This window comes from Carettochelys insculpta, chromosome 2, assembly GCF_033958435.1.
Source record: "Carettochelys insculpta isolate YL-2023 chromosome 2, ASM3395843v1, whole genome shotgun sequence".
In the NCBI taxonomy this organism is placed as follows: Eukaryota; Metazoa; Chordata; order Testudines; family Carettochelyidae; genus Carettochelys; species Carettochelys insculpta.
The window spans coordinates 69,725,243-69,797,331 of NC_134138.1; the positions used below are offsets into that span (position 1 = coordinate 69,725,243).

A 72,089-nucleotide genomic window follows, 5' to 3' on the forward strand; every position below is an offset into this window, starting at 1 on the left:
GTCATCTTTTCTGGGGAACAGCACAGCTCGTCACGCACCCTGAAAACCCCACTGGACTAGGTCCCATGACAATCGACACAGGTTGCGGGGTAAAACCTGGGGCAGTGTCTGGTCGCTGGTGGAACGCCTTAGGTGACCATACGGGCCCTTTGGTTATCTCTGAGCTGTCCACTCAGTTAGCATCGTTACATATAAAGAATGAGTCGTATTAAGGACTGTGCAATCAGCTCTCACAAATAGACATATTAACCCAAAGTATATACATTGCTTTATTACTGCAACTATATGAGTAATTGAATAAGGTATATTGTATAAATCAAATAAGAAAGTTACTAACAATAAACAACAAAGGTAGATCATACTTTTGGAATGTTTTATGCTACGTTTAGAACTATGAACTGACCTCACGTTCAGCTTACTGTGGAAATCTACTAGCTGTTCAATTGTTGCAGTCCCTGGTTTTGTACATGTAGTTTTCTTCCTTGTGTCCACAGAATCAGTCAGATGATGAAATGTATGTTCTATTGAGGCTTGTGAAATACACACTATTTAGCAAGTACAGAACTGGATCGGTTGGTAAGATGTCTTTATGTCTTGCAACACAGGTATAAGACTACATGGCTGTGTCTACAGTACAGGTGCCTCTACAATAGGAAATAACTTAAAAGTTAACTTTGAAGTTAACAGCAACGAAGGGTCCTGTGGCACCTTATAGACTAACAGAAAAGTTTTGAGCATGAGCTTTTGTGAGCACAGACGCACTTCATCAGATGCTGGTCTTGGAAATCTGCAGGGCCAGGTATAAATGAGCCAGAGCAAGGGTGGGGATAACAAGGTTAGCTCAGTCAGCAAGGGTGAGGTGTACTACCAGCAGTTGATCTGGAGGTGTGAACACCAAGGGAGGGGAAGCTGCTTCTGTATTTAGCCAGCCATTCGCAGTCTTTGTTTAAGCCAGAGCTGAGGGCGTCGAATTTGCAGATGAATTGTAGCTCAGAAATTTCTCTTTGGAGTCTGGTCCTGAAATTTCTTTGCTGTAGGATAGCTACTGTTAAGTCTGCTACTGTGTGGCCTGGGAGATTGAAGGGCTCTCCCACTGCATTCTTAACCCCTCCACCAGCCCACAGACCCAACCCACCTCAGTCTGATCATCACCACTGGCCCCACAGCCCCAACCCGCGGCAGCCTGACCCCATGCCGGACCCGTGGCCCCAACCCGCAGCAGCCTGACTGGTGGAGCGGGGGGGGTCAAGCTGCTGCAGGTTGAGGCCGCAGGACTGGTGGTGGGGTGTCAGGGTGCACTGGGTTGGGGCTGCAGGGTGCGGGGTAAGGCTTGTATTAGCGGAGGGAGTTCACTCGTCTTGTGAGCTAGGGTAAGTATATGTGTCCCTCATTTAAGCGAGTACTTGTAAGTAAAGTACTCGTTTAACGAGGGATGAGTGTACTGTGAGTCTGATTCTCTTTTTCCCCCAGCCGGACATTAATATCATCCTGATTTTAGCAGAGTTAATCCTGACTTGATCCAGCTGGAGAAGAGAACCAGGCTCTGTATCTTCATATGGGCAGAGCGGCTAAACTACCTTCACATTAAGGACAAATCCTGACAGTTTTCACTCAGAAAAAATGTCTAACAATGTTCCCTAGGGCTCTCCCACACGCCAGCACAGTCCAGACTAAGTGGATTTGAGCTGTAACGCACACTAATGTGTTACACTTTTCCTGTTTGTCCCATATAGACCCCTGTTGGTGCCAATTTAAAAAGATCCAATTTGCAGGAACATGTTCCTGTTTGAAACAGGGCCAGAGCAATGCAAACTAGTCCCTTTTGGGGTTCTCCTAGCAGGGCTGGTACAGGGCAGACAGAGTGCAACACCCTACTGTGCTCTGCAGCTCACTCACACTGTAGTAGGGGAGGGGCAGATACTGATCTCAGTCAGACAGTTGTAATTGAGATCAGAAAGTGGTCCACTAGTTTGAAAATCTATCTTCATTCCACAAACAGCGCAATTCTGTCTATTACATATACTTCAGCACCTTTGTAAGTAAGATTCATCAAGTTTTCCTTTTGTAGTACTACAATGTTAACACTAGATGGCCCAAAAGGACCAGGTTATTTAGCTTGCAATTTCTTAACGGAGTTGTATGTCCCATCATTCTGTAGTTTGAACATAGTTTTCTGGTTAACACTAAAAATGTGAAGGGTTTGAATAGGATATAGTACTGTGGTATGTTATTTAAGCACAAGGGGGGGCTCAATGAGATAAGTAATGTTTAGATTTTTGATATTTCTAGTTGACTTTATTTATTGACTGTATTTATTATCTGTACAGAAACAACATGAAGTCCTGTGGCATCTTATAGACTAACAGGTATTTTGGAGCATAAGCTTTCATGGGCGAAGACCCGCTTCTTCAGATGCAGGGAGTGGGGGGGGATCAGGCTGCTGCAGGTTGGGGCTGCAGGGCTGGTAGGCAGGGGTCAGGCTGCGGTGGAGGGGGATAAGGCTCATATTAGTGAAGGGAGTTCACTCATCTAGTGAACTAAGCTAAGTATATGTGTCTGTCATTTAAGCAAGGACTTGTAAGTAAAGTACTCGTTTAATGAGGGATGAGTGTACTGTGAGTCTGATTCTCTTCTTACCCCAGCTGGACATTAATATAATTCTGACTTTAGCAGAGTTAATCCTGACTTGAGCCAGGTGGAGAGAAGAATCAGGCTCTGTATCTTCATATAGGCAGAGCAGCTAAACTGCTTTCACATTAAGGACCAATCCTGACAGTTTTCACTCAGGAAAAATGAGTGAAGTGGGTCAGATGATGTCAGACGATGAAGTGGGTCTTTGCCCATGAAAACCTATGCTCCAAAATACCTGTTAATCTATAAGGTGCCATGGGACTTGTTGTTTCTATACAGATCATAAATATATACAGTTAATAAATAAAGTCAAATAGAAATGTCAAAAGTCTCACATCTCATCTGATGAAGCAGGTCTTTGTCCATGAAAGCTTATGCTCCAAAATATCTGTTAGTCTACAAGATGCCACAGGACTTCTTGTTGTTTTCTGAAGATACAGACTGACTCAGCTACCTCTCTGAGAGTGATCCTTACCATCACCTGCACAGAGCAATAAGAATGTGAATGAGGAAGAAAGGGCCTGGACATACCTTAAGAGGAGCAGTGTTCTCACAACATTCTCTAACCCTGTCCTCAGGGATTACTAAAGCCACAGCTGTGTGAAAGCCACATGGTCACAACTCTAGGGGACTGAAGGTCTGGCGGAACAGGATGTTGATGCTTGCTATGATTTCAGTGGAAACCTGCAGAGAGAGGCTATCAACGCTTTTGGAGAGTTACTTGTTAATTTTCTGTTGCAGATTTCATGGCAATGCAGCCTTGTCCCCTGCCCCATTGCAGGACATTAGCCCATACTTGTGCAGGAGCCAAAGCAGAACATACGGACTGAACATGGGGCAGGGCAAGAACCACACTCCTGGAGAAGTTGTGCCCTAGTTTCTTTGCTTATCCTGGACAGGAAGATGTCTGCCAGGGTGTTACCTACCTGTGGAGAAGGGTGGTATAATTAGAACTATGCTCCTGCAAAGAGAGAATTTTCTTGCCCTAGCTAAAATTTGCACAGCTGCCAGCCACCTCTCTCTTATCACTCACCATGAGCATGTTGCTTGTAGAGAGGCCTTCCTACCAAGGGTCTGCATGAAAGTGAGGGGGTGTTTCAAAAGAGGTTTGTAAGTGAAACACTACAGTGTACGAATTCATGTCAAGAGACTCCTTTCTGTGCCTTGTGCTGAACAGCAGAAACCTCGACAATCCTGCCACAGACCACATCTGAGAGGTTGCAACAGTTAAGGAAGCACCCTAGAAAAAACAGGGAGATTTTGGTTCATGAAGTGCTAAAACAGTCAGTGACTGAGTGCAGATGTCAGGAACAATGCTTGGAAAAGGAAATGAGGAACCACAAGGACAACCAGGCCTTTGGCAGGCAGCCCACTGAATGCATGAACAGGGTGATGAAGGAACAGATGGAGCTCCTCAAGTGACTAGTCAAGCAACACAGTGAGCCAACAGTTTCACCCCCCACTCCTCCAGAACAGATTCAAAATTGTGTGTCTAGCAGCCCCCAACTCTAGGCCTTCACGTTCTTTTTCACGCTCTGGAGACCTCATTACCTCATGCACTCCACCCCGTCTCCCAAATTTGATTAGGATACCTTGACCTTCATGCATCTGAGTTATAACCCTTTGCCAGCAAAGAGCAACTTGCTGCAATATCCATGAGAATACTGCCCTCAGTGAGGTGTAGCCTACCACAGAGACATGTCCATCTTGCCTTCAATCTCCCAAAGGTGCACTCAACCACCACGTGACACCTGTTCATCCTGCTGTTAAAATGCTTCTTACTGCCGTTCGGGTGCCTCACGTAGGATTTTATTAGCCAGGGTGACAAGGGGTAAGCCAGATCTCTCAGAATCACAATGCCCATTTCCACATCACTCACTCTAACCTTGTGGTCTAGAAAGAATGTCACCACCTGCACCTTTCTGTACAGAACAGAGTTCCTGAAAATGCGTGCGTCATGCTCCTTGCCAGAGCACCCCCACGGTGATTGCTGCAAAATGCCCATGGTGATCCACAAGCACCTGCGGCACCATTGAGACATGTTGACGTACTCAGTGGCAAGGTGGGCTGGTGCTAAAATTGGAATACGTATGACATCTACTGCCCTTCAACAGTTGGGAAATCCAGTGTCTCCAAAGCCAGCCACTATGTCATGCACATTTCCCAGAGTCATGGTCCTCCGTAACAGAATGCGAGTTATTGCCCTGCATATTTGCAGCAGTATAGCACCAATGGCAGACTTCCCCACTTCAAACTCATTTGCAACTGGCCAATTGCAACAGGGAGTCGCCAGCTTCCACACAGCATTTCCTACGTGCTTCTCAGCTGGTGTCCTTGCACTACAGGTTGGGGATCAGCTCAGCACAGCCCCAAGAAGGCTGCTTTGCACATCCTAAATTTTCTTTGCCTCTGATCTTCCCCCCACACCTGCATGATGATGTAATCCCACCATTCCAAGCTGATTTCCCTAGCCCAAATGCACTGCTCTACCCTGTACAGCTACTCTGTGCGTGCCAAATGCAATGGTACATTGCCCCTGTTCATATCATGCATGCTGTCAAACTCCTCCGAGTTTTCTTCCTCTGTTTCAAGATGATCTCTGCTGCCATGCATGACGTCCTAACATAAAGTGCTTCAGTTTTCAGGCTATTTGAAATTACAGTAAAAGCCTGATGATCTGACATAAATGGGACCGAAGGATGGTCAGATAATGGGAAATGTCCGGTAATACAGAAGTCAGCTGCCCAGGGCTGGCTGTTTCAGGGCCAGCTGCGGGTGATTGCTGCCAGGCCAGTTGCTCCAGTGCTGGCAGAGGAGGGCTGGCTGCTGGCTGCCCACCCAGGGCTGGAAGAACAGGGCCAGTAGCCCTGCTTGACTATCTGGAAAATCTGATTATCCGGCAACCCCATGTCAGATAAAACGGAATGTTGGCTAATCGAAGGTTGGATAATCAGGGCTGTCCTGCAGACTGAAGTTCTCCTTCTGCCCAAGGCCCTGCCCTCCCTACCTGGCCCAGAAGCCTGAAAAGTTATCTCCAACCCTGATCCTGTGTATGACTCACAAGCTGAATCATGGTCTCAGGCTTAGGTACAGAGGTGACATTATAATGACATTAGCAAAAACTGAAAATATAAAGATTGGCTCTTAATCAGAAATTTCTCGGAAGGGCTCAGACTTTATTGCTGAAATTTTTAATGAGCATATTTCCATTCTGGATGGATGACATCAAGTAAAAATGGTTTGCACATACATAATGCAGCAGGGCTCAGTGGATCTGTGAGAGCAGCAGATGGCTTACATACATCTGAGGAGTTTTAAATATTAAACAAATAAATGAACATTGGAGAGGAGTATCACTCGCACATCTTGTTGGATGGTTAATCAGGCAGAGGAGACTCCCAAATTTTAATTTCCTCCGCTTTTTGCATCACACTGATCTAATTTAAAATTGCCTAAATGAAGCACTTTATGTTCTTCTTGTCTACGTTACAAGTCCCTGTTTCCAGATTATAATTGATCAAAAATTTCAGCAGTAAGTAGGGAATGAAGAAATTATCAAAAACTCTGGTGATAGTTAAACTATGGAATGGTGTTTATTTTTAATTTCTTTTCATATAATTATTCATCCATCTGTCTGGACTGTAACGCTCAATATACTTTATATTACAGCCATGAGTAAAAAAATAGGCCTTGAATTGATGGCTAGTGAAATAAGCTGTGAGATAAGACTAAAGGTATAGCTAGTGATGTCTGCTAGTGATTTGAAGATTGCAGTGTGGCCTTGTAGGCTTAATGGAAAAATGCAGACTTATCCCCTCCAATTACTGCCCACTAGGCACCTGGCCACATAGGTATGTTCCTCTATTCTGAACAAAGCCATCAACTCCCATTTTAAAGTAGATTTTCTCAGGGTCAAGCTCAGGAACTGAGCAGGTGTTCTCCAACTCTTCAGCCTAATAATGATGAATCCCAGCAATGCTCAGCCTGGTCCCATGCACAACACTGAGTAAGCTGAGTTGTGTGACATCAGAATGTGCACTTCAGATTTGTCAGCAAAGAAGCTTCTTGGCTGAATATTCAGTTCTAATGAAGTGCATGGAAGACTTGTTCTTGTTACTGCCATGCTTTCATGGACAGCAACGGTGGTCATAGCCAAACAGAAAAGGATGGGTAAAAGGTCAAACTATACAAATCTGATTGGCAGAGGTGAAAGCCAGTGAAACAATTATGGGGGTTAACACCTGTGAAGGAGGGGAGAGATACCTGTCTCACAGAGCTGGAAAGGACCTTCACAAGTCATGCAGTCCTGTTCCCTGCCTGCACAGCAGGACCTATCATCATCCCTGACAGACTTTTCTCTTTAAATCTATTTTACCCAGGTCCCTAAATGGCCCCCTCAAGGACTGCGTTCACAACCCTGGGGTTAGCAGGCCAATACACCAACCACTGAGCTATGCCTCCCCACCAAAGCAGAGAGGTACTGAAGTGTCAAACCTTGACAAAACTAAATAGCGGAGAAAGAATACCTTACTCTTGACCGCAAAGTATTGTTTTAAATTAAAACCACAGATTCCCCCCCGATTACCACACGGGAATAAATTTCAGCTACTATTTAAATAGGTAGGAGCCTATCTTCTTATCAATATACTAAGCAAATACAGCTTAGATGGGGCCACTATAAGGCGATTGCATAAGTGGCTGCATAACTGTTCTCAGAGAGTAGTTATTAATGGTTTGTGGTTATGCTGGAAGGGCATAACCTGAGGGGTTCCACAGGGATCTGTTTTGGGACCGGTTCTATTCAATATCTTCATCAATGATTTAGATATTGGCAGGGAGAGTACACTTATTAAGTTTACAGATGATACCAAGCTGGGAGGGTTGCAACTGGCTTGAAGGATAGGGTCATAATTCAAAATGATATGGACACACTAGAGAAATGGTCTGAGGCGCATAGGATGAAGTTTAATAAGGGCAAATGCAAAGTACTCCATGTAGGAAGGAACAATCAGCTTTATACATACAGAATGGGAACCAACTATCTGGGAAGGAGTACTGTGGAGAGGGATTTAGGGGTCATAGTGGACCACAAGTTAAATATGAGTCAACAGTGTGATGCTATTGCAAAAAAACCAAACAAGATTCTGGGATGCATTAACAGGAGTGCTGTGAGCAAGACACGAGAAATCATTCTTCCGCTCTACTCAGACCTGATTAGACTTCAATTGGAGTATTACGTCCAGTTCTGGGAACGATATTTAAAGAAAGATGTGGAGAAATCAGAGAAGAGCAACAAGAATGATTAAAGAGCTAGAGAACATGAGCTATGAGGGAAGACTGAAAGAACTGCGTTTGTTTAGTTTAGAAAAGAGAAGATTTAGAGGGGACATGATAGTGGTTTTCAAGTAGCTTAAAGAGGGTTGCAAAGAGGAGGAAGAAAAATTGTTCTCCTTGACCTCTGAGGATAGGACAAGGAGCAATAAGCTAAAACTGCAGCAAAGAAGGTTTAGATTAGACATGAGGAAAAACTTCTTAACTGTCAGGGTGATTAAGCACTGCAATAAATTGCCTAGGGAAGTTGTGGAATATCCATTACTGGAGTTTTTTAAGAACAGGTTACCTAGACATCTATCGGGGACAGTTTAGACTAGTGGTTCATAACCCGGGGTGCATGCACCCCCTTGGAGGGCGTGACGCTCTTTCTGGGGATGCAAGACATGCCAGATTTTTTTAGAAGGTAAATCATCAAAAGCACAAATTAAGCACAGGCGCGTAAGTACAACTACTTTGTTTCATCAAACCTATGTATGAATTCAGTTAGCTGATAACTGTTAACACGTCGGTTACCATTTACTTCCACAGCAAAACTCTGCGACATCTCTGGGTAGTACTTGCATATTTTTGTATGCCTACTGTACTATTATTTGTGGTGAGTAATAACATAAAATTATTTTACATATATTTAATATGCATTTAAAAGTGTATATGGCCCCTCCATCTCCATTTTTTGATAAGCTGTGCAAGGACATATTTGATTTTTGATAAAGGGGCACAAGAACATATTTTCAGAACCAAAGGGGTACAGGCTGCAGTAAAGGTTAAGAACCACTGGTTTAGATGGTGCTTGATCCTGCCGAGAGGCCAGGGAACTGGACTTGATGACCTATTGAGGTCCCCTCCTCTTCTAGTGTTCTGTGATTCTATTATAATCATTGCCTGTTGAATGTCATTATAAATCATCCATACAGGACATAGAAATCAATATTGTATGCAGTATCATTGCAGCTGTGTTATCCTCAGACAGAGAGACCAGGTGGCAGGGCAGTGCTGGGGGAACAAGGGGGATTATAGCCACCCCAAAATTTACCATAGCAATCATGTATCCACACCTTCCAGTGTAAAGGTGAAATGGGCTGAAGCCAAGCCGGAGCTGGAGCTGTGCCTGTTCCCCACCACAGGGCTGTTGGGAACTGAACCCTGCTGTGAGATGCAGTGTATCCCTGGTGCTGCTTGTGCAGCTGTAGCCTCACCAGTTCCAGCTACTGCAGATGTGTAGGGATGGGATGAATATGTCACATGGGAAAGAGTAGGTGCTAGTGTCCAGGCTCAATGAGTTGTGTGGACCTGGCGCAGGGCGGGGGGGGGGGGGGCTGTGGGTGGGGAGAGAGACATGGGAGCTTGAAATCTCTCTCTCTACACAAAGTGAGCAGGTTAGGGAACAGGGAGAGGGAAGGGGAGCTGGGTGGAGGATTGGTCGGCTTATGGAGGGGAGAGCAGTATGGGGGCAAACAGGGGGCTGGGGAGCTAAGGGGTTAGAGGGCATTAGGGCAGGGGTGCTGGGGAGTTTGGAGCATGAAGGAAGGGAACTGGGGGACAGGGGGCTCCCAGGCACCAGCCTGAGCTGAAGATGCGAGTTAGGGGTGCACAGTCCCAGAAACAGCCATGTGGTTTGGGAGGGTCATGCACAACCCTGGCTCTGGGTGCAGCCGCAAGGGAGGTGTTTGGCCCGGCTCCATTCGAAGCCATGGACCAGGGACTCACAGCCCTAGCTCTGCTCCTGCCTCTGACAGCTGATGCTATAGTCATAGAGGTCTGGTAAATTCACAGAGTCTTTGACTTCTGTCAGAGAGAACTTGCAAGACCATGGGAGGTCAGTATTGTCTAGCATCATTAACCAACACTTCCACTCCTTGCTGGGCCCTTAGAAGACATTTATGGGTAAATTACAGCTAAATAACAGCACAGAACACCAAGGGCCAGGACTGGTGGCTGGAAACAAATGTTATGGAACCGAGAGAAACTTGGCCACACCCATGATAAGTGCTCTTGTGGCTACCTAGAATCATTCCAAATTACAAAGTTTGCCAGACAAGAGAGTTCTGGTAAGTTGTTTTCTTATTTTCTGTGACTAAATGTTGTACCATTAATTTTTAAACTTCATCTGTAGCAACTCAATCTCCTTGTACATATTTTTTATTCTTTTGAGGATAACACTGATAACACACATTTAAGAGCACATTAAAATTACAAGATGCGTGCCCACAAGATGTATAGCTCAGGCTCCCTCAATTTTCTGTCTACCCCCTCAACCCCCGCAACCAAAGATGATGCTAGCGCTACCCCTGCTAGTTAGCTCTCTTTTAGTGGACCAACTTCTGTTGCTGAGGTAAGCTTTTGAGCTACACTGTGCATCTCAAAAACTTGCCTCTTTCACCAACTACACTGTCAAACAATAGATATTACTTCACCCACTTTAGTAATTTACTTTGATCTGACTGTCTCCACTTGCAAACACTTAAATCCTACCCTTTATACTTGATAAAACTACAGAGACAAAACCGTGCTAGTCTATATACTATCAAAACAAGAAAGCAGTCGAGTAGCACTTTAAAGACTAACAAAATAATTTATTAGGTGAGCTTTCCTGGAACAGACTGATCGACCCAGGCTGTTGAGCTCTCTTTTACATTCAAATTCGACACATTAACACGTGGTTTGAACCAAGAAGGGAATTTTCTGGGTCATTATAGGGACTTGTTTGCATACTTGGCTTAATCTAATTCTTGATTCCCCCCACCCCTTCTGCTCCTCTACTCTCTGATTTACTCACCTTGATCATTTTTTTTTCTGATTTGTCCACCTTGATTACTGTTTTTGGTTCTCTGTGCCTTAAATATTGAGTCTGTTCTGGTCTGGCTATGGTCTGAAGAAGTGGGTCTGTCCCACAAAAGCTCATCACCTAATAAATTATTTTGTTAGTCTTTAAAGTGCTACTGGACTGCTTTTTTGTTTTGATAAAACTACATTTGTTTAATATCAAGCCCAGCGTAAATAATTGTTACCAGGTTGGGGAAGGGGAACAAATGCTGTGAATCTCTCTCTTTTGACAAAGCGGACAGACCTTATGAGTCTTTCCTGTGCAAAACTTTTACACAGAATAAAATACAGATTTATTTGAGGGTTTAGTCCCATTTGGAGGCGGGTTTTCTGGGTGCTGAGCCCTTATAGCTGAGCCCTCCCAGAGCTGAACTGGTTCAGCATCTGTGTTGCTCTGCAAGGGAGGCAGTAAGCCCAACTCTGCGGTTTGGCTGGGGGAGACCAGAGGATTGGGCCCAGCAGGAATGGGTGTTGGGGAGCCCCAGAGGGCAAAAAGCCAGGCATCAGTGGCATGATTACCATACTGGGGAGCAACCCCAAGGGGACTTCTGTGATTCAGCATGTCACACAGTCTATTTCATATTTAAGGTTATTCTGTTTACTTTGTTGAGAAAAATAATTTAACAACATATGTCAGTCCCTGGCATTTGTTACTAATGTGGTGTTTTTTTGTAATTGCTGTTGTAAAGCAGCAAAACCGGCCAGAACTGAGCCACTGTAACTGGATTTGGTGTCCACACTCTGCTCTGGCAGCCTAGAGAATTACACTTACTTTACAGTCCCTTTAAACAACCAGAATGGTGCAAAGGGCCTCTAGCGGAAATGGGAATTAGTATAATTGTTTTTAGAACTACCGAAGTTGGATATACTATAAGTCTTGATGACTGGAGAGATTCTCACAATTCAGTACAGAAATCAGACCCTATTCTTCTTCCTCAAGATATGAACAGTAACAGAGAGAAAGCCGTGCTAGTCCATCTAATATCAAAAAAAAAACAAAAACAGTCAAGTAGCACTTTAAAGACTAACAAAATAATATTATTAGGTGAGCTTTCACGGGACAGACCCACTTCTGTTCTGGTATGGCTATGGTCTCAAGATATGAGTTACTGTCATTAGCATCCAAAGGAACTATTCATGTCTGACAATGGGAGAATAGAGCTTTGAGTATGTACTGGTCCAGCATTTTCATTATACTGGGTCATAAATAATGTGAAATAGGACCATGAAACATAGAAAGGTTCTACATAGAAGCCCAGGAAGGAGTTCTTAAATATTTCTGAGAGCTAGTCTTTCATCTGTGTGCGTGAGAGGATCATGTCTCTTTTAGCCTTAATGAGAGTTAAGCATCCACATCAAGAATTGAAAGAAGCCCTCTATCTTAACTGCAATGACTTCACTTTTTCTGTGGATCTCTTCAATTCTGAGAGGAATTAATTTCATTACTGGTGTAGAAGCAGTCGTGTAACCTCCCTTCTCCAGAAAGTTGGGACATTCTGCTTCAGACTGCGGATTTCAGAAGAAACCACTGGGAAAAGAAAAAGAGGAAAGGGTTTCTTGCTCTCCCAAGATTTTCTTTTTTTCTGTCAAGCTGCCGGTCAGTTTCACACTGCGCTGTCTTTATGCATAGAGATAAGTGGAGACTCCAGACAGTAAAAAACATAAACAGGTCACAAACAGGCAACTGAAACCACTTTTTCTGCCCTCTGTCTTATATCAGTCAGTTCATTTAATTCCAACAAATGAAACTGAGCTAAGAAAAATGTATGTTGGGCAGCTGGCAACATTTCCTAATTCTGTGCATTATTAAATTGTAAAACAGTCTCACAAAGGCAGTGAGAGGAGACATATAGCTAAAGTGCTTTGAAATTAGACTGAGTGCTTATCAGTTTAACTAATCCTCCCTCATCAAATCCTCAATGCCACCCAGACCATGATGTGCAGGGCTCTGGCAGCAATTTAAAGGGCTCGGGTTGCTGCCACACTTTCAGCTGTGGTGGCCTACAGCCCTTGGCCTTTTTAAATCACCAGGCCTTGGGGTAGCTGCCCCCTTTGCCCCCACCTAGTGACCCTGCATACCATAGGCACAACCAAACCTTAAGTCCCCAGGCTAGCTTCTGTCCAGTTTGGTGTACTTCTTTCAGTTTACTGCTGCACTCCTTAGGTAGTGACTGGGCCCTAGGTCAGCTGGAAGACTTTAAATGAGCCTTGGAAGGAAGAAATGTGTGATGACTGCAGCTGAGCTCACATTGCCAAGATCACAGTGAGTTTGACAAGAAAGAAAATTGACCTAGGGAGGCAGCATCATTGATAGGGCTCAGAGTTGGGAGAACTGGGGTTAATTTGGCTGTTGCACTGACCTGCTTAATGACATTGGACGCCCTTACTTCCCCTTTCTGCAACTTTGTTACCTCTCCCACCTTTTGTCTAGCTTATCTGTTTAGATGGTAAGCTCTATTATGTTTTGATTTAATAACCAAAGTAAACCATGCAGAATATCAGATAATTAGCTCAATAAGAATTAATCAAAAATTAATTAAAAAATAACAGCACAATAGAGAGATAAAAAAAATACACGTCGAACTAGTCCGGAGAGAAGCTTCACAGTGCTGCACTGTTCTAACTAGCTCAGAGTTACATCATCTTATATACTAGTGCAAGACAAAGAAAACCCTTCTCTTTCATGCTTTGATCTTATTTTGAAAATTCTCAATTTACCTAATCAAATAAGCCAGTGATATCTGTAACTATTTTATTACCACTGGGAATATCTGTAACCAAAATAAACCCTTAATGCTTAGACATTAATCACGATATGATTTGCTATTATACCGATTATAGAACACATCTGTTTTACCAAATGTTCCCAGTCCATCGTGCTAATTATTAGTATTTTAGTTACAGTGCATTTATGACTACAAGCATCTGTGTTAGTAGTTACTGACAAACTAAAACTACTCTTCAATAGATCCTTATCTTATTAATCAAACACCTACATTCATTAACTACAAGTGGCTCCTTTCTGACCACTTGTACACATTTTTCTAAGGGGTTAAGAGTTAAAGAGCTCACAATTCATTATTTAATAACACACTAAGACCTACCTAAATTTTATCTTATTCATAATTCACTAGGATCAGCTAATGTTCAGAGTAAAAATAGCACTAATATTTGTTCACAAGTCTACTATGATTACAGATATTCATTAGTCCAAAATAAAACATTCTTTAATATTGAGGTTTAGCACTACTTTTGGAATCAGGATGAACATTTACCAACAGCTCTTGATATATTAGTACATTAAGAATTTCCAAGAAGTATGTTGGGACATGACAGATTAACTACTGTAATACAAACAGTGTATAGTAATAAGATATACATAAATGCCATAGGAAAAGCTAACATCTCCGCAGAAAATGCAAGTTTAAGTGTGAGTGTTCAGCCACAAAATGATTTCCCTTGCAGTTGCTTAATGCAGTGCATTTGGCTAATTTTGCTGATGATGTCCTCCTCCTGTCATAGCAACAATGAAGGCATGGGAGAAAACACTAGACAAAACTGCTTCAATGACTGGACTGAGCATTAACAAGGCAAAGACCAAGACAATGAGGATTAACCAGTCCAGTAATAACACCATCACACTGGGAGGGGATGACCTGGAAGTTGTGGAGCAGTTCACTTACTTGGGGAATATTACGGGCAAAGACTGAGGAACAGACAAGGATATCAGTTCCAGACTAGGAAAAGCAACAGCTACATTCAAGACTCTTTGTCCCATGTGGAGTTCAAAAATAATATCTGGGGTGATGCTGGCCATGCCTTTTTGGCTCTACAGGTACTTGAGTGTATTCAAATTTATTTCTCTCTTCTCCCTTCCGTCATCTGTCCCTAGTACAACTCATTCTTCTGCCTTTCCTTTCCATATCATAGCCTTTGGCTGAGTGTGAAAGAGTGTTAACAAGCTCCAAATGCAGTTATTGGTCACATAATTAAGTACTCCCTCTAGCTCAGGGGTTCCCAAACTTTTCAGCATCATGCCCGCCTTTTGATTTTGGAGAAATCCTCATGCTCCCCCACCTCTTCCTTACCATCATCCAACCCCCCTTTAACAAAAATTCAATTCATAATTTAAAATAAACACAAAAACTTAATACAAAAGTTATTTAAAATTAAAAATAAGCACGAATAGTTTTCTTGGCCTTTGTGGGTGCCTGGTGTCCTGTGCTAGCCGCCAGAGCTGCCTGCGCTAGCTGCCTGCCCACGTGAGACCTGCACTGTCAGAGCTACCTACCTGAGCCCCGCACTGCTGGGGCCAGCCACTCACCCACCTGGAAGTTGCCAGGGCCAGCCATCCGTCCACCCATCAGCCACCTAAGCCCTGTGCTGTTGGGACCAGCCACACACCCCAGCCACAGGCCAGCCGCCCGAGCCACCTGTCCAACCCCCACGCTGCCAGGTCCAGTCACTACCCACCAACCAAGCTGCCTGAGCCCCACGCTGCTGAGGCCACCCACCCACCCAAGCTACCTGAGCCCTGCAATTCTGGGGCCAGCCACTTGCCCACCAGCCGAGCTGCATGAGCCATGTGATGCCAGAGCCACCTGCCCAAGCCCCATAACCCCCTCCCCTCCCACAAAGCCAGACACCACCAGCCCCCAACTCTTACCCCATCCCCATCCTGAACTAGGCATGGACCATTCTCCTCCCCCATCCCAAACTCACTCACCTTTGCATAGTAACAAAGAGGAAGCCGTGCTAGTCTATACACTATCGAAACAAAAAGCAGTCAAGTAGCATTTTAAAGACTAACAAAATGGTTTATTAGGTGAGCTTTCGTGGGACAGATCCACTTCTTCAGACCATAGCCAGACCAGAACAGACTCAATATTTAAGGCACAGAGAACCAAAAACAGTAAGCAAGGAGGACAAATCAGAAAAAGATAACCAAGGTGAGATTTGCTCACCTTGATTATCTTTTTCTGATTTGTCCTCCTTGCTTACTGTTTTTGGTTCTCTGTGCCTTAAATATTGAGTCTGTTCTGGTCTGGCTATGGTCTGAAGAAGTGGGTCTGTCCCACGAAAGCTCACCTAATAAACCATTTTGCTAGTCTTTAAAGTGCTACTTGACTGCTTTTCACCTTTGCATGTGGATCTTCACCAGCTGCCTGCTTTTTTATAGTGGCTGCGCCAGGTCACCCATGTAAAATGACAGGGGCTGAGAGCCGGAAGCAAACACTGGCTCTTTCATCAGGTGGGGTGAATGAAGGTAGGGTCAGAGTCACCTTTTCCCCCCCTTGGAATTTCTTCATGCCCCCCCCAGGGAGGCACACCCCCAATTTTGGGAAACCATGCTCTAGATAGAGTATTTGACTTTGTTAACTGATTCCATAGTGCCGTAGGTCAAATGCTGATCCCAATGAAATTAATGAAAATTGTGCCATAGGCTTCAAGAGGATAAAGATTTGGACCACTGTAAAGAATTATTTCATTTTGTTTTAAGTACAGGCCATTAATGAGCCCTTGATCTCCTAGCAGCAGCGTGAAACAGGAAAAAGACAAGTGTTTAGCTCACTCCGGTCCCAGCTCCTCTGGATATTATCAATGGGTATTGGAAAGACAGATTTTTTTTTTCACTGAGATGCACAGAGAGGAACGTCTGAGAGTTTGATTAACTGTTTCTGGCTTCGACACTGGCCCAGTTCAGCAAAGCATTTAACACGTGCATAAGTCCCCTTTAAAGTCAATAGGCATGGCTTACTGATTTGATGCCGTTGCACCCATTCAGCTCATATGGACAGTGCTGACTTCCCTGTGCATTGTATCAGCCCTTCAGTGTGGTATTATTACTAATCCCTGCTCCCATGGGTGGTTTTGTGATCTACTTCAAAGAGCAGAGGATCAATCCAAATGCCTTAGTCCTGTACTTTTATTTATTGTTTCTCTTTCTCTCTGTCAGTGCATTGTTTTGTATCTGCATTGGCAAAATCTGTAATCCCCCCTCTCCCTTTTATTTTAAATCACAAAAGGAAGGGAAAATATAGTAAACAAATGTAGCCAAGAGCTTGGCTGGAGGCACTGGCAGAGCATGCAGCAGTTACAACTAGCATGTCATCCATTGTTCCCCAGCCTGGAGCACTTTTAAACAGCTTTTCAAGGAAGAGCTGGGGAAGTGAAAGTGAAGAATGGAGAACAGCTTGCCACATTTCACAGCAGTGTCCCTAGGCTGCACTCAGGGTTTGTTGATAACCAAGACAAGACAGCCAGAAAGAGAACCACATGTTAACACTGATACCAGAGTCCTGCCCCTCCTGGCATTTGGGTGCTCTCAGGAACTGTGTCTACATGTGGCCCCTGGGAGGGACAGTTCAGTGGTTTGAGCCTTGGCCTGCCAAACCTAGGCCTGTGAATTCAGGCCTTAAGGGGGCTACGTAGGGATCTTAGGCCAACAGATTTAAAAAAACAAAAGGGGGGGGTGGTAATTGGTCCTGCCAAGAGAGCATGGACTCAATAACCTCTTGAGGTCCCTTCCAGCTCTATGAGAACGGTGTATCTTTGGGAGGGGGCATGTTAATGAGGCAGTTTGGAAGATGCTAATGAGGTGCTAAAATGAATATGCAGTTTGGAAGATGCTAATGGGGTTCTGGCATGAACATGCAGTGCCTCATTAGCATAATGGCAGCTGATTCAAAAGCCCTGCTTTCGGAACACACCGGCCTATGTAGACTGGGGCCTTTCAAAAGGATCCCCCCCCAGACTTCAAAAGCCCCTTTTTTGTTTGGTTTTAGGAAGAAGGGGTTTCGAAGTCTGGCGGGGGGGGGGCAGTCCTTTTGAAAGGCCCCATCTATACAGGTGCTGAGTGTTCCCAAAGCAGCACTTTCGAATCGGCTGTGGATGCTAATGAGATGCTGTATGTTCACGCCAACGCCTCCTTAGCATCTTCCACAGTGCATATGCATTTTAGCACCTCATTAGCATCTTCCAAACTCCCTCATTACCATGCAGACCCAGCTCTGAGCGGAGGAAACAGAGGCAGAGAAGCCACCCACCCCTGACATCAGAGCCTGCTACGTGTGGCTCTTGCCCTTGAGCTGTGACTAGCTCCCCCAGCTGAGCCAGCACAGGGAAGCCGCAGGGGGGCCGCCCACCCCCCAACACACAATTCCTGGCGGTGCCCGTCATTTTAAGGGGACCTCAGCGGCTCACACCTGACCCCAGGCAAACCCCGCGGTGCGCAAGACGCTCGGGCGCCTCTGACACAAGGACTAGTCCCTCTGCGGTAGTGCCACCGCGCTAGGTCGGGCGGGGGCCGCTCGGGTTCAGCCCCCCCACGCTCATTTCGCACGCCACAGGGCGGGGCTGCTGCTGCCGGAAGCTCAGCCTAGCCCCGCCCAGCGCCAGGCCGTGCGGCAGCGCCGAGCCGTAGTCATGCCGCGCTCCCCGCCGCCCGCCGGCCTGTTCCTCCTGCTCCTGCTCCTGCTGCTGCTCCCCTGTCCCGACGCCGCCGCGGGGCCGCAAGGGGCCAGTAACCAGAGGCCCATCGTTGGTGAGCAGAGCCGGGCGTGGCTGGGGGCGGAGGGCAGCGGCGGGGCGGTTAAGTTAGGGCAGCCGGTGAGGGCGCGCGGGGTCGGTTAGGACGGGGGCGCCCAGGCGATGGGGAGGGGGCGGGAGGGCGATTAGAGACGTGGTTTCTATAATCTGCACTAAGAGGAATGAACTATCTTAACGCAGGTTTTAACGCGGGCTGGGGCCTGCGAGGCTCAGGGCTCCCCCCGCCCCACTCCAATATCGTCCCCCCGCCTCCCCTACCCGTGCCCACTCGCACGCCCTCACTCCCGCCCAGACCCTGACTCTTACCTCCCTCTCGGAACAGGCACCCCCACTTCACCCCCCTGCTCCTCCCTCCCACCCAGAGCCCCCAGACCCCTCCCCAGCTTGCTCCTGCATCCTCCTCGCCCAGAGCCTCAGCCCTAGCCTGCTCCTACACCTGACTTCCTACCTGGGCCTTGCACCCCACTTCTGCATCCTACTGCCTGCTCACACCCTATCTTCCCACCCCAGCCTGCTCCTGAGCAGTCCCTCTTTTGGCTCCTCCAGAACCTCCTGCTGAGGTTCTGACTGCACTTCTCCCCTCACCTGATCCTGGCACAGCCCATCCGTGGCTCCGCAAAGTCACAGACCTCCTTGTCAGCCTTCTCCTGGTCATGGCCAAGGTGGTCACCTATAAGACCAGGGAGAGAAGGCTGTCGCAGGGAGAGGAGAACAACTGCAACTGTGAGGCCTACTTCCATTCCAGCGTCCATTCACAAATACAGGCAGGGTTCCTCTGGGCAGCGTCCGCGGGCTCCTTCAGCACTTTCAGGGAGCAGTGGACGTTGTCCAGGGCTGTCTGCTCTAATCCCCCTCTGGCTCCCTTCCTGTGGCTCTTTGACCCCCCCACAGCCGTTCCTGTTCTTTCTTTAGTTGTCCCCTGTGATTATTTGGGAATCATGTTATTTTAATGGAGCTCCCTTTTAAGGGGGACCTTTCAGCCCACCCTCTGCCACGGTTATCCCAATAGGCTCCTGAGAAGCTGTCTCCTGCTGTTTCTAACCAGGCCTTGATGCCAATCCTTCAGCTAGTTTTCCTTTCTATGTGTGGAGTAAGCAGTGAACACCTAGTCTGCCTAATTATCTCGCCCCTCCCCCCCACTGTGGCTGTGTTCAGATGCTGTGATGCAGTGAGTCATTTTGCACAACAGCCTAGAAAAAGTTCTAATGTAGTTTTCTGGTCTGGCTGCATGCTGCGTAATGGACATTTTCTGAATGCCCATTATCTGTATACAATCTTCATGAAAAGGTATTGTCTCTGGCCCCAGTCATGTTGTACATGTACTTAATTTTGCCCATGAAAGCTTATGCTCCAAAAATCTGTTAGTCTAAAGGTGCCGCAGGACTTCTTGGTGTTTTTGTGGGTACAGATTAACATGGTTACTCCTCTGATACATGTGCTTAACTTGAAGCATGTGTGTACTGATTTAAATGGATCTACTCACATGCCTAAAGTTAAGTGCAAAAGTCAGGGTTTGAAGAATTTGGTTTTTATATGACTAATATTTAAGATATCGTCTTTCGTGTCTTAGCTGTTTTTATTCTAGAAAATAGAACTAATTCGTAAAAAAGTGAAAATGGAAAATTCTGAAACACTACCTGCCATCACAAGCTAGTTGGCAACAGATTTATTAGATATACGGTAAATACATTTTGCCTGTAATCGTTACTCTGAGATTGAAATTCTCATGGAATTCTCTTGACTTCATGGGACTTGGCTTGTCAACACTACTCCCACCCCTGCCCTCCTGTTGATCAAATCCTACAGAACTTCAGCAAATAGTGTTGCTGAAGTCAATGTACTTACCACGGTGTCTTCTGTGTGGTAAGGTGGGAAGTCAGCAGGGACTGCTTTTCCCTCAACTCTGGCTGCTCTTCCCATCCTGGTGGAATACCAGAGTCAATGGGCGAGCGCTTGGAGATGGATTTATTACATTCAATCAGACTCAATAAATCAACCGCCAGTGGCTGGATTGCTGCAGTGTTGATCCACCTCATACTAAAGACAAGGCTTCTATGTGGGGCCAGTGATCCGACTACAGGCTAAGAGCTTTGATTTTAGACTCTTCGGAGCTAGGATCTTGTCTTTAAAGTGACCTGAAAAATAAACATACTTTATTTAATTTGTTTAGAGTTTAAAGAAAATACATTTAAAAGAAGCTGTGGAACTAATCAAATAAGGCAGTAAATTTAAAATAAAACTACTCAAATGGTTTTATTTGATAGCCCATTACTAAGAATGCTTGTTTGTTGTTCCAATTTTCATTTACTTTGTTGTTAAATCATTAAGTATAATACTACTTGATGTAGTGTATGAATTAAATCAGGTAGTGAAAGGAATGAGAGTTTTGTTTTAATTTGCCTTCTTCTGGACTAACATTACTGTTACTTGCATAGCAAATCCTTTCTGTTTTCTGGATATTGTAGGGATATTGGCACAGGAGTGTGACTTTGCAAGTTTCCATAGGCATGGAAGTTCCTATATTGCTGCTTCATATGTGAAGTTTCTAGAATCTGCTGGTGCAAGAGTTGTGCCAATAAGGTAGGCTCCTATATAGTTACAAATAGTTGGTAATTCCAGGCTTTTTGTACTGCATACAGATTTAACGTTGAAAGGCATTTAATGCGCAAGTGCCAAATCACTTTGTTCTTTTTACCCCTCATAGGCTACAGAAGCAGCAAGAAATCTTTCTTGTGGCACTTTATAGACTAACAGATATTTTGAATCATAAACTTTCGTGGGCAAAGAGCCTCTTCATCAGATTCATCTGACGAAGCAGGTCTTAGCCTGCGAAAGCTTATGCTCCAAAATATCTGTTAGTCTATAAGATGCCACAGGACTTCTTGTTTTTGAAGATACAGACCAACTCAGCTACCTCTCTGAGATTATAGAAGGTACAGAGCATTTGTAAGATCTTTGGGAATGGAGGCCAGACTCACAGCAGGCTGGTGCCTGCCAATTCAGTGTGTTAAAAGTGTTTCTGCCTCTTCAGATATGGCAGGTGTTAGGTGCAGTCTTTGAAGCTTCCAAATACATGCTGTTGTATTCAGAGCCAGTTCGTGCCATGCGTGCATAAATAATGGTAAGACTCAGGGAAGTAGCCAGGTGAGATTTCTTCTCGTGCTGATTCACGAACTACGACCACAAAGAGTTCTGTTTTGTAGCTATTCCCAGTTCTGGATCAAAGTAGCATTCTGGCTTCTACCAGCAATAGGCTGATGCCAGAAAGAGCACTTCTTGGCCAACAGTAAGATGTAAAAGCAATAACAAGTACAATGCTAGTAGGAATTGAAATAGTACTTCGGTGCTGCTACAAAAGATCACAACCAAGCGTCAGACCTGTGGGAAATCACATCAATCACAAAGTGGGTGTTTGCCCATGAAAGCTTATGCTCCAAAATATGCCTTAGTCTGTAAGGTGCCACCGGACTTCTTAAGTTGTTTTTGAAGATACAGACTAACTTGGCTACCTCTCTGATACTCTTCATACCGAGTGTTTTGATGACCCCACTGTCTTCCCCAGCTTTGGTGAAGCTGGTGAACCTGGCACTGCAGTGTGAAAAGGGCAAGGTTTGCATACATATGGTCACATCTGTGCATTGCTCTAAGGTGCAAGAACTGGCCCAGTCAGACTCCTTAAAGAGTAAATTTCCTCTCATAGGTTCGTGTCAGTTTTCAGGCTGATTCTTTGATCTGAGAAAATTGCGGCAAAATATGCTCCTTGTCCACAGAGGCTGGCTGTTAATTAAAAAGGTGGAGGAGGCAAAGTGAGACACTTAGGACTGTGAATGTGATGGGTGATAGCCAGTGTGTGTGTTTAACAAGTGGGGCAAAAGGGTCAACAAGTGATCTTGCTGATACAGGTGTAAATCAGGAGCAACTACTGTGAAGTCAATGAACTATGAAATAAGTGTGAGACTGGAATCTGCTGTTTATAAATCACTGTTAAAGATACATTTACATGGCAGCCCTGTGGCTCTGCACCATGTTCCCAAAGACGACACACCGGTAGGGGTTGTCCCCAAAGCCTCTTGGAGTGATGGGAGGGATCATGCTGTACTGTATTGCCCTTTCTAAGCTTTTTGTGGCTGCAGGTGTGGAGACAGGATTTACGAGTTGTTGGAGCTGCCACTGCTGTGTGAAATGGGCAAGGTCTATACACACGGTCACATCTGTGCATGGCTCTAGGGGGTAAGAACTGGTCCAGTCAGACTCTCTGAAGAGTAATTTCCTCTTTCAAATTTGTATCAGTTTTAAGGCTGGAAGTGACATTGAGTCATCTAGTCCAGTCCCCCATGGAGGCAGGGTGAGGTAAACTCTAGGCCGGGGTGAGCAGACTGTTTTACAGTTGTCCCCACTTTTTGTCCTTGCAAATATCTGGGCCCTTAATCTGTCCGAAGCAAGTGTTGGTCCCCTGGAAGTGATGGTGCTGCACTCCCTCAGCAGCTGCAGGGGGCGAATGGCGGGAGAAGGAGGGAGATAGGGACTAGGACTCAAAATGAAGTTCTGATTATAGCATTCCGATGTTTTTAATCTGGCTTGGCTTCAAGATTTACACCTTGCAATGTCTCATTTCAGACTTGTAACCAGCCCAGAGAACACTGCAAGTCAGCAAGAACCATAGGACCCGCCCTGCTGTTTTGCAATGTTTAGAATTGAGTCCTGCTACGCAAAAACAAGTTGATTTGGAGGGGAAAAATATGTACTGCTAAAAGAAAAGGAAGTCAGGCCACATGTCTGCAGAAAGGGAGAGTGGTTGTGCTGGGAAGGCATGTGACTGGATACACCATGCTTGCTGCTTTGCAGTGCAGTTTCTTCCGCATGCCCTTTTAAGATCCCTCAGGACTGGATTGTTGCAATCCAAGCTGTTCGTTTGGTACAAACAAGGCTGCTGGGATGCTTTGGGGATCACTGGTTACCACCAGTCTCTTTGTCCCTTCTTCCATCCCCAACCTGAATTGCAGGGGATGAGCAGTGTTGGCTGGAGACTAATCCCAAACTTGTTCCTTTGCAAATGCTACGGAGAAAAGAGCAGCAGGTTTGAGGAAAACAGACCCCTGACTCTGGATTTATAAACACAGAAGCAGCCGGAGGGAGAGAGAAACAGAGCAGTATGTTCCTCCTCCAGCAATTGAACCAAGGGATATTTAGGTTTTTTTCCTCCCTCTTGCCAAACACACATCCTTATTTCCTTTCCAAATCCTCCCCTACCCTCGACACCTTTTTTTTTTTAAACTTTACAGCTTGGAGGATTTGAAAGAATATTCAGTGAGCAAAGGCACTAAGTAAGGGGGAAGAAGGATCTTTTGCAAACTTACTTTCTCCAAAACAAATAGAGGGCAGGGAGGAGGAGTAGATAGTGGGACCCCTTGACTGGATGCTGATTTGAAGAGCAGAAGAGCCAGCTTTGTATACCAGCAGCTTGTCCAGGAAGTGGCGCAGCAAAGGGGTGGGAAGGAGGGAAGGGGAAATGGTGCTGCTCTCCCTTTTAGAAATTTCATGGCCCCCCCCCGACTTTGTACCCCCCACCATGGGCCATCGTGACTCGTGGTTGTCCAGCCTGTTCTTAAAAATTTGCAACTCCTAGAATTTCGCAAGCTACTGTGGAAGCCTATTTCAGCACTTAAACTTTCTAACTGTAAGGATAGTTCTCTTAATAGCTAACCTAAATCTTGCTTGTTGTAGATTAAAGCCAGTCCTTTCTTGTCCTACCTTCAGTGACCATGAAGAACAATTGTTCATTGTCCTCTTTAGACAGTCTTCAGCATATTTCAGACATGTTATTAGGTTTTCCTAACTTTCATAGGTGAGATTTTCTAAACCTTTGATCAGTTTTGTCGCTTTTCTTTGGAGATTCTACACTTTGTCCATATCTCACCTAACGTGTGATACCAGAACTGGACCCAGTATACTCCAGCTGAAGTTTCACCAGCACAGATTAGAGATGAACAATTACCTGATGTGCCTTAATATGACACTCCAGTTTATGTAGCACAGAATATTAGCCTTTTTTTGGTAGCTACATCACATTGTTGACTCATTAAGTTTCTGGTCCTTGGTAGCCCCCAGCAGCTTTTCAGTAGTGCTCCCACCTAGCCAATTCGACATTTTGTAGTCTTGCACTTTTCATGGACTACTGGAGGAGTGTGTTACCATTCATAGCAAAGGACAGACTTTAGCTTTTAATGACCCAGAATTACTCTCCTCTTTACTTTTCTTACAGATAGTCCCTGGCTTATGAACAGGTTACATTCCAAACACCTGGTCATAACTCAATTTAGTTGTAAGTCGCAAATACAGGTGGTTATCAACTGCCCGCTACCCGTAATGTTTAATATTAATTCACTAGCACTCCAAATATAACAAAGCACCTACAAAACAACAACACGCCATGAATGACACTGTTTGACCTCCTTTGTATTGCCTGTCACTATTTTCTGTTCTAAATCAATAGCCTTTCTCCTTCTTTTCTCATCATCTTATCACTAGCACTTTTCCTGTTATTTGCCATGATGGCCACAAGCAAATGCAGAAAATACTGTGCTGGCAAAATATGAGGGAATGAAACATAAACATGCTGCCCAAACAGACACTCAAACACAATATGCAGCTGAGAACCAAAACAAAACAAAGGAAGGGTAGGTGGACAGCATGTCGGCTGTGGCCAGGACTGAGCTGTAGTTCTCATACCACACTGCCCGCACTGTTTGAAAAACTAAATGTATGTGTTTCTCAACTTGAAAATATTATACAGTATAGTAATATGGGGTTAACGGGAGGTTGGTCATAAGTATGCATGGTCATAAGTCGATGTGTTTAAGTCTGGGACCGCCTATACGTATTTCTTATACACTTTCCATGCCGATTGCAAATGGCTTGTATTAAGTAACTTGGTATTTTAATGGTAGAATGTGATGGAGTTTGACATACCTGTAACTGTCTTTGTTGGGATTTCAGACTAAATCGTTCAGAAGACGAGTATGATAAGATTTTTCAGTCTATTAACGGGTGAGTTTTGAACATCTGTTTTCTGTTGAAATGTCCATTAACACAAAGTCTCTCTAAAATAGATGTTGTTAGAGCCACTGTTGTTTTACCGTTAAGTTCTTGGTTTTACAACTGAACATTCACTTAATGCATTATTGAAGGTTTTCTATACAGAAGAGAAATGCTGCTTTTGACCTTCTTAATTTAAATGAAAGATGCACTGAAACAGTTTCTTTATACCTTGTCAGACCCTTTAAACTTTCCATTTATATTGTTCGTAGTTGAACACAGTACTATAATTTATTTGCTTTTTTGTTGTCTCTACTGCTATCTGACAGTGTACTTTGAGCTCCAAATAAGGAACATTGTTGACTGATCAGATTGTTGCTCCAAGGTCCTGTTGTCTGCCCTGAATTAATGGTATCATGTAGCTGTCCAGCAGTAGGCGCAAGCCAGAAAATGAATTGTGACTCAGAATGACAATTCCTTCCTGCTCCGCTGGGGAGAGAGTAACTCATTTCACCCCTTTTTGTGAAGATTCTGATGTCCACCAGGCCACCATATGAGCCTGGCTAATGGAAAATACAGAGTCAAGTCTTTTCCCACTTTTGCCCCCTCACCACCCAAGCATTTGCAAATGGCAGTAGTGGTCTAGTAGCTGCTGCTTACCTTTCATCCCCACTCAGCTGTGATCAGAGTCACCAACTGAGGAAGCTGCACAAATGGGTAATGGAGGAGCATAGGCCATCCTGCTGTCCTGCTCTGTTAAGTAAATATGTAACTAATAAATAAAATCAGTTAAAAGTAACTTCACTCAGTTAATCAGAATATGGAGGCCTCAGATCAGAGAGCTATATATGGCCTTGCATCTTGTAAGACTTGTATGAGTTTAGCTTCAGGTTCTTCAGTATGAAAATGTTATCTTTAATTATTATCAGCAGGCCCCATGCTCTTTAAGCACTGGAGCTTACTGTAGCACGCACATGTTGTGATCATATGATTTGGTGTACGCTAGTGAGGTTAGGTCCCATGATTATTATCACTCTTGTCCATGTTTACACATTGCATTATGTCTAGGTCTGTAGTTATTTACATGCAATATTAATACTTTGTTGTTTTTCAGGGTACTTTTCCCAGGAGGTAGTTCTGATCTTAAGACCTCAGAATACGCTAGGGTGGCTAGGGTGTTCTACAACAAGGCAATAAAGGTAACGACTTCAAGGAAAAACTGTTCTGTTTATTTGTCCATGTTCTGGGACCGAAATCATGGGAGGCTTATAGCTTGACAGTTTCCAGCTGGTGTGTAGTATATTTCTTTTAGCCTCTTAATAAGCAGCTTACTGTTGGTATGTGTCAGAGGGGTAGCCATGTGAGCCTGCAGCTTCAAAAATAACAAGCAGTTCTGTGGCACCTTAGAGACTAACAAATTTTATTAGGTCATGAGCTTTTGTGGGTAAAACCCACTTCATGAAAACCCCCTTTGTATACAGAGTTTGAGGGGGAAATCTCATCAGACATGCTGTATTTCAAAATAATTGAAAATTTAGAAAGTAATTTCTAGTTCTTTATAGAAGTTTCTTCCTGGAGTTTTTTTTCCCTCCATTTTATTCCTGAAATTGTGTGCTCTGAACTGCATCCTTTGAGACTTAATTTACACTATAAATACAGATACATTTTTTAAGGGCAATGTGAGTTATAGATGTCATCAGCTATGTCTACGCCAGCCCCTTCTTTCTGAAAGGGGCATACTAATGAGCGAGGTTGGAAGATGCTGATGAGGCGCTGCCATGAATATGCAGCACGTCATTAGCGTAATGGCAGCCGCAGCAATTTGAAAGTGCCTCTTTCAAATTGCATGTTGCCCGTGTAGATGGGGACCTTTTGAAAGGACCCCCCAACAAGTCCTCAAAAGCCTCTTATTCCTAAAACCAAAAAAGACTGGGGGAGGTCCTTTTGAAAGGCCCCCATCTACACAGTTGGTGCGTGATTCGAAAGCGGCACTTCCGAATTGCCACAGACACATTATGCTAATGAGGTGTTGCATATGCGCCTCATTAACATCTTCCAACCTTGTTCATAACCATGCCCCTTTTGAAAAGAAGGGGCTAGTGTAGACGTAGCCATTAAGGCATAGTTTGCATATATGAAGATTGGAATTTCTACTGTTCTTCTAAATTCACATCAATGTCTCTTGCATTTTTCCTGATTCAAAATAAGAGGTTACTTGCTGTGACTGGGGTTTTTAAATTACATGTTAGACACAGGGGGTGAAATCCTAGAACCATTGACTGCCATTAGAGGCAAGGATTTGATCAGATTTTTTTTTCCCTCGGCTTATAAATTAGTAAATAAATAAATACATACAGATTTTAATCTGTTAAATATTTACTTTAGCTTCTTGGCTGCATTTTTAGGTGCAGCTAAAATAAGGTGAGTATAGGTTAAGGGCTTGATTATACTTTCACTTAAACACATATAACGCCTTTGACCTTAATTATTCCTTGTTTGGACCAGAGTAAGTGAGAGGAGTAGCAAGCCTTTCATATGTAGCCCTCACATGGCAGAAGGCTATAAAGAAACTGTAATGCTTTTGGAGGTTCTTAGCAAATATATTTTATATGTCAGTAGTTTTACTATAGGAGTAAAGATCTATGTGTGTGTTATTTTTACAGTCATGGTATCAGTGATATAGTTAGGAGGGAGGTAGCACTTTGTCTACACCCCCCTCATTTCGATGATTCAGGTCTTTCCAGAAATTAGTTTGTTTTAGAAAGAAATTAAGATGATGCACTCAGCCATCATGCCCTCCCTAGCTTCCTAAAAATATTCTGGGACAACAGAGTTTACTGTATTTATAGTCAGAAAAACTAATTGTGTAAAAATGCTACCCGTTTGCTGTCCAGATCTTTTCTGTTGGAACTTTATGAGCTGCTGCTGCTGCTGCATTTTTTTTTTTTTTTTAAATGTAACAGTGCCACTTTCTATTTTATGTTGTTGAAAATCAACATTTCTCTTTCAGGGACCTAGTGCATAAAATTGCTGGCTATGCAAGTGTCAAGCACATAAAAGGACTAAACGTTGCAGGAAAAAAACCACAGAAGTAAAAGGGATTTACAGTATGTTAACTTGTACATAAACTTCTATATGTGGTGACCTATTTCTTCATGCTGTTTGTCTTATTTTCAAGGCTAATGATAAAGGAGACTATTTTCCTGTATGGGGAACATGTCTTGGATATGAAGAGCTTACATACCTTACCAGTGGGCAGATGTTACTGTCTCGCACTGATACTGAGGATTTTGCACTCCCGCTGAACTTCACTACAGGTGAACAATCCTGTTACACTGCTAATGCCATTTGTAATAAATCAGTATTGTCACTGAAGATTTGAAATTGGTGACATGAATATTTTTAGTCTATTAATAACATTACTTTTCCAATAAAATTCTGTGATTGAAAATTAAAGGTTGTGAGCAAAGTTTATTCAGGCCATGGTTAAATAGACAGAGGTGTGGCAAAAATTATGGCTCTAAAAAGCTATGAATTTTGGAAAGTTTGGTCCTAGTTCCGTAATTTTGATTCAGCCCCGTAACTCTGTATTGAGTAAAATGAAAAATCTGTATCTTTGGTATTGAATCAGTGAGAGCAATGTAAATGAGGTATAGCTTAGTATGATGGTGGCAGAATCTGGTTCTGATTTTTGTTATGGCTTTTTCTATAGCAGCATTAAATAAGATTTCTTGTATTGACTGCCAGTAATTAATCCATGGACTAATTTCTGTTGTTTAGATGAATTCTGCTGTTCCTAGCTACACAAAGTAGAACTGCACTACACCATTGAAATTAATGGTGGAATATGGTTCTAATCATTGTGAGCAAAGGAGGCGCAGAATTTGACCCTCAAGGATCAGGACTGCAGCATATGGCCTAATGAGACTTGCTAGACTGCACTGTGCCATAGCTGTATTTGTTTCCTGAGGTATGTTTGTGTTTTATTTTTTCACTAATAAAATTAAGTGAAAGAATGGACCTAAAATGAATTCAGCCGGTACTTCATCTCATTTTATCCCCATCCTAATAAGGGTGTTCATTTGACAGCCTGATAGCGACACTTTTCCTTTGTCTTTTTTTTGTAATAGCTGGGAAAGACAACAGGATTTTCAAGGATTTTCCAGCTGTGCTGTTGCAAAAACTTGCTACTGAGCCATTGACAGCACACTTTCATCACTGGAGCCTCTCCATGCAGGTATTTGAACATTTGATTTAGTGAACTAAAATGAATTTACTCTGTTACATCTAGAAATAAAAACTTTTTTTCTGTCACTTTTTAATGCAGAGTTTCACACAAAATGAGAAGCTACGGAATTTCTATAAGGTTCTGACAACAAATACCCGTGCAAACGTGAAGTTTATATCAACCATGGAAGGTGGTGATCAGCTTAACGTGTAAATTGTGATGGTTTTGGTGGGGGTGGGATGCAGAGGTAGATTATTGGGTTTTGTTGTTTGCTCGTGCTTTACATGGCAGATCTCCATGAGCATGGCAGCGGTGTTACTAATTTATGATAAAACATTAATGTTAAGATAAGTAGAATAACTGCCAGAACTCCCTGCTGTCTGCTTTATTAGGGTATGTCCTGTCTGAAGATAACTTATAACTCTGTGCTTTACTTTAGATGTGCATTTTTCAGAACATGATTGTTCTGTCTTTCGTCCCACTGCTTCACACCCAGATGTGTTAGCACACTTCACCAAATTAAATATTTTTCTGATCTCTGGGATAAGATGTGGAAATATTGCTCCAGTTTCTATAGCTTAAAGCCACTCCTCAGAGCAACATGTCTACTTTGCCCTACCACTGCTGGCTGTCTTAGATACTGGTTCTTCATGTTCTCTCTTTATCTATGTCTGCAGTACAGAGCACCATTCATGATAGTAAAGTGGCAGCAGTATCCTCCATTCTTTTGGCCACATTGTTTGCAGTTGCTGTTTTATAAATACTCCTGCGTTTCCTGTGTCTTTACCTGGCATGTTTAACTCTAAAAACCATTGTTTTGATTCGCTAGAGAAAGGAAATTGTCATTCTCTGTAGAATTATCATTTCTGCTAGAAGCTATGCAGTAAGTGAAATGTACGATGTATGTGTATTATGTAGCAATTAACAACATCCTAGCATTCTCTTATTTTTATAATGAAGTCATTTTTTTCAATTTCTTAAATGCTGAAGCTAAAGTAATTAGAGTACAGTGGTGGAACAGTGATCTGCAGAAATTTATTTGCAGATAATTGGCCAAAATATTTTAATCGTAAATAGTTATTGTTCTTGGGCTGAAATATTGTATGTGAAGTTTTAGGTGGAAATACAGTTTACAAGCTGCTTAAGACTTTCTGTTCCAATTATAGAAATAATTAATTATATGTGATCCATAGTGAGATCTCTAATAAAGTGTACATTGTAATACAATTGTGCATGCAACAAGTTTAAGTGAAGGCTTAAATGTTACATGCATTGATGGAAAATTTGTTTACGCAGCATATAAATACCCAGTTTATGGTGTCCAGTGGCATCCAGAGAAAAATCCTTTTGAATGGAGGACATCAAAAGGCATACCACATTCCCAATCAGCTATAAGAGTTGCATATTACATAGCTGACTTCTTCGTGAATGAGGGTAAATAGTGTTTTATTTTTAATTTTATATATGTAAAATTCAATGTCAGAGAGAGAAAAGTCAATCATTCTTTGAGAGTAAAAACACCCCTTTTCGTGATGTCAGAATTCCATCTGCATGATCTATCTGCACATGCCATGCAAGCTTTAAAAGCTTATTAAAGGATGGACTTATCAAATAGCAGGAGGAGTGTATTGATTTTTAATTTGATATAAACTTTTGAGCAGAGATCAATAACCAATGAAACTTGAGAATTAAGGCTGCACTTTGGGGCCAGGTCTACAGTGCAGTGATCTATCAAAAGATGGTCTTCCAGAAGATCTTCTTTGAAAGAGCACATCCACACACATAAAAGCAGATTGAAAGATTGATCTACTCTTTCAATAGACAGTATCCACACAGCCCCCACTGTTTTGAACGAGTGGCCTAGGGATCAAAAAAGCTGGTGCTATGAGGACCGCTCCTTTGAGAAAAGGGCCTGCAGATCATTTATATATGCCTTTTTTTTTGAAAGAAACTTTTGAAAGGAGGTGCTCTTCCTGATTCAGGAGCAGAAGAGGGCTTCTGGAAGAAGAGTTGCATTCTTTTGAATTCTTATCAAAAAGAGCGTATTCTGTGTGTGGACGCTCCGCATGTTCTTTCGAAAAAGGGCCCAATTTTCTGAAAAACCTTGCTAGTGTAGACGTGGCCTGGGTGAACTCAAACCTATCATTCACCTCCCAGTTTCTACCTACTTTGCTGTGCCTTGAATGAAAGAGTGAGTGGGAGATTTCAGGAAGCTTGCTGAGTTTTGTTTTATTCAGAATAATTGCAATAGATGAGTAGAGGGATGGACAAAAGTAAGTAGGAAACTTTTGCCAGTATCAGAGAGAGGCCAATATGCTTTCTTCTTGAAGGGCAACAGGTGATCCAGCCTAGCTATGTCAGTCTGTCTCTTAACGCCATATCACAGAATTTTCTGCGTTAGTCCCTTATGGTACAGTAGGTAATTCTCAGAATTTGTCGCTAGCAATTACTCCAGCTGGCTAAAATGTATATGTAGTCAGGAGCGGTCTTCATACCAGATTGACAATAATGCTGCATAGGCTAGCTCTGGCCTGTGAACATTTTTATGTACATACATCAGAATCCAGACTCTTTTCTCCTAACCATAAAAATAAAACACATGGAAAGAAACATTTGCTGGCCAGCGGAGACTTAGACTCTGCATCTGCGAGACGTTAACAGCCAGGCCTTTGTGCTGAAACAGAATTTACTTTTATCTATGATATTTCTTAGGAATTCATGTTAATTTTAATGTGTGCCTACTGAATCGGTAAGATTTTGTTTTCCTTGCAAATACATTCTTTCCGATATTTTTGATTTCTCATAGGCTAGTTTTGACTGGAGTCCCAGGGCAGTCGACTGATATTAGGGTCAAACGGCAAAGAATGGGAGATCCAATTCCCAAAACTAGGGTTATTCCAATACTTGGATTTACTAAGCCAGCTTCTAGAATGCCCTACTGATTACCCAGAAGCCAACAACCCAGTTTTCTTAAAGCAACCTAGCTCTAGGCCTCCAACCAGACACCCAAGTCAAATGATGGGACACATTACCAACCAGGTCAATGAATATTTCAGCTTTCACCCCAAATACACACTTATAGCCAATTAACTAAACTAATATTTATTTAAAAGAGAAAGCATTGGTTAAAAGCTCCAATATACATATTGGCATGAGTGTAGTTCTGAGATCAGATTCATAGTAGAGGTGGTAAGCTTTGCCATAGCAAATATTTCTTACGGCATCAGTCTAGGGTTATCTGTTCAATCTCCATTTCAGGGGCACCTGGGTATCCTGGGACTGCAGTTCTTATGGCTTAGATTTTACTGGCATGAAACCTTAAGCAGATGTTAGACCAGAACTCAAGGGATTTTTATACAGTAGCCTCTTGACATTCAGTTCTGGGTGAACAACAGCCTCCAATTGTATGCTTTTGTTTCCCAACATCATAATTAGCATAAAGTAATTTATCCATTAAGCAGTTTATTGCAACTTTAAAGAGACATAGACAATGAATTATTTCACAAAGATTCATCTAAATGTTAATATTCCCTTTTGATCTCTGAATCAACAGTTACAGTGGGAGACAGGAAATGTCTGTTTTACATGGCTAACATCTAACCAGATATAAGTAAACACACATAATTAGTATGACCTCTAATTTCTAAACAGGTTTGCACTTCGGAGTTCTAACCTAACTACCATTGAATGGCCTTAAATACCAGTTACATGCTTTTCTAACATGCCTATACAGGTTGACTCTGACTTTGGGTCATTTAGCTTACAGAATGCTTAATCCTTTCTGGACCTGTGTCATAAATATTTGGTATAAGGTTTGCAGCAAGTATGTAACAGTGGTAGCAACAGTGGTCTTTTTGGGTCATACTTTAATCAGTTAATGTCACGCTAATCTTGCACTGTATTAGTTCTGGTATTGCCTGAGTCTCCAGTGCTGCAAGAATCAAAGTGTATGGCAGCAGTGATTTCTCTTAACTGACCTATTTTTCAATGGTAATGAAGTATTACCAGTATCTTGTGGGACGGGGAACCCAGCTCCATAATATTCCCCACAAATTTAAATTATTACAGTACTGTTTACTATAATCCTAAATGGAATAGGCAATTTCACCAAGAAAGATATGATAATGGATGATGACACTAAAGTAATCTGTTCTTTTAAAATGTTTTCCAGCCCGGAAGAACCTGCACCATTTTCCTAATAAGGATGAAGAGACCAAAGCACTAATTTACAATTATAACCCTCTTTTTACTTCTTCATTTTCTTCATTTGAGCAAGTCTATTTTTTTGATTGAACATCCATCCCATGGTACAAGATAATTTGTCTTTCAGCAGAGTTATTTGTGGCACGTTTTATAATTAAACTCCTATTGTGCATTGCAAGAGGCAGAAAGCCAGAATGTTTAGCTTACCTTACAGTGACTTATCCTTTGTTACCTCTGTAGAACTGGCCCATTTATCTGACAAATTTACATTGTTACCTTATACTGGTCCCGTTCTAGATTTTAATTCCTTCTACAGAGAAATATATTTTACTTTCAGAGATGGCATCTTGATTGCACTTACAAATTTGAAAAGAATCAGGTTTATTACAAAATTGAGCAAGACTCTAGTCATATACTTGAAAGAAATGAGTTGACTGCTGCAACACATATTTTGGACTCTGGGATAAAAACTGAGTAGTTGAGTCAAATCTTCTAGCATAATTCTGTTTTCTTGGTTAGATTATAATACTATTAAAGGATTGAAGAATCCTTTGATCTTAAGCTTAGCAGATGTGTGCTCGTATAACCAAACTCTTGGCAGAGAAAATGATTTGTCCTCTAGAAACACAATAAAATAATAGGAAAATGTTATTACAAACAAACATGAGGTCTATTCATTGCCATCTGTACCTTGTAGGATCTACATAGCGAAGGTGCAGTATTACTTAGGCATTAAATGTATCAGTTAAAGCAAATCTGTTCAGAGGACAGCTAAAACCCTGTTAACTTCTGCTTCCTTGTTCAGTTTCACTAATCTCTTAAGATTTTGTTTCAAAGGCCCATGAAGTCAGTGGAAAATTTTTGGGAAGAGTCTGATGATTTGCTTTTTGAAAAGCTATGAGTGCCTTCTGCTTTTGATAATGTTATAATGCATAATTTTAGCTTTTGGTTAAATCCTGGCCCTATTGAATATGCAGGGTGTTTTGACACTGACTTCAGTTGGGAAAGGATCTCGTCCCTTCTTTTTAAACATTTTGATGTGACACCTTTCACGAATGTTATTAGCAAGGAGCTAGTCAGCAAAGATAAATATCAAAGACTAGTCTTTTACTGCTGATACTATGTAATAATTATAAGTATTAAGCTGCTACATTTAGGCTGCGTCTAGACTAGCCCTGAACTTTGAAGGGGGCATGGTAATTAGGGAGTCGGGGGACTACTAATGAAGTGCTGTGGTGCATGTGCAGCACTTCATTAGTCAAAATCTCCCCTGTGGCAACTTTGAAGGGTGAAACTTCAAAGTGCTGGCTTGCATGTAACCACAGGTCAGCCATGGGTACTTCGCAGTGCCCACGCTACACCAAGGTCCCTTTACTCCTTATATAAAATTTTGAGGAGTAAAGGGACTTCAGTAAAGGGACCAATGAAGTGCTGCATATTCACCGCAGCACTTCATTAGTAGTCTCCTGACTCCCTAATTACCATGCCCCCTTCAAAGTTCAGGGCTAGTCTAGGTGCAGCCTTATTGTATTTTTTTCCATTTTGCTTTACTTTGAAACTTTACTGGTGATCAGGGCCAAAGCGTGCAAATGCAAAGGAGAGGAGTGTATGTGCAATGGGAGAGAGATCACTGTAGTTATTTATGATTTGGGAAGTTTATTTCCTTGCTGTTTTGTTCTGCTACATAAAGCAGCAGTTGACTGAACTGATTGTGTTCATGATTTCCTTAAATACTTGAAATAAAGTTTGCACAGTTTATGAAGTGTTGTATCATCCTTGAGAGGTGTGTACAGACTATATGAAAATAAAACTCATGGCTGCTTGAAGCTGTCCACTTCTGTTGCGATCAGAAAACAGAGCAGTGTGGAAGCTGATCAGAACCAACCCCAGGGACCACCTGATTGATGGCTGAGAATTGCCAGAATGCATGGCTCTCCAGCCACTCGCTTTTGTTCACACATGGTAGAAGCAGAAGAAGATGGTACAGCCTGTCCTGGCTGCCCTCCTGATGAGATTGTCACACGTGTGGTAATTTGAGTTGAAGACATCCATGAATCTTTGCTACCTTTGCAGCCCTCTGACAGAGCAGAGCAGAGAACTTGCATTGGAGTTGTTCCTAATAACCAATCACACCCCTGAGAAGTTAATACAGTTTTGGTGCGGGTTGAGTATCTCCCCGAAAGTCTTTTTACTCTTTGAGCAGTCACAAACCTCCTTGAGGCTGGAGATAACTGCCCCTCATTTGGGCTAATGTCTCCAATTCTGTTGTCTGTCTTCTCCCTGGCACCCATGTGATTGGGGGCAGGCAGTAAGCAAAAGGAAGCAGTGCAGCAAGGGTAGGCAGCAGGAGTGTCTCAGTAGTCATGGTCCTCAATACAACCCTTATCCTGCTTCTAAAGACTCCTATGGTTTTTGGTCTAAAATCTTCAGGACTGTTGTTCGTTGGTTTGCTTGCTGAATGGTGGATAGTGTCTTGAGTCAGGGACTGTAATAGAGAGTGTGGCTTTTGCTCTGGCTTTCCACATTGCCTTTCGCATTCAGTTCTGTTGCACCATGCAAAATGCATTTCTGCAGCTAGTTTTCTTTAACTATCCCCATGCAGCTAACGCTTTGATACCCTTTCATCCAAAAAGTTCAACTGGTAGAACATATGCATCAAAATTTTAAGTGCTCCATAAAGCAGGAGTTTGCTCCAAACTGAACTGAAAAAAGTCAGCTTCCTTTTTCTTTGTAGTTGTCAGAAGAGCAAGAAAACCACTCATGTCCACACCCAGTGTTTTTGTAAGTGAAAAAAGTAAGCAAATACAAAAAAGGCTGTAACAGTAATCTCAAGGCAAGAGTAATCATAGCATTAGATAATTAAAAGCAGTTTCTAGCACCTTAAATACTAACAAATTTATTTATCAGGTAATGAGCTTTCCTGGGTAAGGCCCACTTTTTCACAAGAGCAAAGAAAAACATAATTTGAATGGAAAATTATTTGTTGATCTAGGCCTATTTTTTTACTTCTCCCAGTGGAAAAATGTGGTATCAGTTCTCCTTCTACCCGATTCCTCTACCCTAGACCTCATAGAGCACCATCTGTTCCCAGAAGCCAAATTCATGTTTGAGGATGGGTAGAGGCATTTGTCAGATCCTAGCAAGAACTCCGCTAAAAAGGACAGACCATCCTAGATCAGGCAGCTCAACCTTTTACCTTGAATTTTCTCTCCTCTACTCCAAGGCTGTGTCTACACTAGACCAAATCTTTGCATATAAATAGCCATTTTGAAGATTACTAATGAGGCGCTGAAATGGATATTCAGGACCTCATTAGCATGCTGCCGGCCGCAGCTCTTTGAAATTGCCACTTTTCACTGCTGTGTGGCTTGTCCAGACAGGGCTCCTTTTTGAAAGGACCCCGGCAACTTCGAAATCCCCCCTTATTCCTATCAGCAGATAGGAGATAGGCTGGAGACGTTAATGAGCCTTTTCAGCTTTGGCCAATCTAATCATTTGCCTCCGGCTTTCCATTATTTCCCCCATTGCTTTGTTGATGTTTTTAAACTATCAAGACAACCTGCTCTGCTGAGCAGCAACTAAAAGGAGACAATACCAATAGCAGGATTGCACACGCAAAAAGTTTACTGGTCCCGTGAAACCAACTATGCTGCACATTCTTGAGCACCACATTTATCAGTTATTTACATTAATAGGGCACTCAAACACAGTCTACATAAGTGCTCAGTCTAGTTTTAAATTACTTGAGCAGTGGGGCTTCCATTACATCCTTCATGAGCCTGTTCCACACTTTATATCCATGTGCTCAGGAAAGGTTGCCAGCTGTACAGCCTAATTTATTCTTCGCTTGATTTCATCCTTCCTGGTTGTACAAATTGGCAGATGATAAAAGACATTGGCCATTTCAGAATTGTATTGTCTGAAGTCTCTTCTCCCATCGATACACAGATAGGGAATGTGAAAATAACCAGAGTCTTGTCAGGAAAGATCTCTTTTTCTCTTACCGGTTATTAAAGCGGAATGGCTCAGCTTTCAGGAGGAGGTAGTACGGCTGTTACAGAACTGATCTGGTGGACATCCATGTTTAAATTATTTCTTCAAAGAATGGCAGAGAGAGACAGAAAAAAGAGAAATAATTGCAGTAAATTAATATGGGTTCTTTCACCTTTGATGTGGATGCTTTTCTCCCACTGATGCTAAAGGAGACACCATGCACACCTAATGAACAGTAGTATTCATAATTATTTAATAACTTTCTGTACCACATGAACCTGCCAAAGAGTGAAAAGACCAAGAGGGCCTTCTCATCATGCCTTTTTCATCAGAGCCTGTGCAGCTCACTTAATCCATGATGCTGAAAAAATACAGCCAATACAATGAATTGGAGCCCTCCCTTTGGTGTACGTAGCATTGCCAGAACAGTCCAATGGAGATTACCATCAAGTGCAGATCACTATGGGGAGAAAGATCTCTGAGAATCTGACTAGGGCCATATTGATTTTGCAGCTGTGAAAAATGTGTCATGGACTATGAAACCTGTGTGACAGCTGATCTTCCCAGGCTGGGGACCCAGCTGCTAGTTTGGTCAGGTTGGGAAGGGACAGGAGTTATTCTCCCCTACACAGTCACATGGTGGGGAGATCAGAGCTACCTTGAGAAGCACTCCAGAAATGAGAATGAAACCTATTCTAGCCCTGCCCCAAAGGCAGCACATACCTCAAAAGGGTATTTTTGGGATCCCCTCCCCCCAACTTTGGAACTTCTTCCCCCTCCCTCGCATCCCAACACCGTACATGATCCTATTTTTGTTCAGGACTTGCACTGTTAGAACACCATGAAATTTCAGATGTAAATGTCTGAAATTGTGAAATTGGCCAATTTGGCAAACCTCTGGCTGTGGAATTGATGAAAATGCACAGTGAAGTTGGTAGGTCACTATCTATAAACCTATTCAGGCCACAGAGTGGAAGCTTGTGGCCCAGCATCTAGCTTGAAAGGCAGCACTGCCACCAGCAGCAGCCCACAACAGACATGGCAGGTGATGGTATTGCTGTCCTTCCTTCTGCACCACTCTTGGTGGCAGCTCTATCTTCTGATCTGGGCAGCTGGAAAGGCAGCGCCACCACTGGCAGCAGTGGAGAAGGAAGGGTGCTATGGTGGTATGGCCTCCCTTCCTTGTGTGCCATTGCTGGTGGCATCATTACCTTCCAAAGGGGGTGGCCAGGAAAAAGTAGCAACTGGTCAGGCACCCAGCAGCGCACATTGTCTGCAATTGCCACACTTCCTTCTGCTCCATTGCTTGGGGCAACTCTGCTCTTTCCACACTGAAGGGGCTGGAGAGTGGAGGTTACTAGTAGGACACCTGGCTCAGAAGTTAACATTGCCATCAGCAGCAATGCAGAAGGAAGGGTGGCATGGCATGTTATCGCCACCTTTCCTTCTGCACTGCTGGTGCTGGGGCTATCTTCTGAGCTGGGTGTCTGACAAGCAATGGGCTCTGATGAGGTGCCGGCTCGGATCAGCACTGCTGCCAGCAGCAGCACAGAAGGTAGATTGGTGTGGCATGGTATCACCACCTTCCTTCTGCACTGCTGCTGGTGGTATTACTCCCTTCCAAGCTGAGTGACCGGAAAGTGCAGGAGCCCAGCTTTGAATTAGGTGCCACCACAGCTATGGTAGCAGTGCAGGAGGAAGTGTAGCAAGCTGGTATTTCCAGCCTTCCATCTGAGCTGCTGCTGGCAGTTGTAATGCTTTCCAGGCTGGACAGCTGATAGCAGCTGCCATTCCAGCCATCCAGCTCTGAAGACCAGGGAAAATCAGGGATGTATTTTAATATTTCCAAAGTCTGCACAGACAGAGATTGGAGGACTAAAGAAGAAGTCATAGCCACAAAAATCTAAATATAGGGTGACCCTGCTAGGGATCCTCCTACACTTGCCTTGCCACGCCCTTTGAGTGGCACTCCCAGGCTGAGAAATGCTGCATTAGGTGCTACCATTACCAGTAGTTCTTGGCAAACCCTTTCTCACAGCTTACATGGAAATGGTTGTAGATTCTTAGGTTTTTTTCATATTTCACATACCTGTTTGGTTGGAGACTAGAGGGCCAAAAAAGGAGGTCAGGCCCAGGAAAAGCCAGATCCCATAATATGCCTGTGAAACATCAGCATCCATTGCATTAAGTGGCCATATACTACTTTATACAAAGAAACCTGTTACTTACCCAGGAACAAAAATAGCATGTTTACATTCCACTTGTATCAGCCAGTAGTTAGACAACTTTCTACTGATGCTGTAGTTTCCAGCCACATGCTGTCTCCTCCTTACTTTCCTGAAAGAGCAAAAATTAAACAGCCTCTGAGAGTTACTGTAACAATTCAAAATTCTTCATCCTGGGAGCATGGCCACCTCACATGGATTAATATCAGAGTCAAATTATAAAAAAAAAAAAAAAAAAAATCATGAGACTTGCTTAAAATAGTGCGATTAAAGCGAAATCAGCAAATAGTTCTTTGGTTGGGGGGGTCTGTTTATGTATCTTTGCTTTCTGAGCCTTGAAGACACTCAAAACATGTTTTCAGCCTTTTCTCTGCAAACCTGGGGACTTGAAACCCATTGTATGTGAAAGCTGAGGGTGTGGCTAAACTACATAGCCTGTGCTGACATAGCTGTGCCAGCATAACCCCCTCGCTTAGATACAGCCAACATGCACAGTAGTTTTCCTGTTGACAGAACACCACCACCTTCCCAAGCACAGTCCTGTGAGACTCACAGTTTGAGCAGCCAGAGGCCAGGATTCAGAGACATGGGTAAGATCTTGGGTCAGGCATCCAAGAGGAACCCACAAGGCAGATTTCATTGATTCAGCCTTTAAGGGCAAAAGAGACCATCATGGTCATCTGAAATAGTAAACAGAGAGGTAGCTGTGTTAGGCTATATTCTATCAAAACAAAAAAAGGAGTCCAGTAGCTGATTAAAGACTAACAAAATAATTTATCAGGTGGTGAGCTTTTGTGGGACAGACCCACTTCTTCAGGCCAGGTCTGAAGAAGTACGTCTGTCCCGCGAAAGCTCACCACCTAATTAATTATTTCGTAAAGTGCTAACTGGACTGCTGTTTTGTTATGCTCATCTGGGCTGACTTCCTGCACGTTGCAGGCCACAGAACTCATCCATCTACTTCTGTTATAGACCCACAGTCTCTCTGTTACTGAAGTCCTTAAATCATGCTTCAAAGATGTCAAGTTATGGAGAAGCCACCATATACACTGGTTGAAAGCAGTGAGCGAAACATGCCCCATGCTGCAGAGAAAGGTAACCATGCCCACGCAACCCCCATGGTCTCTGCAAATCTGACCCATTGACAAGTCCTTCCCAACCCCAGCATGGTCAGTCAGTCTATGAGAATTTTGGCAAAACTCACCAGCCAAACACCTGGGAAAGAATTCTCTGTAGTAACTCAGAGCAAGGGTGAACATAGTTCCCGAGGCTAAATATGGGACACCTGATAAAATGACTTGTACCCAAGTGAGTTCAAAGGCAATCAGTTATAACTACGCTGTACAAACATCTAAAATTAACACCAAATTGACTGAACCCCTGTGAAAGAGAAATACTGTGTAGAAGGAGTCTTTTCCTGGACAGGAGTACTGAGTAGCTCTATTCAGCACTGGTGAGGCCGCATCTGGAATATTGTGTCCAGTTTTGCTCCCCTGCCAGTATAAAAAGGATGTGGATTTGCTGGAGCAGGTTCAGCGGAAGGCAACAACCATGATTAAGGGGCTGGAGCACAAGACAGGCTGAGGGATTTGGGCTTGTTTAGTTTACAGAAGAAATGACTTAGGGGTGATTTAATAGCAGCCTTCAACTTCCTGAAGGGGAGCACTAACGAGCAGGGTGAGAGACTGTTCTCAGTGGTGTCAGATGGCGGAACAAGGACTAATGGTCTGAAGGTGAAGAGGGAGAGGTGTAGGTTAGATATTAGGAAAAACTGTTTTACCAGGAGGGTGGTGAAGCACTGGAAAGCGTTGCCTAGAGAGGTGGTGGATTCTCGATCCCTCAAGCTTTTTAAGTCCTGGCTTGACAAGGTCCTGGCTGGGATGACTTAGTTGGGGGTTGATCCTGCTTGAAGCAGGGGGCTGGACTAGATGACCTCCTGAGGTCCCTTCCAGCCCTATGATTCTGTGATTCTGTGAGAGCCAGACATGGGAAGTCATTCTTCAGGTCTACTCAGTGCCCATTAGCCCTCAGTTGAGGTGGTGTGTCCAGTTCTCAGCACTACATTTCAAGAAAGATGTGGAGAAATTGAAGAAGGTCCAGAGAAGCACAACAAGAATGATTAACGGTCTAGAGACCATGAGCTATGAAGGAAGACTGAAGGAACTGGGCTTGTTTAGTTTAGTTTAGTTTAGTTGAGAAAAGAGAAGACTGAGAGGGGACATGATACTGGTTTTCAAGTAGCTTAAAGAGGGTTGCAAGGAGGAGGGAGAAAAATTGTTCTCCTTCACCTCTGAGGATAGGACGAGAACCAATGGGCTTAAACTGCAGCAAGAAATGTTTAGGTTGGACATTAGGGAAAATCTTCCCAACTGTCAGGGTGGTTAAACATTGGAATAAATTGCCTAGGAAGGTTGTGGAATCTCCATCACTGAGGCTATATAAGAGCAGGTTAGCTAGACATCGGGGGTGGTCTAGATGGTGCTTGGTCCTACCATGAGGGCAGGGGACTGGACTCAATGACCTGTCAAGGTCCCTTTCAGTTGTAGTGTTCCATGATTCTATGAGTCTGTGTACCTCCTTGTCTTTTGGTTGCATGGGGCGAAGTGACACACACACTCATGGACTGCACTCCCCTTCTTTTACACAGGGATAGGTGGGACAACCAAAATGTCCCAACCTTCCCTGCCCAGTGCTCTCTACCCACTATGCATGGCTGCCCCCCACCTCCCCAGGACAGACGCTCCCCTCCTGGTATTGGGTGCTGCTTCTTCTCAAGGCAATATGTTAGTGACACACTGGGTCACAGCCTCCTCCCCACCCCAAAATTTCTGTCCAGGGTCACACCAGAGCATGGCCAGCAGCAGCCTTTCAGTGCTGTGCAGGAAGGAAGGGATGGGAACTTCTTCCTGTCCCAGGGAAGTGGGGGTGAGACTAGGGATAACCTGGCCTGTGTATTGAGAAGTCGTCTCTTCTCTCCCCCATCTGTCCTTCCCCAACCAGCTCCCCTGTGACTGGAAGCAGCTTGTCCCTGCCTGCTGCACAGCGCTGAAAGGCAGCTAATACCACTCAGCTGCTGCTGTACACCAACACAACCCAGCCATCCACCACCACATGTTCCTTGGCTAAAGTGCTGGCAGGAAATGATTAAGCCCTCAGGGTGCATTGTGCTCAGGGCTCAGAAAATCTGCCCCCAGGGGCTTCAGTGAACCTGGCCAGAGAGGAGGCTCAGCAGGTGAAGGTGTCTAGGGGACAGAGGAGCTCAGTACCTAGGTTGGGGACAGTGTGTGAAGAGAGGGTTATGCCCTTGCCTGGGGGGGCTGCTGGGTAGCCTGCAGGTCTGGGGCACAAACAGGTTGGAAATAGCTTCCTTCCTACCACTGCAGAGATTAACGAAAGGGCAGAGGAGCCACCCCAGGCCAGCGGCAACCAGTGCTAGCTGCAAACAGGACAGGGGACAGAGCAGGCCAGCTGGCCAAGAGGCAGCAGCACAGCAGGGACTGCACTGGTGGACCATTGGGGGGAGTGGCTGGCCGTGTATACTACAGCTGTGCCAACCCCCCTGTCCTGCACTCTGAACTCCATCATCAGCCATGGGTCCCCCAGCCCCACACCACTGGCCAGCAGCAGGGCACTCCAGCTCTGATGGGAGGAAAAAAGACAGAAAATATGGAACAATTAGCCCTTAAAAAAACAGTAGGGACACCTGCAGTGAATTTGGGACTGTCCCCTTTAGAAAGGGACATCTGGTCACTCTAGATTTTAAAAAACCCTGCTGCAAGAAAAACAGAAACTGAGAAATATAAAATATAAGGCTGCTTCTACACTCACTCTCCTGTGACCAGGGCTTTTGCAAACAGGGCAACTGCTAGCAGGAGGGAGTTTTGAGGGGGCTCTCCTGGTGAAAGAGGGGGCAAACTACAGCTCCCTCAGGTAAGTGGCTGTCTAGAGTGTGTGGGTGTTTGTGTTTGGGGGTTCTGGGCTTGCGTTTGTCTGTTTGTTTGAAGTTTGGAGTGCTGAGCTGTCTGTTTGAAAGGCCATGTACTCAGGCTGGCAGTTGGAAGCTGTGAGCCTTGATTAGGTTTGAAATCTAAAAACTCTGTGCTGATTGGCTGAGCTGTAGCCAGAGGAAGGGGCTAGCAGGAAGGCCAGAGCTTTTTAAACCCTGCTGGCAAGCGACCAGGGCGCTTGCGACCAGGGCAACTGCAACAGGAGGGAGTTCTGAGAGGGGAGTTTAGAGGGAGCTAGTTACTTCTAACGTCCTTAAATCTTTTATAACATCCCCATCTAAAACATTTACTTAAAAACCCCATATAGAATTAAATTAAATCAGAGGAGGAAATGGAGGCAGAAGACCAGCAGCAGCAGAGTGGGGGCTATCCTGTTTATTGTGTCGAGTGTAGTATGTATGATTACCTACCCTGTGGGCCGGTGGAGTATGTGTGCACTCGATGTAAGGAGCTCCTGGCCCTCAGAGACCAAGTGTGGGCTTTGGAGACTAGGGTGGCTGAACTGGAGGAGCTAAGGGAGGCAGAGAGCTATGTTGATGAGGCTTTCCGGGACATAGTAGGGCTGTCCCACCTCCAATCTGACAGCCCCAGTGCTGTTAAGGAGGATGAAAGGCTCAGGGAAGGAGAGCAGTCAATGGGGGCAGAGGGAAACCATCCCATAGTTGGGACCCTCCTTCCAGAGGATGTTACGGTATCTTCTCATGCCGAAGATCCCTCTCCGGAGGCGGGAACGCCAGTTGAAGCAGGTGTTAGTAGTGGGTGATTCAATCATTAGTAATATAGATAGTTGGGTTTGTGATGACTGGGAGAACCGTATGGTGACTTGCCTGCCTGGTGTGAAGGTTGTGGATCTTTTGAGGCATCTAGACAGACTTATATGCAGTGTTGGGGAGGAGCCGGTGGTCGTGATACATGTAGGTACCAACGACATAGGGAAGGGTAGGAGAGATGTCCTGGAGGCCAAATTTAGGTTGTTAGGAAGGAGACTGAAATCCAGGAGCTCTATGGTGGCATTCTCAGAAATTCTTCCAGTTCCACGCACAGGGCCAGGTAGGCAGGCAGAACTTCAGAGTCTCAATGCATGGATGAGATGATGGTGTAGGGAAGAAGGGTTCAGATTTATTAGGAACTGGGGAAACTTTTGTGGTAGGGGGAGCCTATACAGGAAGGATGGGCTCCACCTAAACCAAGGTGGATCCAGACTGCTGGCATTAAACATTAAAAAGGTCATAGAGCAGTGTTTAAACTAAGAGATGGGGGAAAGCCGATTGGTGCGGAGAAGCATGTGGATTGGATGGAGACTTCTCTTAGGCAAGACTCCATTGATAGAGCTTCTCTAGAATTCAGTCAGAAAGAGAAGATGGGAGATGATAAAGTATGGGCCGGATCAAATGAGAAACAATCGCATATAAAAGAATCCAATACATCAGGGAAGGGCAGGCATATGAATAGTGGTAGTTTTTTAAAGTGCTTTTACACAAATGTTAGAAGTCTGTCTAATAAGATGGGTGAATTAGAGCACCTCATATCAAAGGAGCAGATTGACACAATAGGCATCACGGAAACCTTGCGGAATAAGGACAATCAGTGGGATACTATCATACCGGGATATAAAATATATGGGAAGGACAGAATGGGTCGAGCGGGTGGCGGAGTGATACTGTATGTGAAAGATAATATAGAATCAAATGAAATAAAAATCCTAAATGAATCAAAATGTTCCATAGAATCACTATGGATAGCAATTCCTTCCTCTGATGGGAATATAGCACTAGGGATATATTATTGACCACCTGACCAGGACAGTGATAGTGATGCTGAAATGCTAAGGGAGATTAGAGAGGCTATCAAAATAAAAAACTCAGTAATAATAGGGGATTTCAATTATCCCCATATTGGCTGAGTACATATCACCTCAGGACAGGATTCAGAGAGAAAATTGCTTGATATCTTAAATGACTGCTTCTTGGAGCAGCTGGTACAGGAACCCACAAGGGGAGAGGCAATTCTTGATTTAGTACTGAGTGGAGCACAGGATTTGGTCCAAGAAGTAACTATTACAGGACCTCTTGGAAATAGTGACCATAACATAATGGCTGGGTCTACACGTGCCCCTTCCTTTCGAAAGGGGCATGTAAATGAGCAGGCGCGAAAGATGCTAATGAGGCGCTGCAAAGAATATGCAGCGCCTCATTAGCATAATGGCGGCCGCAGCGATTCAAAAGAGCGGCTTTTCGAATCACACACCACCCGTGGAGACTGGACCTTCTGAAAGGACCCTCCCCAGTTTTCGAAAGCCCTTCTTCCTATCTGGTGATCGGAAGAAGGGCTTTCGAAAACTGGGGTGGGGGGTCCTTTCGGAAGGTCCTGTCTCCACGGGCGGCACACAATTCGAAAAGCCACGCTTTTGAATTTCCGCGGCTGCCATTATGCTAATGAGGCACTGAATATTCATTGCAGCACCTCATTAGCATCTTTTGAACCTGCTCATTAACATGCCCCTTTCAAAAGGAAGGGGCACGTGTAGACCTAGCCAATAACATTTCATATCCCTGTGTTGGGAAGAACACCCCAACATCCCAACATTCTGGTATTTAATTTCAAAAAGGGGAATTACACAAAAATGAGGAGGTTCGTTAAACAGAAATTAAAAGGTAGAGTAACTAGAGTAAAATCCTTGCAAGCTGCATGGAAACTTTTCAAAGACACCTTATTAGAGGCCCAACTTAAATGCATAGTCCAAATTAAAAAACACAGTAGCCGTGTCTACACTAGCCCCAAACTTCGAAATGGGCCATTTTGAAGTTTACTAATGAAGTGCTGAAATACATATTCAACGCTTCATTAGCATGCGGGCAGCCGCGGCACTTCGAAATTGACGCAGCTCACCGCCATGCAGATCATCCAGACAGGGCTCCAAGGACCCCGCCTACTTTGAAGTCCCCTTATTCCCATCTGCTCACAGGAATAAGGGGACTTTGAAGTAGGCGGGGTCCTTTTGAAAAGGAACCCCATTGGGACAAGCTGCGCGGTGGTGAGTTGCATCAATTTTGAAGTGCCACAGCCGCCCGCATGCTAATGAGGCGCTGAATATGTATTTCAAGGCTTCATTAGTAAACTTCGAAATGGCCATTTATGTGGCCATTTCGAAGTTTGGGGCTAGTGTAGACGTAGCCAGTCAGGGTGTGTGTACACTTGCATTCCTCTTTCGAAAGAGGTATGCAAATGAGGTAAATAGAAAATGCAAATGATGTATACATTTGCATATTTAGCACCTCGTTTCCATATTCCAATTTCGAAAGAGCTTCGAAATTAAACCCATCTTTGAAAGAATCCTTCTTCCCGTTATTTAATGGGAAGAAGTATTCTTTTGAAGATGGGGTTTACTTTCAAAACAGCAGCATCTACACTGGCTTTCTTCTTTCAAAAGAAGCTCTTTCAGAATTAGAATATGCAAACGAGGTGCTGAGTATGCAAATTTATACCATTTGCATTTTCAATTTACCTCATTTGCATACCTCTTTCAAAAGAGGAATCCAAGTGTAGACACACACTAAGGCTGTGTCTACACTACAAAGAAATTTCGAAAGGGGGAACATCGAAAAAGAAAATCGAAATAAGGGATTTCGAAATAGTGCAGCTACACACACAAAACAGATCGCTGTACCACTCCGCTATTTCAAAAGAACACCCTCCATTTTTCGAAAGAGCATGTCCACATGGGAAAATGGGCTATTTCGAAATAAGCAGCCGGGAAACACCACGCACAGGGTCACACGGCTGACAAGCCCTTCTGGGTCACACAGCCATCAGCACCCTTAAAAGGCCCCTCCCAAACACATCCACCCTGCACACAGAGAGCCCAGCAGAGCAGTACACAGCACTGCATGGACTGTGCACCCCGAACCAAAAGGAGAATGGGGCAGCAGCAGCTGCCAGAGTCCGATGCTGGCACCCTCACTGGGACCCAGGCAGTCATTGTCATCCTGGGCATGGTGGATGCCCTGGAACCCCCCTTCCCACCCACAAGTGTCCTGCAGGCCCTGCCAAGGGGCAGCCACCACTCCCCATCCCCCGTTCCCCGCCCCCCACGGCGCCTCTGGAGCCACCCCAGCAGTGGGGACTGGTGGGAGAGGCTGGCCCTGGGCCAGTGGGATGACGAAAGATGGCTCGCCAATTTTAGAATGATGAGGCATACATTCATGGGGCTGTGTCAGTGGCTCTCACCCGCCCTGCAGCACATGGACACCTGCATGCGGCCCTGCGCTCCCAGTTGAGAAGCGTGTGAGGGTTGCCCTGTGGAAGCTGGCCACCCCAGACAGCCATTGGTCAGTGGGGCACCAATTCAGGATGGGCAAGGCCACCGTGGGAGCCGTCCTCCTGTAGGTAAGTCAGACAAGGGCCCCACACCCTCCCCAGGAGGGGGCGGGGGCCCCCGGGTGAGGGGCCTGCAGGGGGCAGGGGAGCCCCCCCAGTTCACCGTCCCACATGTCGGTGCCTCCCTACAGGTGGTCCAGTCCATCAACCGCCTGCTCCTGCGGAGGGTCATCCGCCTCAGCAACTTGGATGATGCCATGGCGGGATTTGCAGCCCTTGGATTCCCGAACTGCTTCGGCACGCTCCATGGCATGCACATTGCTATCCCCAGACCATAGTGCAGGATGCTATATATACTGCAAGGGGTACCACTCGGTGGTGCTCCAAGTGCTCGTAGATGCCCGGGGCCGGTTTACTGACATATGCTTTGGCTGGTCCAGTCGAGCCCATGATGCGCAGGTATTCCGCAACTCCTGGCTGGGGTGGCGCATGGAGGAAGGCACCTACATCCCTGCCCGGGAGCTCCCCATGGGGGGGTACAACAATGCCACCCTGTATAGTGGCCGATGGGGCGTACCCATTAAAGCCATGGCTGATGCCCCCCTACACCGGGCACAACACCACCAGCCAGGACGTTTTTAATGCCTGCTTGAACCAGGCTCACAACACTGTTAAGTGGGCCTTTGGACGCCTCAAGGGGCGTTTCTGATGCCTCAATGCGCAGCTGGACATCAGCCTGTGCAACATCCCCAGGGTGGTTGCGGCCTGTTGCGCGCTGCACAATTTGGTGGAGAGCAAGCAGGAGTGCTACATGCCCGGATGGGTTGCGGACAGCGGCCCTGGCTATGAGCAGCCGCCCATGGCCCCATGCCACCAGGCACAGCGTGAAGGGGTTAGGGTCCTGGAAGCCCTCCAGGAGGCCTTCGAGCAGGAGCCATGATGGCCTCCACCTGGCACATGGCTCACACCCACCCTGCAGCATGCCCCCCCCCCCCAGACACAGGGGACACTGGGGTGCACAAAAAGGTTTATTAACTGGAGCTAACTATGTAAATAAACGGCTGTTAAACAATGGTGTGGGGTCTTCCTATTGGGGTTAAATATGGGAGGGAACAGGGGGAGAACTACATACAATAGGGCAGGGGCATGGCCCCATGGCCAGGGCCACAGGCATGGGCAGGCCTAGTCCTTCACAGGGGGTGGAGGGCCAAGATCCCCGGCAGGTAAGGGTGCCCCTGCCGCCCCTGGTGTGGGGGCTCTGTCGGGGCTGGCAGGGGGCTGGAAGTACGGGGAGGTAGGGTCATTCAGGGGCTGAAGAACAGGGTTGGCTGGGTGAGGCGGGGCAGGGGCAGGGGCTGAGGGGGCCGGGGAGAGGATCCCCCTCCTGGCTGGCACTGGCGACCAGCCAGTTGGCCATGGCAAGATGGGTGGATGGGCTGAGGGTTGGTGGGATGAGGGCAATGTGTTTGGGGACAGCAGGAGGAGTGGTCCAGGGGCAGCAGTGGGAGCGGGTTCAGGGGCAGCAGGGGGAGGCAGGTGGCGGGGGGCGGCTGGGGGGCGGCTGCCGTCTGAGGGCTGCGACCACCTTTGACCAGACATCCCTCCACCAGGCCCGGTCCTCCCACTCCATGAGCAGCCACTCCCGGAGCACGGTGGTCTGCTCCCAGATGGCTGCAGTGTAGGCCTCCACCGCCTCCTGGTGGTCGTAGCGCCGCCGGAGTTGGGCCATCCAGGTCTGGGCAAGCGGCACCTGGGGCAATGGGAAGGAGGGCTCTCTGGCTCCGTCTGAGGGTGGCACGGTTGTGGTCCGGCCCTCAGAGGATGATGCTGTGGAGACACAAGGGGAGAGTGGCCACCCATCAGTGCTGTCGCCCGGGCCCAGGTTCTCCACCCGCACCATCCCCAGGCTATCCCCCGAGATGGTGCCTCCCCTGCCGACCCCTTCGTGGGGTTCCCGTGTGCCCGCCGGGACCTTGTCATTGGGGCAATTCCTGGCTGCAGCCTGGCCTCTGCATCCCTCCCTGGTCGGGCAGGCTATGGTGCTGTCCATGGGTGCAGGTGCTGGATGGTGCTGTGCTTGGGTCTGAGACAGGGCAGGGTACTGTGGGGTATGCCCCCCCACCCCAGGCCACCCAATCCACCTGTCATCTACCTGCACCTCCGGAGAATACGTCCGGGGACACCAGCCTCAAGGGCACCTGGCTTGAGGTCCCAGAGCTCACTGCGATGAGTAATGGGCCCCCCTCATCCGAGTCACTCCCAGTCCCCGCAAGTGTGGTCTGGCTGAAGGGTCCTGGCTGCTCCAGCGGATCTATCTCCCGGTCGGGGTCTGGGTCGTCTGGGTCCACCTGCACCGACAGCTCTGGGATGTCTTTCGGGCCGAGGAGCTGTTGCAGTGCCCAGTAGTGTGGGCACTTCGGGCCGGCCCCGGTCCCCGATTGGCTGCGGGCATCCTTGGCCCGGCTGTAGGCCTGCCTGAGATCCTTAACTTTGGAGCGGACTTGAGCAGCCGTGCGCTCGGGGTATCCCTGCTTCTGCAGCCCCAGGGACAGCGCTCAAAGGCAGCTGCATTGCGGGGTCTCCCTGTGCTGTGGAGCGGTACCGCCTCCTCCGCCCAGAGGCTGAGGAGGTCTTTTACCTCGGCCTCCACCCAGGATGGGCCCCTCCTTCTCTGGCCCTGGGTCTCCTCCAGTGACCCCTCGGATGGGGAAGAGGGGGCCTCCTGGGGTGCCCCAGAGTTCAGGGGGCTCGCTATCCCACTGATGGGCTGGGTGGCACAGCCATCTGGCTGCTGGAGCATGTATAGGGCTGAGTCGTGCTTCTCGAGCCCTAGGCACGCTCTCAGCTTCCGGCACGGGGTTTCCAGAGCCTTGCAGCTTTAAGGGGCTGGCACAGGTACCATAGAGCCCCACCGGGGCTTGCTAGAGCGTCTCCTGCACTCCCTGAAGCTGCCACCATGGCCAACCCGCAATTTCGATGGGAAGAGCGATTTCGAAATTCGGACCCGTTTGTGCTGAAAACAATTTCGAAAGGCTGTTGAGCGTGTAGACATTCCGCAGCCTCTTTCGAAATTGAGGCCACTTTCAAAATTAATTTCGAAATAGAGTGCTAGTGTAGACTGACCCTAAGAGACCTAAAAAAAGAGCCACCATGGCTTAACAACCATGTAAAAGAGGCAGTGAGGGATAAAAAGGCATCTTTTAAAAAGTGGAAGTCCAATTCTAGTGACGAAAATAGAAAGGAACATAAACACTGCCAAATTAAATGTAAAAATGTAATAAGAAAAGCCAAAAAATGATTTTGAGGAACAGTTAGCCATGAATTCAAAAAACAACAGTAAAATATTTTTTAAGTACATGAGAAGCAGGAAGCCCGCTAAAAAAGCAGTGGAGACATAAAAGGAGCAATCATGGAAGATAATGCCATCGCAGAAAAATTAAATGATTTCTTTGCTTCAGTCTTCACGGCTGAGGATGTTAGAGAGATTCCCAGATCTGAGCTGTCCTTTATAGGTGACAAATCTGAGGAACTGTCCCAGATTGAAGTGTTATTAGAGGAGGTTTTGGAGCTAATTGATAGGCTAAACAGTCACTAGTCTCCGGGACCAGATGGTATTCACCCAAGGGTTCTGAAAGAACTCAAATGTGAAATTGCAGCACTATTAACGGTGGTTTGTAACCTATCCTTTAAATCATATTCGGTACCCAATGATTGGAAGACAGCTAATATAACACCAATATTTAAAAAGGGCTCTAAAGGAGACCCTAGCAATTACAAACTGGTAAGTCTAACGTCAGTACCGGGCAAATTACTAGAAACAATAGTAAAGAATAAAATTGTCAGACTCGTAGAAGAACACAATTTGTTGAGTAAAAGTCAACATTGTTTCTGTAAAGGGACGTCGTGTCTTACTAATCTATTAGAATTCTTTGAAGGGGTTAACAAACATACAGACGGGGGGGCATCCAGTAGACATAGTATACTTAGATTTCCAGAAAGCCTTTGACACAGTTCCTTACCAAAGGCTCTTATGTAAATTAGGTGGTCATGGGATCGAAGGAAAGATCTTTTCATGGATTGGGAACTGGTTAAAAGACAGGAAACAAAGGGTAGGAATAAATGGTATATTTTCACAATAGAAGGGGGTAACTAGTGGCGATCCCCAAGGGGCTGTCTTGGGACCAATCTTGTTCAACTTATTCATCAATGATCTAGAGAAAGGGGAAAGCAGTGAGGTGGCAAAGTTTACAGATGACACCAAACTGTTCAGGATTGTCAAAACCAAAGCAGACTGTGAAGAACTTCAAAAAGATCTCAGCAAACTGAGTGACTGGGCAGCAAAATGTCAAATGAAATTTAATGTGGGTAAGTGTAAGTAATACACATTGGGAAAAATAACCCCAATTATACATACAATATGATGGGGGCAAATTAGCTAGAACAGATCAGGAAAGGGGTCTTGGAATTATAGTGGATAGTCCTCTGAAAACATCCACGCAGTGTGCAGCGGCAGTCAGTAAAGCAAATAGGATGTTAGGAATAATTGAAAAAGGGATAGAAAATAAGACAAAGAATATCTTACTTCCCCTATATAAAACTATGGTACACCCACATCTTGAGTACTACGTGCAGATGTGGTCTCCTCATCTCAAAAAAAGATATATTGCTGTTAGAAAAGGTTCAGAAAAGGGCAACTAAAATGATTAAGGGTTTGGAATGGGTCCCATATGAGGAGAGGCTCGAGAGACCAGGACTTTTCAGTCTAGAAAAGAGGGGGGGGTGCGAAATGATAGCAGTATATAAAATCATGAATGGTATGGAGAAAGTGAATACAGAAAAGTTATCTACTTGTTCCCATAATATAAGAACTAGAGGACACCAAATGAGATTAATGGGTAGCAGGTTCAAAACTAATAAAAGAAAGTTTTTCTTTACACAGCGCACAGTAAACCTGTGGAAATCTTTACCAGCAGGCACTGTGAAGGCCAGGACTCTAACAGAGTTCAAAAGAGAGCTCGATAAATGTTTGGAGGTTAGGTCCATAGATGTCTATTAGCAAGGGGTGAGGTATGGTGACTAGCCTTTTGTTGAAGGCGGCAGATGGACGGCAGGAGACAAATCGCTTGATCATTGTCTTTGGTTCAGCTCCTCTGGGGCACCTGGCATTGGCTACTGTCGGCAGACAGGATATTGGGCTAGATGGACCTTTGGTCTGACCCAGTATGGCCGTTCTTATGTTGGAGATGGCACGGTAATGAGGCAAGTTGAGGCAGGCTAATGAGCTGCTAAAATGCATATTGAACATCTCATTAGCATAATAGCAGCCGCACAAATTTTGAAGTGCAGACTTTGAATTGCAGATTGGCAGTAAAGATGGGGGCAGCTTTGAAATAAGAGCCCCACTTCGACATTCCCTTACTCAGATCTAGTTCTGTGAAAGAAAGGGAATGTCGAAGTGGCGTACTTATTTCAAAGCTGCCCCCCCCCACGTCTATGCTGTCAATTTGCAATTCAAAGTCTGCTCTTTGAAATTTGCATGGCAGACATTATGCTAATGAGACACCAAATATGTATGTTAGCGCCTCATTAGCCTGCTTCGAATTGCCTCATTACCGTGCCACCTCCGACAGTAGGTGGCATGTGTAGAGTCAGCTGAAGTGATTCTTTCCCTTTCAGATGCAGTTAAATAAGCACAAAGTTGGTGCCTCATGCAGGTTGAGACAATTTTAATAAAACAGCTTGGTCAAAAGCAAACAGCCAAAGTATACAATTGAAATAAGAGAACTTAGTTAACCCTCCCAGTTTGTCATTTCTGTGATTAAGACAAGTAAGGCTTCCTCATTGGCGAGCTTAACAATCTCACTAGCTTGCATGGGTTGTGGAACCAAGTGTACCAAGGTGGGGAGGGGAGTGGTGGGACCACAGCTCCCCATTTGGAAGTGGTTTCTATTATATCAGCGGTGGGCACAATATGGCCCACAGGCTGGATTTGCCCCCCCCCCCAGCCTTTTGAACTGACCTGTAGCCCCACCCTGCTGGGACCCCGAGGCAGGCTCCCTGCCTGCTGCAGCCCAAAGCTGCTCAAAACAGCTGGCAGCTTCCTCTAAGCACTGCACTGCTTTTGGGGTGGGCCGGGACAGAGAGCACGCACTGCCTCCCCGCTCCCACCCAATGAGCGCAGCTCCCATTAGCCAGAAACTGACCCATGGGAGCTGTGATGAGTGGGCTGGGGGTGGGGGCATTGCACAGACTCCCTCTCCCACAAGAAGTGTGTGGTACAGCGTTGTACATGGAGGGACTCTCCAGCTGTTGTGAGCAGCCTGCCTCAGGGTCCTGCTGGGCTGCTAGCTGGGAGGTGTCTAGGGAAGTGCTTCCTCGCCAGAACCTGCCTCTGGCAGCCCACCTCCTCCCTTATGGAGTGTGACTTGAGTGCGGCAGCTCTTGGGACACTGAGCTTACCCAGAACCACCATATCCAACACCAGAAAATGCTGAGCTGTACTCCACTTGTGCATCTGCCCAGCAGACACAACTCATTTCTTGCCTGACTTTTACATCTTCTAAACAGGTATCTCCCCATTAGGCTTATTGGTTTAATTAGAAATTACACGTTACAGCCAAAGAGAATATTGTTTTTCTCCTCCCACCTCGACTGGGGATTTGTCAGCATTTCTGAACTTCAGCACCTTTGGCCTGCATAACTTTTGACTACCTCCTTCCTCAGCCAACCTGTAAAGTAGCTGACCTGTCCAGTTTCTGTGTGACCCCCTGAATTCTCCTAGTTAGAGATCCAGCTCAGCTGTAGAATGAGTATCTCCATAAAAGTATGGTAGTAACATGGATAGGTTGTCCATGCATTTCATTAGCTCTGACTATTCAACCAAAGGATCTTTGTTGACGAAACTGGAGTGTACCTTCTGAAGTCACAAATCTTAGCCTGCGTGGTGCCGTGCATAGCAGTAGGATGAACCTTGCTGGGATTAATTTTCAGCAGATTGTCAAATTAGAGAGTCTCTACTCAATTCTTTCTGGCCTGGGGCTTATACTGAAAAAAAAAATCATGGGGAAACTACCTTGAAGGTTGGAATTGTTGGCTTCATTCAGCACAGAGGAACTGAAATGGGAGAGCGGCATTTTTCAAGTAAATCTGTATGGGTTGCATTGTAATCTTCAGATCACCAGTGTACATCATTATTTTCACCTTCACTGTTGCATCACAGTTTATTCTCTTAACAAGCATGCCATGAAGTCAAGGAATATTTTTTACTTAGGCTGTAATACAAGGCATGTTGAAGACTATGACTCAGACAGATGGCTAATTAATTATTTGAAAAATAATTGAAAATAAACACCATCCCATAGTTTAAATGCCCTGAGTGTTTTCTTGATAATTGCCTTACTTGGTAGTTACTGTAGAATTTATTGCTAAATTATAATTGACATACTGAGAGTCCCAAATTAGAAAAGAAAAACTAAAGTGCTTCATCTAGTTAATTTTAAATTAGATTGGAATGCTAAGAAAAAAAACCCTGAGGCAATAAAAATTTGGACTGTCTCTTCTGCTTGATTAGCCATCCAACAAGATGCATCAATGACACTCCTCTCCAATCTTCATTTATTTGTTTAATATTAAAAAGCTCCTCCGATGCATATAAGCTATCTGAGCTTCCCACAGACTCACTGAGCCCTGCTGTAATGTACAGCATTTTTCTTGCTGCTATCTCATATGGAAATTTACTCATGAAATTGCTGGTTTGAAAATCTGGGTCCTTTCTCGAAATTTTTAAATAAGGACTAATACTCTTTTCTTTTGGTTTTAGCCAGTGTCATTCTAACATCCGCCTACGGCCATGCTTCAGTTTTTGAGTCATGCACATCATAGATCATCTCCAAGACAGCTTTTCTCCAGTTTGTTCCAGCCCCTTTTCACTGAGCTTAACTACACTGTTCAGGCAGATCCTATTTAGTGGTGTGGTCTTTGGTCATCTGGCAAACTGCCTGGGGAATAAAGAAAGGTTTGTGACAACTACGAGATTAGCCTGCAATAGCTGATTAAATCACATTGAATGAAGTGTAAGTTCTCTAGGTGTTCATTATATTTAACATGCAAATGTTTATATAGTATTGACGGATTTTATGTATTTCCATATTGAAGGGGGCCCACAGCCCTCTGAGAACTAAGGGCAGGTCTACACTCAATGGGAAGGTAGAATCAAGGTACTCAATTCCAGCTATGTTAATTATATAGCTGAAGTCAACCTTACTTCAGGGATCAGTGCTTTCTCCCCTGCTGGAAGTCAAGGGATTCAAATGCTCCCTTTGACCTCCCTTACACCTAACAAGGGCAGGAATACCAGTGCCAATGCAGGTGCCCTTTAATTTGATTTAGTGTGTCCTTAAATTGAACTATAGAAGATCAACTGTGGCTGTATCAATCTTCCTGGAAGTGTAGACATAGTCTAAGAACAATGATGGGTGGTTGGGCAAAGTCACTCACGCTGTACTACTGCCATGAGAGAGGCTCACATATACTGGTTCAGACTGGATTCTCCAGGGACCAGAGGACAATGGAAGGATTTTTGATTAAATACCCTGAGTAAAATTCACTCAAGTTCTTCATTCTGATCCAACAAACTGATCAGACCTCTGGTCTAAGAGTGGGCTCAGGAATTAGGGAAGATCTGGAATGTGTTTGGCCCACTGAGGTCCATAATATTTATGAGGTTTTTTGAGGCAAATGTGTGATGAAATTTGACTCAAAGACTCAGACATTAAGGCCAGAAGTGATCAAGTCACTCTGAGCAGATGACAGTGATCATTTGCAAGTGTGACTTGCATCTGTGTACATTATATAATTATTGAAAAGTATTTTGAGAGAATGAGCCAGTTCGAAGATTTTCTATTTAATAGCATGTGCTAGGAGGTGAATCAGCTCATTTTACAGAGTTTTCCCGAGGTAATAAACGTACATTTCATGGTCACTTATTTTATGCAGCCGCTTCTTCATGACTAGATTAAACAAAGCTAGTATTCAATAAGTTTTAAGAAGTTTCCATTGCTTGCACTGTATAAATTTTCATGTGAATGTCAGGTTTTGTTCACCAGGAACTCTCAACCAGATACTCGAATATTTGGCTCCAGTGTTTATCTTCTTGCTTGATTACATGTACATTTTCTTAATCAATAGCTTTTTGTTTTCTCAATTGTAGTTCAAGTACTTTCCAATTTTGTAAATTTTCCAAATGTTCAGAACTTTTTTAACGTCTGTGAAAGGCGGACATATAAATAGTGGTAGTTTTCTAACATGCTTTTACACTAATGCTAGGAGTCTGTCTAATAAGATGGGTGAACTGGAGTACCTCATATCAAAGGAGGAAGTTGACATAATAGGCATCTCAGAAACATGGTGGAATGAGGACAATCAGTGGGACACTATCATACCGGGATATAAATTATATCGGAAAGACAGAACAGGTCGTGCGGGTGGCGGAGTGGTACTATATGTGAAGGATAATATAGAATCAAATGAAGTAAAAATCCTAAAGGAATCAAAATGTTCCATAGAATCATTATGGATAACAATTCATTCCTCTAATATGAATATGGCATTAGGAATATATTACCGACCACCTAACCAGGACAGTGATAGTGATGCTGAAATGTTAAGGGAGATTAGAGAGGCTATCAAAATAAAAAACACAGTAATAATAGGAGATTTCAATTATCCCCATATTGATTGGGTGCATGTCACCTCAGGACGGGATTCAGAGATTAAATTTCTTGATGCCTTAAATGACTGCTTCTTGGAGCAGCTCGTACAGGAACCCACAAGGGGAGAGTCGATTCTCGATCTAGTCTTGACTGGAACGCAGGATCTGGTCCAAGAGGTAACTGTTACTGGACCGCTTGGAAATAGTGACCACAATATAATAACTTTTAATATTCCTGTGTTGGGAAGAACACCGCAGCGGTCAAACACTCTGGCATTTAATTTCAAAAAGGGGAATTACACTAAAATGAGGAAGCTAGTTAAACAGAAACTAAAAGGTAGAGTAATTAAACTAAAATCCCTGGAAGCTGCATGGAAACTGTTTAAAGACACCATACTAGAGGCCCAACTTAAATGTATACCCCAAATAAAAAAACACAGTAAGAGACCTAACAAAGAACCACCATGGCTAAACAGCCATGTTAAAAAGGCAGTGAGAGAGAAAAGGGCAGCTTTTAAAAAGTGGAAGTCAAATCCTAGTGAGGAAAATAGAAAGGAACATAAACACTCCCAAATTAACTGTCATAATGTAGTAAGAAAAGCCAAAAAAGAGTTTGAGGAACAGCTAGCCAAAAATTCAAAAAACAATAGTAAAATGTTTTTTAAATACATTAGAAGCAGGAAGACTGCTAAAAAAGCAGTGGGGCCCTTGGATGATAAAGATATAAAAGGAGCGATCAAGGAAGACAGTGCCATTGCGGAGCGATTAAATGATTTCTTTGCTTCAGTCTTCACGGCTGAAGATGATACAGAGGTTCCTAAATCTGAGCCAGCCTTTTTAGGCGACAAATCTGAGGAACTCACTCAGATTGAAGTGACATTAGAGGAGGTTTTGGAATTAATTGATAAGCTGAATAGTAACAAGTCTCCAGGACCAGATGGCATTCACCCAAGGGTTCTGAAAGAACTCAAATGTGAAATTGCGGAGTTATTAACAGTGGTTTGTAACCTATCCTTTAAATCCACTTTGGTACCAAATGACTGGAAGACGGCCAATATAACACCAATATTTAAAAAAGGCTCTAGAGGAGATCCTGGCAATTATAGACCGATAAGTTTAACATCAGTACCAGGTAAATTAGTAGAAACACTAGTAAAGAGTAAAATTGCAAGGCACATAGAAGAGCACGAATTGTTGGGCAAAAGTCAGCATGGTTTCTGCAGAGGGAAGTCGTGTCTGTCTAATCTATTAGAATTCTTTGAAGGGGTTAATAAACATGCGGACAAGGGGCACCCAGTGGACATAATATACCTAGATTTCCAGAAAGCCTTTGACACGGTCCCACACCAAAGGCTTTTCTGTAAATTAGGTGGTCATGGGATAGGAGGAAAGGTCCTTTCATGGATCTGGAATTGGTTAAAAGACAGAAAACAAAGGGTTGGAATAAATGGTAAATTTTCACAATGGAGGGGGGTAACTAGTGGTGTTCCCCAGGGCTCAGTCCTGGGACCGATCCTGTTCAACTTGTTCATCAATGATCTAGAAAATGAGGTAAGCAGTGAGGTGGCAAAGTTTGCAGATGACACCAAGTTGTTCAGGACAGTCAAAAGCAAAAGGGATTGTGAAGAACTACAAAAAGATCTCAGCAAACTGAGTGATTGGGCAGCAAAATGGCAAATGAAATTTAATGTGGGTAAGTGTAAGGTAATGCATGTTGGAAAAAATAACCCAAATTACACGTACTACATGATGGGGTCAAATTTAACTACGACAGATCAGGAAAGGGATCTTGGAGTTATAGTGGATAGTTCTCTGAAGACATCCACGCAGTGTGCAGCGGCAGTTAGTAAGGCAAATAGGATGTTAGGAATTATTAAAAAAGGGATCGATAATAAGACAAAAGATATCATACTTCCCCTATATAAAACTATGGTACGCCCACATCTCGAGTACTGCGTGCAGATGTGGTCTCCTCACCTCAAAAAAGATATATTGGCATTAGAAAAGGTTCAGAAAAGGGCGACTAAGATGATTAGGGGCTTGGAAAGGGTCCCATATGGGGAGAGGCTAGAGAGACTGGGACTTTTCAGTTTGGAAAAGAGGCGATTGAGGGGCGATATGATAGAGGTATATAAAATCATGAATGGTGTGGAGAAAGTGAATATAGAAAAATTATTTACCTTTTCCCATAATACAAGAACTAGGGGACACCAAATGAAATTGATGGGTAGTAGGTTCAAAACTAATAAAAGGAAATTTTTCTTCACACAGCGCACAGTCAACCTGTGGAACTCCTTGCCCGAGGAGGCTGTGAAGGCCAGGACTCTATTAGGGTTTAAAAAAGAGCTTGATAAATTTTTGCAGGTCAGGTCCATAAATGGCTATTAGCCAGGGATAAAGTATGGTGCCCTAGCCTTCATAACAAGGGCAGGAGATGGATGGCAGGAGATAAATCACTTGTCTTCTGTTCTCCTTCTCTGGGGCACCTGGCATTGGCCACCGTCGGCAGATGGGATGCTGGGCTTGATGGACCTTTGGTCTGACCCAGTATGGCCATTCTTATGTTCTTATGTTCTAACATGAAAACAAAATTTAAGACATGATTTTCCAGTTCTTTGAACCATTTTCAGTAAGTGAGATACCATCTGCATGACTGCTAAAGAACTTGCAGTAGAAATAAAACATTCAGTCTTTTGACATTGAATATTATAATCACTGTCCATATATTTCTTCCTCACTGGCAAGTTTCCTGCTGTACTAGTGTAAAAGACTTTTCTTTTATTTCCGCCTTTTGGGAAGTGAAGTTTTTGAACTTGTTCAGGTCCATGTTCCACTAGAGTTTGTCATACACAATCATCTCATCTAGGCTGTGTAGCAGGGTCTCTGTACTGTAACTTGCTTGTAGGTTCATCTTCCACATATCTACCTTCTAGTCCCTTGTTATTTTTTTTTAACCTCAACCTTGGCACATGTCTGCAGATGAATATATTTTCTGAACTTCAGTGTTGGTTTGATGGTGTAAGCTGCCTCCATCTTGAAGTAAGCTGCTTTCAACTTGATGTTAAGAGCTGCTTCCCTCCTGGTATTGTCAAATTGAAGACATTTGAGAAAGAAACCTTTTGGCTTTGCTTGTTAATTTATCTGCTCAGCTTTCCTTTTATAATACTGAGCTCCTGATAGTTTTGTTTTTTTAACCTGCCAATGGTGTCAATTTTCTGAAAATTTTTAAGCAAATGTTTCCACTAAATTATCAAAGTAGAGAGCAATGACAGTGAAGTAAAATATTATTTTTGTTAAGCTAAATGATAAATGAATCAAAATGATTAAATGTGGAGTAAATAGTGCATGGAAAGAGAGAAAATATGAACTTACAATGCGAAGGGACAATAGAGAATGTAGTTACCTCGTGAAAATTTTCCTTGTGCATTACTGCTCACGAGATGGCATCGTAGTAACATAAATCTGGTTAATTTTAATATATGTTATTATTTCAACATTCACATCAAACTATTTAAAAAATTAAACAGAATGCCAGAATTACTATTTTTATCTAAAATATTGCCATTAGACTTGAAAGGAATGTAAATGTTAAGTGGCATTTGTTTAAATTAGCAGTCAGGTGTTTGAAAATCAGGGCTTTTCTATTTTAACAGTAATAGTCTAAAATAAATACACAATTTTAACCTTACAAGTACTTTTGATTCTCCTTTTACAATCTTATTAAAACCTTTTACCAAATTTTTCAAGTCCAACACAATAAAAATTCTTTGTTCGTGCAGTGTCTTTGGGGTCATGGCTTGGAACGTGGCTGAAGAGCCACTGCAGGTCACCGACCAGCCTTCACTAAACATCAAGCAACACTGACTCATCTGTATGACTGGCCAACAATGGGCTACAGAGCATGACTGAACTGCCAGATTCTGACCCCCTCAGGTAGCAAACCCAGGCAGCCCGCTTTTTGAAGCTATGCCAGGATATATTTTGACTGTATTCACGTATGCAGCATGCTCTATAACGTGAAATAAATAATATAACTCAATTTCTGACACAGCAATGATGTACTGTTTTACAAGTAGAATGTTTGACACTTTCATTTATAAGAGAGAACATAATGTATTTTTTAAAGAGAAAAATCACTTTCATCTAATTTGGCGTCTCTTAAAGCTGGGCAACCTAGACAACTGCCTAGTTTGCCTACATGGTCAGATCGGCCCTGCTCATCATGAAAGGCAATCAGGTTGGTCATGCAAGGCTTGCCCTTGGTGAATCTATGCTGACTGTTCCTGATGACCTTCCCTTCCTCACCTCGAAGGCTATGTCTACACTAGCCCAAAACTTCAGTTTACTAATGAAGCGCTGAAATACATATTCAGCACCTCATTAGCATGCGGGCGGCAGCGACACTTCGAAATTGATGTGGCTCGTCGCCGCACAACTCGCCCAGACAGGGCTCCTTTTCGAAAGGACCCTGGCTACCTTGAAGTCTCCTTATTCCCATCTGCTCATAGGAATAAGGGGACTTCGAAGTAGGCGGGGTCCTTTCGAAAAGGAGCCCCGTCTGGACGAGCCACGCGGCGACGAGCCACATCAATTTCAAAGTGCCGCGGCCGCCCGCATGCTAATGAGGTGCTGAATATGTATTTCAGCGCTTCATTAGAAAACTTCGAAATGGCCATTTGCATGGCCATTTCGAAGTTTTGGGCTAGTGTAGACACGGCCTAAGTGTTTCAAAATGGATTCCTTGAGGCTCTGGTCCATGCTTTTCCCAGGGACTGAGGTGAGACTGACCTTTCTGTAGTTCCCCAGATCCCCCTACTTCCCCTTTTTATAAACAGGCATTATATCCCTTCCCACTCCCTGCCCCCCACAGCTCAATTATCCAGGACTTCTTGCAGTCACCAAGAGTTTTCAAAGATATTTACCAGTGTCTCAGCAATCACATCAGCCAACTCTTTCAGCATGCTTAGATGCATTAGATCCAGCCTCACGGTCATGTGACTGTCCACATTTCTAAATAGTATTTAACCTGTTCTTTCACCACTGAGGACTGCTCACCTCCTTCCTATACTGTGCTACCCAATGCCACAGTCTAGGAGTTGACTTTAGCCTGTGAAGATCAAGGCAAAACAGGTATTGAGTACTTCAGTTTTTCCCACATCATCTGGGTTGCTTTCCCCATTCAGTAAGAAATCATCACATGCTCCCCAAACTTCTTCCTGTTGCTAAGATACCTGTTGAAATTCTTCCAGTTACCCTTCACATCCCTTGTGAGTTGTGCTTTGGCTTTCCTGATTACACTACGCATGATCAAGCAAAGTTTACACATTCCTTCCTAGTCATCTGTCCAGGTGTCCTCTTCTTGTAAGCTTTTTCTGGTTCAGAGCACCAGAGATTTCTGTAAAACCAAGCTGGTCATTGTCATATTTACTATTCTTTCTGCACATTGGGATGGCTTGTTCCTGCATCTTTAATAAGGCTTCTTTAAAATAGAGCCAGCTCTTCCCCCTTCGTAGCAGCTTCCCAGTGAATCTTGCCCATCAGTTCCCTGAAGGAGTCATAGCTTGCTTTTGTGAAGTCGAGGGTCTGTATTCTGCTGCTCTCCTTTCTTCCTTTTGTCAGGATACTAAATTCAACCCATCTCATGGACACTGCTGCCCATGTTGCTACCTACATCTACTCCCCCTATCAATTCTTCCTTCTTTGTGAACACGAATGACCCCTAGTTGGTACCAGGAAGTTGTCCTCAACACTTTCTAAAAACTTGCTGGATTATCTGTGCACTGTCATATTGTTCTCCCAGTATATGCCAGGGTGACTGAAAAACCCCATGAGAACCAGGGCCTGTGATATTGAAACTTCTATTAGTTGTCTGAAGAAGACCTTGCTTACTATATACTCTTGGTCTGATGAACCATGGCAAATTCCCACCAAGGCATCTCTCTTATGGTAACTCAGTGATACTAAACTGGATTTTTCCCCCATTTCTTGCTACAGCTCTCAGCAATCATATTGCTCTTACATCCAGTGCAACTCCTCCACCTTTTCTCTTCCATCTGTGCTTCCTGAGCAGTTTATAACCCTTGAGGACAATGCTCCAGTCATGCAAATTACCTCATCATGTTGCTATTATTCCAGTCATATCATAGGTCCTTGCCTGTGCCAGGCTTTCAAAGTCTTCCTGTTTGTTTTCCAGGATTCATGCATTTATATATGTGCACCTAAGATAACTAGCTGATTGCCTTACATTTGCAGTAAGAATCATGAGGCCTCCCATTTCATCTGCCTCCTCTTGTTTCCTCCCAGTATCCCACTTCCCCATTTACCTCAGGGCTAAGATCACAATCACCCAAAGAAGTGTAAAGTCCTTCTCACTAGGTTAGCAAGACTGCCTGCAAAGATGCTTTTCCTTTCTTCGTTAGGTGGATCCCATTGCTTCCTAGCAGTCCTTGTACCTGGACCAACATTCCATGGTGAAAGAATCCAAAGCTTTCTCTTCAACAGCACCCATGTAACCACACATCTACCCCCCCACAATTTGAAGGTACCCACCAGGCCCATTTCCTTTAACTTAGAGTATGGCCGAGAACACAACTTGTGCCTCAAACTCCTTTAGTTTTCTTCCCAGAGCTACGTAGTCTGCAGTGACTTGTTCAAGGTCATTGCTGGCAGTATCATTGGTGCCCACATGGAAGACAGAAGGGGTAGAAAGATGTAGCTCTCTGATGACTCAGTCAGCCTGACAGATGCTCCATCATATCACGAATTCTAGCTCCATGCAAACAGCACATGTCTTCAGTTCCCTGGTTTGGATAGCAGATGGACGACTCCATTCTCCTGTAGGAGGGAGTCCCTGACCATCATCACCCATCTGCTCCTCTTGGGAGTGGCGGTTGTGGAACCGCCTCCTCCTCCTTATGGCAATACCCATGGCTTCTACTCAGGTGGGTTTTTCTCTGATCTCTCTCTTTGGAGAGCTCTTCTCAAACAGTCACCTCAGAAGTATCGCTACTGAAAACAGTTTCTTACCTCTAGCTACTCTACGAGTACATGTGTTCTCCTTCTTCTTCTGGAGGTCACATGCTGCCAATTTTCCTCTCCATTCTGCACTGCCTGCTCCGAGTCTTCAGCATACTGTGCTGCTATACTAAACTCTGACTTTCGTCCAGGAAGTCTTCAGTTGCACTATTCAATTTCATTCCATTGCTGTTCCTTCTGTTTTCAAGGCCAGCTCATACGTCGTTTTGTATGATAACTCAGTCCTTCTCTGAACTAGTAATTTCTCCCAAATTTGTGTTGTGTAAAAATTTTATTAGCCCATATTCCCCACTTTTTGTACTACAGATAAAAGCCTGGTGTGGGAGGACTGATTACCAACCACAGCCCTTGTTGGCGAGAGGGGGGTGATTGTGCATAAACACGTTAGTATGTGCGGTGGTTCTTTTATTGGGTTTTACTGCAGTGGTTTAAAGTTACGCCCAAATGTGCTTGTGTAGGAAGAGCTGTTTGGTGACTTAATTGTGGCAAGTACACTGTGTACAGACTTAAATGGGAGAACCAAAGCAGCCTTGCTTAGGCTGTTTGTCTATGACTGGAAATAGCAGGGTGTCAGCAGGGAGCTGTACAGCTTGGACATAGCCCAGTCAGGAGGAAGAGAGATGTGTGTCTCTACCCGAGAGAGAGGGGATGGCTGAGGCATGGAGAGTGCGTGTCCTTGATGGTCCATAGATAGGAAATGCTGGTCCAAATCTCCCTAAGTATGACAAGGTCATCAGCTGATATTGCCAAGCTCAAAAAGGGTATGAGAGAGACTAAATGGGTCAAATTTAATCAGGATGGCAGTATCATTGACCGCACTGGGCCTCAGGAGACTTAGGGTTTATTTCTGGCTGCTTTAGTAGCCTGCTTCGAGGGGCATGAGGCAGGGAAGAGGCCCAGTGGGGATTTGAAGAAGGGGGCAGGGTGAGGGCAGGAGCGGGAGCAGAAAGGAGGGTCGAGAAGCCACTGGCACAATGAAAAGTGGCACCCATTTCAAGCCAGGACAGGTCGGAGATGTGCATGGCTTGCACACAGTGTTGCGAGAGGTAGGCGTGCCCCCTGCTTCTTTACGTTACTTTTGGCCAGGTTTAATTTGCCGCTAATAATGGGGCACTTTGTGTTGCAAAGGCCTGAGACAGAAGAAGAATCAAGTGCAATGGTTCAGGCACTTGACTGTTTTCAATCTTGTGGCCCACTGAGATGAAAGGTGACTCATGCGGCCCATTCGTTAGCTTGGGCTGCCTACTGCTGCTTTACGAGCTTGTTCTCAAGAGCTGCGTCTACACATGCACGCTACTTCGAAGTAGCGGCACCAACTTCGACGTTAGGCGGCGAGATGTCGAAGTCGCTAACCTCATGAGGAGATAGGAATAGTGCCCTACTTCGACGTTCAACGTTGAAGTAGGGACCGTGTAGACGATCCGCGTCCCGCAACGTCGAAATTGCTGGGTCCTCCATGGCGGCCATCAGCTGGGGGGTTGAGAGATGCTCTCTCTCCAGCCCCTGCGGGGCTCTATGGTCACCGTGGGCAGCAGCCCTTAGCCCAGGGCTTCTGGCTGCTTCTGCGGCAGCTGGGGATCTATGCTGCAGGCACAGGGTCTGCAACCAGTTGTCAGCTCTGTGTATCTTGTGTTGTTTAGTGCAACTGTGTCTGGGAGGGGCCCTTTAAGGGAGCGGCTTGCTGTTGAGTCCGCCCTGTGACCCTGTCTGCAGCTGTGCCTGGCATCCCTATTTCGATGTGTGCTACTTTGACGTGTAGACGTTCCCTCGCTGCGCCTATTTCGATGTTGGGCTGAGCAACGTCGAAGTTGAACATCGACGTTGCCGGCCCTGGAGGACGTGTAGATGTTATTCATCGAAATAGACTATTTCGATGTCGCTACATCGAAATAAGCTATTTCGATGTTGGCTGCACATGTAGACGTAGCCAAGAGGTAATAGCTATTTTAGCCTCTGTAATTTTGCATACATAGCTGGGATTCTGTTTCCTCTGTCCATTACTCTATTTCATCTGCCAGTTCGTTGCTGGACACTCAGTTCTGTGAACCCCTTTGCAACTCCTTGTGCTTTTGAACTTAACTGTCTTAAGCAATTTTGTGTCACCTGAAAACTTTGCAAGCGTCCTGTTTATTCCTCTTTTCCTGATCACTTCAGGATATAACAGCAAAGGTCCCACTTTTGCTCTTTGGGATGGACACCTGCAATCAAACCTCTCTCCACTGGGAGAAGTAAGCACACATTGCTGCCTTTGCTTTCCTATATTTCAACCAGTTACTGATCTGTGTGAAGATCTTCCCTCTTATCTTGTGACTCCTGATGCTGCACGACAGCCTTTGGTGAGAGGCCTTGTCAAAGCCTCTCTGAAAGTCCAAGCCAATTAATCCCCCTTGTCCACATAGCTTGTTGTCTCCAGTGTTCCCTGTATGCTGAGTGCATGGCCAGCTGCCCATAAGCGATTCAGGTGCTGCCCGGCTGATAGCAGAACACCTACAGCTACCTACAGAGGGCAGCATGTGTTTCTGTATGGGTGGTGCATATCCACCCATGCCTTTTTGCACATAACAAAAATTTATTCTGCCCATGGAGAAAACTGGATGGAACACTGGCTGATTCCTTAAAGAATTCCAATACATACTTCCTTTCTTTGTAAAGGCCGCTCCTTTACTTCCTGCACAGCCAGACTTTGCTGGGGGACAGCAAATATCAGGGGGGGTCACTACTCCCCTTTCCAGTTCAGATGAATTGGGAAGGGGACACAACCTTGGATTGTCCCTTCCCAAAATGCCAGGCAGCACAGCTGAGCTGGCATGGAGGGGAAAGTGAGTCGTGTCAGTCCAGTAGCCCCACAGATTACCTCCCTCCTGCAGGAAGGGGGAAGCAGGGATTGAACAGTGAGTCCTGGGGTTACAGGTTGATTTGACCTTCCTATGGCAATACAGTTGTGGGCGTCTTATTCCAATCTCAAGGGAATTTCACAATTAAGCCTGTTGAACTGTAAACGCTTTGGGCTACAGATCATGTTTAAAAGGCCTGCAAAGTAGCATGCCAGATACGGTACTGTACAAATATGTAATAGTAATAAATAATCAGCATTTAATAACAAGCATGGACAACTGCATTACAGCTGTAGAATGTGGATAAGCTGCTTATTGTAGGAGCCCAGCTTTGAGAGACAAGTGCTGTGTAGATGGTATTATTCTAATTTTGCAGAGGAGGACTGAGGTACAGAAAGGTTAAACAACAAAGTCATACACTGAGTCGGTGTCAGAGCCATGATCAGATTCTAGGTCCCTGTTTTGTGCACTAGCCATTAGACAATGCTGCTGCTTCATGAATACAGTACTCGTTTTTTGTCACTGTTTCTGTAACTAATACAATGTCTGCAACATCTAGCATAATGAATAAAACTTATTACTCTCGCTAAAACCAAACAGGCTAAATTTTCTACACTGTGCCTAATGATACTTTGCAGAGTAATTATTCTATCGAAGTCCTGCAAGAGGTCCCCATTCACCAAGTCCAGTCTCCTTTTCCTTATTCATCTCCAGAATGACACAGACAAATCTAGGCACCATTAACTGCTAAAGTTTTGACCCACGCAGGTCTACATCAAAACCTTTTTAAACTTCATTGTAACTGACATAAGCTTCTTCAGAGAATAGATTTTGACAGCCATGTACCATCTGACTGCAAGTAGTCAGCTCCATTTGTTCTGGAAGAAGAAATTGTATTTATTATGGAGCCTCCATTTCCAATAGCTTGAGTAATGTTATGCATAATTATGTGTCACACAGAGTGGAATGAGAGGCGTATAATGGATCTGCGGGATGAATAGACTGAATCTCAAAAGGTATGAAAACTAGTCTTGCAATACGTTATTCAACTGCTTTGCTACCTAGGCAAAGGTAATGTCTGCTCTGAAACTTGAATGGAAAAAGAATACATCAGTATATCTTTTTGCTGCCCTCCCTGCTCACCCGCCAAAAGACTATGTCAAAAGGTTTTTATAATCGTTGTTCCCCACACAAGCTGGTTATTAAACGGAGCTAAAGAAGATGGAACATTTCTGCAGGGAAACAGCATTCGTAGCAATTACACATTTCTGCATTATGGGTTTAAATATGGCACATTTTTCCTTAGCACAGCAAATCTATTGCTTCACCATAATAAATAATCAGTTCTTAACAGGAAAGAAATTTTTGTCTCTCTTTACACAATGTAGTTGGCTTGTAAATCACCCTTTGGGGATTTGATGTGTCTGACAAATCAGAGGAATAAAGCAGAGAAGCCCCAAACACATCAATGGCTTTGTACTTTACATTTATTCACAAATGAAGGGGAAAGAGTGCTGCGCTACAACCTTTCAACATATCTAAAGAAAATGCACAAAAATAGTCCAGATCTCTTTAAAGGGATGGCATCAAAAATTTAAAATCCCATATTTGCCCTAATTAAAAAAATTGGTGGAAACAAGTAGGGACTGTTGAAGTTTTTTTTAAAAAAACATAAATCATGAGCCCCACACTAAACACAAAACCGAATAAACCCACAATTGTCACATGACCAAGGAGGAACAGAAAAGGCTCCTGCACAGCTAGGAAGCTCTTAAACCAGGGTCAGCAACCTTTCCGAGGTGGAGTGCCAAAATTTGACCTTTTGACCTCTATGTATGAGCTGAGTGCTGGTGATACTTTTTAAAATCACTAATAGTCCTAATTATAACAGATTCATTCATAAATTGAGATGCAGAGTATTATCGTTTAGATATGGTTGGTAGCACTGGCTGGTCTTTTATTAGTCCACAAACAAGCATGACTTTGAGCATGCTCCTGGCTGCTCCCACCTCCCCGAGCTCCCACCTCACGTGCCAAGGAAAATTGGCTTGCCTACCACTCTTGGCGCTTGTGCTGGGGGTTGCTGACCCTGCCTTAAACATATGTGCTGTAAGCAGCTTGAATCGGAATGTACTTTATGGTAAGACAGTTTTTATGGAAAAACTACTGACTGCTAAGGTGTTAGTGTTTGCATTCTCTACCTTCCCAGGTCACACCGCTGGTTTTTAAAAAAACATTATTGCCACAGGAATTTTAATTTAGCACCAGGAAACTAAACATTAGGAAACATACTGCACCACACAGTTCATCAGTTCACCTGATAGACACTTTCTAGTTCAATACATGAATTTATTCATAAAGGAAAGGAATAATACAGCTACTGCTCATGTGCTGTGAACTGGACCTAGACTCAAGAGTTGCTTAGGGAGGTATAAAGATATTCTAAGTATTTCTAGCTATAAAGCTTTCAGGTCCCATGAAAATGTGAGTACAATAAAAGCTTTATTAGTTGGTGCCCTTGGGGAACAGGAGTTGCTGGACAATCAAATGTGCTGGTTATACTGCTGCTGGCCTTGCTCGGGCAGCTGTCCCCATGGCCGCCATCCCTGCTGCCACTGTCTCCAGCTCGGCAGCTGCCCTGTGGCTGCTGGCCTTGTTGCTGCTGTCCCCTGTCAGGCTGCTGGCCCCATGGTTGCTGGCCCAATGTCGCCACCACTGGCAGCTCCAAGGTCACTGGCCCAGCAGATGCCAGTTAACAGAGTATGCCTGTTATCCAAATGCCAGATAACATGGATTTTACTGTTTAACATATTTGCATATATTATACACATACAGGGCCTGAGCAGCTATTTATAGTTTTAGCAATGGACAACGTATTTCCTATGAATGAACTGGAAGAAGCAGTGCCAGATCTCTCTTGGAATTAATAAGATAACAGGTTTCCAATTAACAGAGACCTAAGAGCCCCAGATTTCACATAAAGCAAGATCAAACATAGTGATGTTCCTCCACAGTGAATATTTTTATGGGACAATATAAATTCAGATTGGAATAAAACATCACATTACCCATGTATTTAGTATAAAATGCAACAAGTTCCACTGTCAAAAATGAGCCATACACATATTGTTGTATTTCTTCCTTAAACAGGCAATGCAAAACAAAAGCTTCCACCGAGTGTTGTGTGCTGACAGACCCCCGCCTGCATTATATCAGCAGGTACAATCAGAGAGATGTGTTACTGTTATTTTCTCCACTTTCAGCAGAATACATGCATAGTGGTAATTCTGGGGCTAACCAGGAGATGGCACAGTTAGTACAGCGTACCAGCAAGCCAACCTTCATTCTGTCACACAGAGGCTTTTCCAGATTATAATATAGGGTCATTACTTCTCCATTGAAATTCTTGGAACAAGGCCTTGTTAAAAAATGCATACGCACACCACAACCAACAAGAATTTTAAAGACTCATGGTCGTGTGTATATTTCTTTATCTGTAGCAAACAATCTTATGCAGCAGGCTGAGATTAAACAGAACAGGGACACCTTTAGATATAATGTCAAATTTATATGCTACCATCATCAGCGTGTCAGAAAACTAATTTCCTGAGAGCAGCTTTCTCCTTTGGCTCACTGGCATAAAGACACCTCCACATTAGCTTCTGGCAGTGGGCTACATCCTCCCTGACTGAACTGACCTCGTCAACTCTGACCTTCCTGTTGCTTGGGACTCCCTCCTTTTTATGAGCCTGTATAACTAGAACTGCCTCTGGAATCTCCACTACACCGCATCTGACGAAGCAGGTCTTTGCCCACAAAAGCGCAAAAGTGTATACTCCAATAAATCTGTTAGTCCACAAGGTGCCACGGGACTTATTGTTTTGAAATAAAGGAGGTCAGGTCTCATAGACCTTAAACATAAAATTCAGTGTTCAAGGATGGCGTGTGGCTCTGATACTGGAGATGGATGCTAGCTCTGGAAACCAATGAATGGCCTATATTCATCATGTATGTCATTTTTTCCACTGGTGACATATACATTGGACCAGGTCCACAGCCTCCTTTAAGTACCCTTTGCACTGCTGGTGCACACTATACTAATGGTGGCAAAGAGAAATGAAAGCTCCCTTACAAGCATCAGCTGAGTGCAAAATCCTAAGTCACACC

The 72,089-nt window shown here is 44.4% G+C and overlaps 1 protein-coding gene across 2 annotated transcripts; it reads left to right on the forward strand.

Annotated features, from left to right (window-relative positions):
* Positions 1-18,187: 18,187 nt before the first annotated feature.
* On the forward strand, positions 18,188-35,581 carry GGH (gamma-glutamyl hydrolase). Of its 2 annotated transcripts, XR_012644422.1 has the most exons (10): positions 18,188-18,331; positions 20,802-20,916; positions 25,333-25,383; positions 26,486-26,570; positions 28,550-28,688; positions 29,502-29,608; positions 29,699-29,789; positions 30,896-31,033; positions 33,771-34,964; positions 35,312-35,581. XR_012644422.1 is itself a non-coding variant. In XM_074987138.1 (9 exons), exons 1-9 carry the CDS (start codon positions 18,214-18,216, stop codon positions 33,890-33,892), a joined length of 966 nt encoding a protein of 321 aa, XP_074843239.1. In that variant the 5' UTR covers positions 18,188-18,213; the 3' UTR covers positions 33,893-35,580. The 2 variants fall into 2 exon arrangements, 1 of the variants encoding a protein (XP_074843239.1); XM_074987138.1 differs by having other exon boundaries at positions 33,771-35,580.
* Positions 35,582-72,089: the final 36,508 nt, after the last annotated feature.

What these genes read in the sequence shown, in the direction of transcription:
- GGH (XM_074987138.1), top strand. Translation starts at nt 18,214, where the DNA reads ATGCCGCGCTCCCCGCCGCCCGCCGGCCTGTTCCTCCTGCTCCTGCTC. An exon ending in GTTTATATCAACCATGGAAG is followed by an intron (nt 29,790 to 30,895) that starts GTGGTGATCAGC and finishes TTGTTTACGCAG; the next exon opens with CATATAAATACCCAGTTTAT. An exon ending in TGACTTCTTCGTGAATGAGG is followed by an intron (nt 31,034 to 33,770) that starts GTAAATAGTGTT and finishes AATGTTTTCCAG; the next exon opens with CCCGGAAGAACCTGCACCAT.